This window comes from Hemitrygon akajei, chromosome 4, assembly GCF_048418815.1.
Source record: "Hemitrygon akajei chromosome 4, sHemAka1.3, whole genome shotgun sequence".
NCBI lineage: Eukaryota > Metazoa > Chordata > Chondrichthyes > Myliobatiformes > Dasyatidae > Hemitrygon > Hemitrygon akajei.
In genome coordinates this window covers 60,421,076-60,493,164 of record NC_133127.1, presented here as the reverse complement: position 1 = coordinate 60,493,164, position 72,089 = coordinate 60,421,076, and positions in this window count along the sequence as shown.

Below are 72,089 nucleotides of genomic sequence, written 5' to 3'. Positions count from 1 at the left end.
GATGTTAAAGGACCTCAGTCTCCTCAGGAAATAGAGATGGATCTGACTCTTCTGGTAGACAGCCTCAGTGTTCTTTGACCTGTCCAGTTTATTGTCCATTCATATCCCCAGGTATTTGTAATCCTCCACTATGTCCACACTGACCCCTTGGATGGAAACAGGGCTCACTGGTGCCTTAACCCTTCTCAGGTCCACCACCAGCTCCTTAGTCTTTTTCACGTTAAGCTGCAGATGATTCTGCTCGCACCATGTGACAAAGTTTCCCACCGTAGCTCTGTACTCGGCCTCATCTCTCCTGCTGATGCATCCAACTATGGCAGAGTCATCAGAAAACTTCTGAAGATGGCAAGACTCTGTGTTGTAGTTATAGTGTATAGTAGCAATATCTCTACCCTGATTATTCTGAACACTGGTGTCCCGCAAGGCTGAATTATCAGCTTCCTACTCTACCTCCTGTACACTCACAACTGCATGGCCAGATACTGTTCTAACTACATCTGTAAGTTTGCAGATGATGTCATCATAGTGGGCCATACTGTATGTCAAATAATGATGAGTAAGAGTGCAGGAAGGAGATAGTCTGTCTAGTGATACAGTGTCTTTCACTCAATGTCAACAAAACTAAAGAGCAGATCATTGACTTCAGCCTTGTGGGAAGTGAGGGGTGGTTCACATGCTCCTGTTTACATTGACCTGCTGAGCTTGAGAGAGTTGAATGCTTCAAGTTCCTAGGAGTGAACATCACCTCTTTGAGTCTAACTACATTGACAACACAGCCAAGAAAGCACACCTGTACCACTTCTTCCTCAGGATGCTGAAGAAGTTTGACAAGTCCTCTTTGACACTCACAATTTTTTATCAGTGCACCACAGAAAGCATCCTATCCAGTTTCATTATGTCTTGGTACAATGAGATGATAATAAACCAATTTTTCAAGTTACCAATTCAATATCTTGGTTGATGTCCTTTTTATTCATTTTCAGATGAAAATTATTTTAGTAATTCACAAAATGATGGTGTTCTACCTGTAGTCACTGGGAGGCCAATTCAATAAATACATGCTATGGAAAATAAACAAGAAATTAAGCTCAACAGAAGGGTGGAGACTGGGTCTCTTTTTGTAAACCTGATCCTCTTCTCAGGAGAGCTAAGAAGACCTCTTTGGCAATTATAAGGAGGAACAGAATAAAATTGGAAGAACTCAATGTGTCAGACAGCATCTAAAGGGGCAATTGGCCAGTTAATGTTACGTTTGAGACAAAATAGAGGAGAAGTAACCATTATAGGAAGATGGAGGGAAGGAGTATAGAACAAACTGGCAAATGAAAGATGGATTCAGGTGTGGAGGGAGATGGGGTGTGGGAAAGAGTGGAAATACTGCAAAAAGCAGGGAGGTGGAGATGATAGAATCTGACAGGAGAAGAAGGTGGAGCATGGAATCAAGGGAGGGTGGTGGGAAGGACAGATGGAAAAAGCTGGTTAGAGGAACCAGTGGGAGGAGTGCATAGGTGCTGGAAAGATTGAGATGCTGTAGGAAGGGAAATATACCATGTAATCGGTTCTGAGGTGAGTCAGTAGATCAAGGGAAGACAGAAAAGAAACAAAGCAGGAAGGATTTACAGGAAGTAACAGAATACAATGTTGATGTCATAATATTGTATAACTAAGTAAAAAGATATAACTATGAGGAAAATGTCACTTTTGAGAGGATAACTGTAGCAAGGAAGATTGTTGCCAGCCAGGCAGAGCTTATGGCCTGTGGCTGGAAACACAAGCGGTTGAACTAATGAAGAGTTAGCTAATTACTGTGATGATATATATATATATATATATATATATATAAGGGATCTGTCCAAGGAATAAGCTTTCATGAAAACAATTTGAAATTAAAGCTTCACTTGCACCATTCTTTAGTAAGATTTTTATCACTTTTTTGATTAAACATGAGGCACAGCTAATGTTCTGATGATGTTGTAATCATATGATATACTCTTTCCACTGGCAATGCATTTTATTTCAAAATATCAACTTTTTCTTTTAACATCTTTTAATAAAGTAATAAAGATCCACCATATGAAGTATAATTCTAGTTCAACACCATTATTTTAAAACTCCAGGAATTACACTTGTATGTATACACTACATACATCACTTTAAATTGCATGTGGTTTCTACAGCAACTGCACTGAAGCACTGGGATTTAAGAGTATATCCAATGATTCCATGAACACTGTGTGTGTAAGAAATTCATTGCTCCATGGCATTGTAGAGAATTGACTAGAGTCCTATCAGCAGTGTCATTTTAACATAGTTTATGACATGCAATATAATTTTAGCCTGCAGTCCTAGACGTAGTCTTTCATTTTTGGCTGTTAACATTAACACACAATAAACTAGTGGCTGCATGCTATACTATCCTCCTGAATTTTGATACCATTGAAGTAATCTTCAAGTCAACTTTCCAAATACAACCTACTTCCTCCATCTCAGCTCCTCCTTGTATAATAGTATGCATTCATGATGCCTTGTGTCTATGATAATGCATTTGTAATTTAACTGCATCAGTTTAAAATAATTAGCAAAATAGCATTATTTCAACATTTTAAGCATTTTATTTCATTAATATATGCTAACATTGACAGTAGTTCAACAAAATTCAGATGTTAATTGTGCTCCTTCATACTGGCAGATGTAGTACCTATTATTTTCAGTGTACAGCAACTAACTTTCAAGCATAGACCAATGCAGGAGGAAGCAAAATAATGGTTGACCTTTGTTTTGGAGTTAGGAAATACTCTTTATTTGGCATTTGTATTTTCTCTTTTTTTCCCTCTTATGCTTTCAACTTCAGCTATTTAAATGCTAACATTTCATGCTTAACAATGGAAGAGGCTCAGACATTTCAATGAATGATTAAAGTTAATGAGAATCCTGCTGAGCTGCATATTCGTCACAGCAACAACACAATTCAGTAATTCGAATTTTGGTTCAAATCCTATATTGCATTTATTTGTTTATTTTAAAAGCAAATGCATGCAAAGCCTCAGGAAAAAATCAATATTAAAACAAGAATAAATAAGATTAGAGTGAGTGGAGTTGAAAGGAGAAAACTGGCAAGGGAGAATATCAAAGCCTTCTACAGTTTCTAAGATTGATCTAGAATTATATTGAATATAACCTTTTTTAAACAGATTATTGCCGCCATTTGATTTTGTTTAGAGGCACACTGGATTGGCATTTTTTTTGACAGAATTTCACAGTTTACTGTAATTTATGACTCAAAATAACTCTGGCAGATTTATAGCATTATAAATGATCTTTTATCTTCAGTTTTATTGTTTTACTGTAATTCATTTTAAAATATCCTGTGTATTCCTGGAGCTGATCACAATGGAGAACTTTTTACTGCTTGACTGCTTGATAGTCTACCCACTTGTTGGAAAGTGTGAAGAAAATGTTCCAGGTATCCCTGTTGATACCAAGCCAAAGATTGGTGCTTTAAGAACTGTCAGCTGAGATAACTATATCTTCTGAAGGACTTTATATAGACAACAACAAATGCAATGTCCTTGGTTGAAAGCCATAAGTGCAGTTATAACTATTGGTTCAGCCACAGCAGGAATATTGTGTCCAATTCTGAATGCCATACCTTGGAAAAGATGTGAAGAGTGCAGAAGAGATTAGTTAATTTCAAGTATGAGGACGACTGTAGAAGATGCATTGTCTTCCTTAGGATATAGATGGAGATCTGATAGTGGTATTTAAAATCCAGAACGATAGGCAAATTGAATGAAAGAAAACAGTTCATACTGACTGGGAGGTCAAGAATAAATACAAATATAGTGAAGGTGATTGACAAAAGAATAAAATGTGACAGAAAATTGTAGAGAGATCTGATAGAGGTAGTTGAAATCATATAAAGAAAAACATATATATTACAGACTGATTGGTTTCTGTGTGATTCTGATTCTTGATTTAGATCCTACTTTGAGCAATGAAGTGGCTTTTGGAATTTGAAAATATAGTCACAATTCAAACTATTTGAAAATGGTTTCATTTTAAATGAATTGCCAAGGTTTAATTTGTAGCCTTTTCAAGTTGAATAGGCTCTTTATTTGCAGGAAGGGAATGCCTTGCCATTCCTGCCAACAGTAGCCCAAAGAAGGACTCATTCAAGCTAAGATATTTGAGATTCATATTGAAGTATAAGTGGCACTACCATTGATGATTATTCTCTCAAAATCTATAATATAGTATAAAAGAAGAAAAGAATAAGTCTGCCGTGATATTCTGAATCTATAAAGTACATAGAACATAGACTATAGAAATCTACAACACATTACAAGCCCTTCGGCTCACAATGTTTTGACAACCACGTAACCTAATCTAGAGACTGCCTAGAAGTTCCCTAGCATATAGTCCTCTATTTTTCTAAGCTCCATGTACCTATCTTGGAGGCTCTTAAAAGACTCTATCGATTCCGCTTGCACCACTGCCACCAGCAGTGCATTCCACACACCAATCACTCTCTATGTGAAAAACTTACCCCTGACATCAGTACCTATTTCCAATCAGCTTAAAACTATACCCCATCATGTTAGCCATTTCAGCCCTGGGAAAAAGCCTCAGGCTATCCACATGATCAATGCTCATCATCTTATACACCTCTATCAGGTCACATCTCATCCTTCATTGCTCCAAGGAGAAAAGGCCAAGTATGCTCAACCTACTCTCATAATGTACGCCCTCCAATCCAGGCAACATCCTTGTAAATCTCCTGTGCAGTCTCTCACATCCTTCCTGTATATGGTGACCAGAATTGAACACAGTACTCCAAGTTGGGTCTGATCAAAGTCTTTTAAGTACTTCGAGTCATACAGCAGGTCAACAGAACATTTGGCCCATATCATCCACGCCGACCAATGCCCACTCATTCATATTAATCCCAATTTCCAGTAACTGGTTTAAATGCTTATATAAATATTTCTTACAGGATGTCAGTGACTCTACTTCCACCGCTATCCAGCAATGATGTTTTGGAACTCATTATCTCCTAGATGAAAGAGATCCTACTTAGATCCCTTCTAATTCTCTTTATATGTATCTTACCATAAATCTATGTCCTCTAATTTAATTTCCTTCTGATAAGGGCAAGTTTCCCATTATCTACCCTATCAATACCTTTCACATTTTAAATACCTCAATCCAGCCAAGTCCCCTCTTGACCTCTTTCACTCCATTCTCCCTCTGAAGTGAAGCATTCCATCTCAGGAATGTCCTAGTCACATTCTCTGGCACCATTCTGACAGTGTGGTGACCTGAATTGCACACAATTGTCTGAGCTGAGCTCTGACCAACATTTAATGAAGTTAGCTCTTGTATTTAATGCTCCGACTAGTGAAGTTCAGTCCTCCAGAAACAAGCAATAATCCATATAAAGCAAATGACCCAACAACATAAAATGTTGGCATCCAGTAAATGAATTGGTAGTTCTCAGTTTTTGTGAGATAATGTTTGGTATTAAGTGCAGAAACCTTTGGTGAGTCAGTTGAATCCATATATAACTGAAAAGTACACAGTGTGAATTGGAGATAGTAATAGATGACTCAGCTGGTAATGTGGAAGTATGCATTAAAATTTTAAAAATTGTTTAGGAGGATGGAGTGATGATTGAGCTGGGGTTAAGTTCAGGCTGCTTCATGACTTTTCCTTAAATAGTTCACGGAAATTACTGAGGCAAAATTATAACCCTGGAGATAACACGGTTTTAAAAAAAAGCAATGAAGTCCTGGACAGTATGAACTAACAATTTGGCCAAAGAGGACTCAAAAAACAATTTGAGCCTTTTTTTGTGGGGCAGGAAAGAAGACGTCTCTCAAATGATCACATTTCTCTTCTAGAAACCTGACCTGACTGGTTCATTTGTTTCTGACAGAAGCTGAACCTGGTGTCTAACTGGAATGATGAGTATTGTTAGCCATCCATGAGTTCTAGACTTGTGCCACCAGTCCAATTCCACACTCACCCCAGCTCCTGAAAGGCTTTCAAGTCATCAGACTGTTGGCTGAGGCAGTACAAAGATCGTCCCTTCTTGCTACTCGCTGAATCCAATATTGGCACCCACACTGGTCTGTAAGGAATGCATTCATTTCAGGAGGACTAGAATACAAAGCAAGAATGTAATGCTGAGACCTTATAAGGAACTGATCAGACCGCGCTTGGAGTATTGTGAGGAGTTTTAGGTCCTTTACCTAGGAAAGGATGTGCTGGCATTGGAGAGGGACCAGAGGAGATTGTTTTTGGGGTAGTGGAGGTATAATTTGTCCATCTGTGCTGATCACCGCATCCTTGACTAAACTGTTCCACCATGAACATGATCTGTTATGAGTCAACATGATGCTTTCAGATCAGTCAATACGTAACACATACCTCTGCCGCACTGCTCAGGTGTGTTTCTGGGCTAGCGACCCTTGTGCTTGTCGTATGTACTTGCTATATGTTATAAATCTAAGCCTTGAATGGACGGATCTAAACAGGAATGACCCACACCTACCCATCAACTACGTGATAAGGAACTGCGACTCATGGAGGTAAACATACGTGGACTCCGATCAAATATAGGTGAACTTGCCAACCTGTGCACTGAAGAGAAACCTTCCATCATTATTGTTGTTGAAACATTCCTCGACTCATCAGTCCCAGGCGGAGCAGACTGCATTACCATCCCTGGCTACTCAATGTATTGCCACAGAGATCGGGAGGGAACATCAGGGGGTGGCATTGCTGTTACTGCTTGGAGGGTATTGTGTTACACCATAACCCTAGGAGAGATACAAAAGACCTTGAACTCATGTGGTTTACCGTGGCTCTTCAATCACAGAAACTACTAATCGGTGCCGTCTACCGACCTCCCAGTGCCAACAATGACGTCCTTGAATACCTGGACAGTAACACCTTTCCCAAGTTGACAGAGTTCAGTGCACAGTCTGTGACTTCAACATCCATCACCAAGACTGGCTGGGCAGCCGAACAATGCTGGCCGGCGCTCACTACAACTAGCTGATAGACTTGGTCTGCAGCAGATTGTGTCAGACCCAACAAGGGGGGAGTATATCCTTGATCTTGTTATGACGGACCTACCCGCTAAGGCAACAACTATGGCTCAAGTCAGTTCTTCAGAGCATAACCCCGTGCTAGTGAAGTTGGATGTTCCAGTTTACTGTGACCAGCCATACAAGAAAAGTTTGGTGTTACGACAAAGCCAAATTTTGGGATATGTGTGATCATCTTTCATCAACTGACTGATCTAGCATTCTCAAAGACAAGGACCCTGAGAAGGCTTGCACCAAGTTATATGTGAGGCCATGGACAGTCACATTCCCAGCAAAATTGTTACTAAGAAGACTGGCGACAAAGTATGGTTTGATAATAAGTGCAGGCGAGCAGCAAAGATGATACATCGTCTCTACCGCCATCTAAAGAAGTGCAACACTTCTGCTAATAAGGAGAAGTAGTCATACAATCGAGCAGATAGACAGGCCAGAAGAAACCATAACATCAAACTCAAAAATGACTTAACCAGTGGGTACCTTAGCAGCAAGAAGTGGTGGAATGGTGTGAACTCCCTCTCTGGAAGAGCAGGCCACTCTGACATCCCTGTCATTGAGCACAATGGGTCTGTACATACAACGGCAAAGGATAAGGCCAATGTGTTCTGTTGGACTTTTGCAGATAAATGTTGGCTCACAAGTGCTAATGACCAGCCACCAGATGCCAAGCAGCTTACTACCACCTCGCTGAACAAAATCATCTTCAAACCTAAAGACATCAGGAAAATTATGCAACAGCTTCCACCTGATAAAGCATCAGGCCCTGACCAGATTCCATCTAGGATCTTAAAGGAATGCTGTACAGAACTTGCAAGTCTTCTCTGCGGCTTCTTCCAGCTATGCTTCTCGAGTGGTGTATTCCCAGAGCAATGGAAAACAGCATCAGTAACACCAGTTACAAGTGGGATTCCAGAGCTGATCCTACATTTTTCCGCCCCATATTTTTACTCAGTGTCATCAGCAAGGTAATGGAAGCAGCAGTCCACAAACAAGTTCAGAACTACCTACTCCGTAACAACTTCATTTCAAATACGCAGTATGGATTTAGACATGATCACAGTACAGCTGATCTCCTCACCACCTTATCTCAAACATGGAACACCTTCTTAGACAAAGGTGGAGAAGTGTGTGTCATAGCCCTGGATATCAAAGGAGCATTTGACAAGGTCTGGCATAATGGACTCTGTGTTACGCTGAGATCCAAAGGAATATCTGGAAAGCTGCTTAAATGGCTGCAGAGCTACTTTCATGGATGGGCCATCAAAGTTGTTATCTCTGGTCAGGCTTCTGAATCTTCAACCATCAATACATCTGTACCACAGGGTTCAATACTTGGGCCTCTTCTGTTTTCCATCTTTAATGACGACATGATTGATGCATGCAGTAATGAGCTATACCTTTATGCTGATGACTCCACACTAGTTGGGAGTCCTGCACCAATTAGAGCAGGAGAGAGTAATACAGTGACAGCTGGCCTGAATAGCAATCTTGACGGGATGAAAGCCTGCACAGACGACTGGAATGTCACCTTTGAGCCTACTAAGTGCAAGGCGATGGTGATGTCTGAGAAGAGGAATACATCTATCCCCAACCTGTAGTTTGGGAACTGCAAGCTGGATTTAAAGAAGGAGCTAGTAATCCTTGGTGTTAATATTGACAGCTTTGGTGTGGGTTAAACACCCTTCCACTATTTCAAACAAGGCTGGACAAAGGCTTGGAGCTCTGCGGAAAGTAGCATCCAAACTAGACAAAGAGGGCAGAGCCACGGTTTACAAAGCCCAGGTATGAAGTATCATGGAGTATGCCTGCTTATCATGGATGAATGCCTCACAGAGTGTCCTCAGCCAGCTTGATTCCATTCAGAGAAAGGCTCTCAGGATTACAGGTGTAGATGAAGCCACAGCTCGTGAGAAGCTAGCCATCGGTAGCTTACACCACAGATGACAGGTTGCTGCAGCTACTGTGCTATACAAAATGCACACCAGCCACAGCCCTGTAGACCTCCGTGCCATGCTGCCTTCATCTTATGAGAGACAGCGCACCACACGATCAAGTTTATCTATGCCTGCTCATGCTGTTTCTATGCCTGATGCGAGAACCCACACACTGGATAGAAGCTTCCTTCACTGTGCTATCAGAATTTGGAACAGCCTTCCAGATGCTGTGGTTGGAAACATCTGCGATGATGGGGGTCAAGCCTTCAAGAGTCGAGTGCACAAACACCTATCATCTCTGGGAGGGAAGTCACATGCTTCTCCATTAGCTATCATGAAGGGGACCAGGATGCAAATGCTTGGTTGTTGGCAGGTAGGGTTAATACCTGACTTTCAAGAGCACTTGTGAGTTATGTTCTGGCTGGACTTAGTCCTTAAACTGCTGGAGAACAGTGCGGAAAGATCAGGTGCTGTTTTCTCCCGGTCAGGATTAGTTTTTAGTTCCAAGTGCTCCTGTCACTTTTTTTCACCCTGTAACCTTATCCTTCCATCTCTCTGAATTATGGAGGACAGCATGTGTATGAATGTCTCTCTCCAGCAGACTTCATCATGATCATCATGACTCCAGTATTTCTACTATTTTTTAATGTTTCTTAATTGTACACATGATTTTTTAATGTTCTATTGCTGAGCAGCAGTGAACCATCTGATTGGCCTATCAGAGTTCCCTTTGGGAACTAGCTGACTTGATCAGCATTTCTGATCTGGCTATTGATCACGATTGCACGTAATAAAAAAAAAGCCATTGTAGAATGGCAGACAGACTTGATGGGCCAAGTAGCCTAATTCTGCTCCTACAGTATCTCTTATGGTCTTATGGAATGTATACTCACTTATTTTCTATATGTAGAACTGGAATTACATTGGTTTATTATTGCACATGCACCAAGATTCAATAAAAGGCTGATTGCCCTGTCATGAAGGTCAAAGTTCAAAGTGAATTTATTATCGAAGTACATATATGTGTCACCTTATACCACCCTGAAATCAATTCATTACACAGTACATCAAGGTAGGACAAGGTAAATCAATAACAGAATTCAGAATAAAGTGCAACAGCTACAGAGAAGTTGTAGTGTGGATAGACAATAAGGAGTAAGATCATAAGGGAGGCAGATAATTATGATTAAGATTAGTTAGACAGGAAGGTACAGCTATTTCACACCTACCCAAGCCATATGCTACATAGTAGTGATTGTGCTTCTTGCCATTTGCCATTGCAAATAATCAGGAAGGGATACAACTACCTTCATTCCTAAGAGGAATCTTTGATGACTGTAGTAACAACAAGTGACATTTTGAAGAGTTGGTAAGCTGGTAAGGTTGCCTTACATTCACCTTGTGATTGATATCCAAACCATGTGACATTTACACATCCTGTTTAAAACTATTGGCAGGGTACCTTCAGGAAGAGGAAGATTCATTAACCAGCTCCATTGTTTCTTTCAAGTGAAAAGACATGAGATATCCATAGTCATTCTGACCTGCCTGGCACTTGTCCCCTGAACAGACATCCTGATGGCAAATTTTAGGTGCAAAGAAGGACAGTTTGAGAGGGTAAAAAAAGTACTTATTCATGGCATTGAGTATCGTGATGCCAAAATCGTATCTGATAACAACAAACTCCAAACCAGGCCTAGAGTCTTTAAAATGGGTCTCACACCTTGCAGGTTCCATCATTATCTCTATCAGGTTTAGCTCGTGTGCAGGAATCTTGATGCCAAGTGCACCTCTGTGCCTGAAAACCTCCTCACCTTTTGAACACCTTAACCAACTTCCCTCATTCTGTCAGATAAGAAATTCAGGAATCCATTCCAGGGCCTAACTAAGGAAATGATGGTCTTCATCAAACAGAACTGAATTTCATCAGATTTTCCTTAAATTTCAAGTAACATTGAGATGAAAATGATCCTTGTTTGATCCTTCAATATATTATGTTCCAAGGAACATCCTACAGTTAAAGTCAGAGAACACTACACAGATTTTGATTAAGTTGCTGGACCATAAGGCTGAATCCCAACATGCCAGTGAGAATCTTAAATTGACACAATTAAATTAATCTGTAAGTAAACAAAAGACATCAATGGTAACCATGAAGCTACTGATTGTTGCAAGAACCCTTCAGGTTCTCTGATAAACAAGAGATTCTGCAGGTGCTGGAGATCAAGAACAACACACACATAATGCTGGAGGAACTCAGCAGGTCAGACAGCATCTATGCAAATGAATAAACAGTCAACGTTTCAGGCTGAGACCCTTCATCAAGACTGATGCAATTTAGGGAAACAAATCCAGTCCTGATGAAGGGTCTTGGCCTGACATCAACGGTTTACTCTTTTCCATAAATGCTGCCTGGCCTACCAAATTCCTCCAGCATTTTGTATGTATTACTTTGATTTCCAGCATCTGCAGATTTTCTCTTGTTTTAGGGAAACAAATACCGTGAAGTTACATACAGTGCTGCTTATACGATTTCAGTTCCACCAACATGTTTGACACTCACCTCCCTCAAGACTTTAAGGGCAATTAAAGTTCAAAGTTCAAAGTAAATTTTATGATCAAATTACATATAGGTCACTGTAGCTTTTACAAGTAAAACAAAGTGAGGCATATTATGATTAATGAAACCCATAACATATTTTATTGAACTCCAAAACCTGAACACAAAAGCATGCTAAAAATCCTTACATAACCACATCATCACATCTGTCCAGCCTCTTAAAGTGAAACCCCAACTCAGTGTCAGTGGTTGTGAATTATGTACATCTCTCCCAATAATGTTATTCTATACAGGCTCTCCCAGGATTCACTAAAACTGGCATTGTGAGCCTGTCTGGAGCTCGGACGAGATACCTGGCTTGTGTACTGTGCTCTTTGGGTGGAGGAACCACAGGTGTCTCTGGCTCATCCAGAACTGTGTTAACATGCTCATGGTCATATTGTGACACTGGGGTATGGCAGCAGAATAACATGACAATGTTATGACACCACTCAGCCAAATATTCAATCTTCGTCTATATGCTGACTCATCACCATTTTTGATTTAACTTACCACAATGGTGTCACCAGCAAACTTGAATATGCATTGGACCTGTGCTTAGCCACATGGTCATGGATGTAAAGTGAGTACAGCAGGGAACTAAGCACACAGCATTGTGTTGCACCTGTGCCAATGGAGATCGTGGAAGAGATGTTGCTGCCAATCTAAACTGACTGGAGTCTGCAAGTGAAGAAATCCAAGGTCCAAATGAACAAGGAGGTTTTGAGGCCACAGTTTTGGAGTTCATTGTTTAGTTTTGATGTGATGATGGTATTGAATGCAGAGCTGTAGTCAATAAAAAGCATCCTGATGTATGCATCTTTTCTGTCCAGCTGTTTCAGAATTGAGGGAAGAGCCAATGAGATGGCATCTGCTGTTGATCTGTTGTTGACCTGTTGCTTCAGTGTGCAAACTTCAACGGTTCCAGGTTGCTTCTCAGGCAGGGGTTGATATGTTTCATCACCAGTCTCTTGAAACACATCATCAGTGGGGATGTAAGTGCTACTGAGAAATAATCATTGAGGCAGGTTACCATGCTTTTCTTGGGCACTGGTGTAATTGAAGCTTGCTTGAAGTAGGTGGGTACCACATGCTGTCGGAGCGAGAGGTTAAAGATCTTAGTAAACACAATACTGTGTTGATCAGCACAGGTCATTAGTACTTGACTAGATATCCCAGCTTGGCTGGATACTTTTCATGTGTTTACCCTCCTGAAGGCTGCTCACACGATGGCTTTAGAGACTGAAATGTTATAATAATCAGGGGATGTGAATGTTCATGATGATTCCTCCATGTTTTGAAGGTCAAAGCAAGCACAGAAGGCATTGAGTTCTTCTGGAAGTGAAGCCCTGCTGTCTCCTATGTCACTTGAATTAACTTTATGAGGTGATAGTATTCAAGCCCTGCCACAATTATTGAACATCCTTCATTAATTCATTTTGGTCCCGAATTGCCACTTCATCTATGAGATAGCTTTTCAGAAATTTTATAACTTTCTTGGTCACCAGTCTTGAAAGCCTCTGTTCTGGCTCTCAGCAGATTTTAGATCCAGGTCTTCTGATTGGGGAAGCCTGTGAATAATTTTGTGGCAACACACTCATCTACACCTGTTTTAATAAAGTCTGCGATAACTGTGGTGTATTAATTCGGATCCACTGACATGTTCTTGAAAACAGCCCAGTCCACTGACTTGAAACAATCCCATACCCGCTCATCAACAGCAGGTCCCTCCTGGAACCATCTTTTTGCTGTCCTAATTTCTGGAGCTCTGCTCTTTAGCCTCTGCCTCTATGCAGGTAGGAGACGGATAGCCAAGAGGTCCAATTTCTCAAAATATGGTCAGGGAGTGGAATGATAGCCATTCCATATCTTATTATAGCAGTGGTCTAGTATGTTGTGACCTCTGGTGCTACAGGTTAATTGCAGATGGTAATTGGGCAGGGTTTTCTTGAAACAAACCTGGTTGAATTTTCCGAATATGATTTGAAATGCATTGGGATGGGCTGTTTCTGGTTTGGAGACGGTATCATATAGTACTGTGAGCGTTTGATTATAGTTGGCTGCTGGTGGTCTTTAAACTGTAGACAGGATCATAATGAGAACACTCTAAAATGAATGGAATTTGGCATTTTAGATTCCTAGTTGGAGAAGCAAGAGTTTGACAAACCTATCACAGCAGAGCACCACCAAGAGTTTTACATGAAACACACAACTCCACCTTTTGCCTTTTCTGAATCAGTTGTTCAGTCCATTCCGTAAATCAAAAAAGCCTGTGGGTTTGATTGCTGTATCTGACGAGCTGGGATAAAGTTATGTTTCAGTCAAGTATAGAATAGAACAGTCTCTCACTTCTCAATAATACAGCAATCTTACCCTCACGTCCTCAATATTGTTCTTTAGTGACTGTATATTTGCCAACAAGATGGTCTTCCCTTTGTGTTTCAGCCTGACTTGTAGACTCTCCACCCCCCTCCCACCTCTCTTCAGGCCATGGTGATGAAGCTTCATCCTCTAAAAGTGCCTGGTCTTGTTGAGCCCTTCATATTTTTGTGAGAACTGAAGATTATTAAGTTGATTTAAAAGTACATGGCTTAGGGGGAAGGTACATGTTGCAGATTGCAGTGAGAATAATTCAGAACAGGTTTATTTAAAAGAATATTTGGAACTATTGTCTTCAACCCACAGAATGTTGCCAATGATCATCGACGTTATCTTGATTAGAGGTGGACAATAAAGCCAGACGTTTCCAGTAACATCCACATCTACATAAGTGATAAAGAAAGAAGTCAAACAGCAAACAACAGATTGCATTAAGTGTCAGAGCTTGGAATGAAGAATCTTTCCTGAATTGTTTTGCTTTACAAATATTTCAGATAAGCAAAATATCATTTGGTGAAGCTTACATTTTGTGCATTATTGAAACAATAAATGAACCTATTCCTTTCACAAATTGTGCATTTATTTTTTTATTTATGATCTCTTCTGAGCACTATTGGCAATTTGCAAGAAAGTAATATCAATAGGATCAAGCAGCTTTCCAACAATATGTTGTGTCAGAGATTTACATTTGTTGATCGAAGCATGGAAGAGCAAAATAAAAATGACAGGCTGGGAGTTCCTCTAATGAGTAAAATTAATAAGTGATCTTCCCAGGTTGAGAATCTGATCTAAAGTAAATGCAAGAGCATTATAATTGTACTGGCAGAATGAATGCGCAAAATCGATGTCCCAGACCTGCCAAGTCACACATATTTGTACATGTGTTTGGTTTTAAAACATGACCTATCTCAATATACCTCAGTCATGAAAAATCAAGCACTGTTACATCCACTAAAATAGGTTTGCACTTGGTTTGCTCATCTGGAGGGCAGAGCTTAGTCAAGATGGCGCTAAACGACAACTCCTTTGCTTGCATCTTCAGAAACAGCTCTACTTCCATCCTTAATATCTCTATTTTTCCCTTTCAGGTTTTTTTTGAAGACTCTGACCTGGAGTTACATGCTGACTTCAGTTTTTTGTGGGAATGGGGACCTGCTCTGGGGGTTTCACGACTTGCATCCGACATGCTAAGGGCACAACCTAAGAGCTCGACTCACCTTTGGAGGCCGGGGATCTCGAGGCTCTGGAGACGGGCGGGTCGAAGGTCGGTGTCCCGACAGACCGGTGTATCGTGGGAACTGGAAGTTCTTTGGCTGTGTGCCCAGAGACCTGAGATCTTTGGGCACAGAGCTCAGAAAAGCTGATGCAATGAACTTTTAACATTGTAAAACAGCAAGTTGTTTGTTACGTCTCCCCTCTCACTGTGGAACAGGGATATCTCTTTCTCCCTTATTAGGAATGTCGAATATGTCCAGTATGCCCAGTATGTCGAATACTGGGTGAATGCGTTGTCTTTGGAATATTGCAAGTCCATGTCTTTGCTATCGCTTTTCCTGCACGCTTGAGTGCTCGGTGATGGGTGCTCATGCTTTTTTTTGCTGTTGGGGGTTGTGGGATTGTTGCTCGCTGCTGCTTACACGCAGGATGGAGGGGAGCTGGGGGGACTTTGGGGGTTCTAATATTTAACTGACATTCATGCTTTGGGGGCACTCCTCTGTTTTCATGGATGATTGCAAAGAAAAAGCATTTCAAGATGTATATTCTATACATTTCTGTGACATTAAATGTACCTTTGAAACTTTTGAAATCTCTGATACCTTTGATGGTGAACCTTATTCTTAATATTTCATAGTTGTTGGTAGGCCTACCTTTGAAGGATGTAAAATAATGGCTGGCTACCACAATTTGATTCTTTACTAGCCATTCTGTGCAAATGTTTTATTTTTGTTCTGAGTATACGGAATGAAAAAAAAATACATTATGGCACAAATTAAAGGAAGAAAATAATTATATCACGTAGACCTATCTCGTGTTTACTTTAGATAATATGTTAGAGGGAAATAAATGGGGCAATGCCAACCTTGTATGCTGTTTTCCTCCTGTATCAATGAACTTTTATTTACATTAAGGTAGCTTGATTTCCTATCAGAACATTACAAGTATAATCACATCCCTTGATTTTTAAACATGAAGGAATTTATCAAATAGGGAAGTAAAAGAGTCACAGATTAATGTGCTTGTAAACTATTGGTTCATTGTCCTTTCAGAATTTGGGACAGGAGATTGCGCTTTATTAATTGAAATAAAGCCCAATTTAGAGGAAGGTTTTTCACTCAGAGAGTGGTTGGTGCGTGGAATGCACTGCCTGAGTCAGTGGTGGAGGCAGACACAATAGTGAAGTTTAAGAGACTACAAGACAAGTATATGGAGGAATTTAAGGTGGGGGGTTATATGTGAGGCAGGGTTTGAGGGTCAGCACAACGTTGTGGGCCGAAAGGCCTGTAATGTGCTGTACTATTCCATGTTCTATGAAATTTTACTTATCATCCCCGAATGGCACTGTTAAATTATTGACAACCTTGAGTGACATTACAGAGTAGCTGCTAATCCCTAAAAGGATTGTTGTTTATCTTTTGTAGATGCAAAGGTGTGGTTTACAGAGATATATTCACTTATAGGATGGTTGCAGAATTTGAAATGTTGTGTTATGTTTCAATTATGTGGAGAATTGTATTATTGTAACCACAAGTAAACAATTTGCACTTTGACCCATCTATTTCAATTCCACTTCTATTCCCATAATAACATGCAGCCCACAATCTCCTCTAATTCTTCAATTAGGTCAAACACAGGTTGCAGGAGCAACACTTCTTGCCTGTATTAGTAGACTCCAACTTGACAGCACGAACTCCAATTTCTTTAACTTCTAGTAACCTCTCCCTCCATTTCACCAACTTCACCTTTGTTTTCCCTCATTCTAATGACCTTTTTCTTGCCCTCCCCTGCCCTTGTGACCAGTCTATCATCTCCCTCTGGTTAAACACCTCCTTCCCCTTACTCCAGTCTACTGGCCTCTCCTATCAGAATCCTTCTTCAGCCCTTTACCTCTTCCACCTATCACCTCCCAGCTTCTCACATAGTTTCTTTTCATCACCACCCCCACCCACCTACTTTTCCCCTCACTTGGACTCTCCTATCACCTGTCAGGTTCCTCCCTTTCTGTCTACCGTTTTATTCTGGCTTCCGCCCCCCCCCTTCTTTTCCGGTTCAGAAGAACCAAAACATTGATTATTCATTTAAGTCCATAGTTGCTGTCTGACCTGCTGCGTTCTTCCAGCATTTTGTGGATGTCTCTAATTAGTGCATTATGTTCTGTGCAGAAGACAGACATTGTAGCTTTCAACACCACACCTCCTGTAAACTAAATGGCAGCCAGTGATGTAATTCAGGAACAGGGCTCTGGAAAGAACAAGATGGAGGGAATATTAAATATTTGTACCTGGAAACATTTAAACAAATTTCCCAGTTATTTTCTCATTTAAACAAATGTAACAGGATCACAAAAGCTGTTTTGCAGAACATATATTCTTGTTGCAGGAAAAAAAAACTCAGACAATTAAAGAGTGGAGTGATTTCACTATCACCTTCTTCCCTCCATACTTTCATTTTCAAGCTTTTATCTCAATAGTCTACAGAACTCTTGACTCTTCATTGGATATATTCCTTCTCCTCATTATATGTGCTAGTGACAAACCAACTAACACACTTGTGCTGGCAGAGAGAGAGTTTGCCAGGTCAAAGATGGCTATATAAGTCCAATATCCAACAAGTTTTGTACTTAACTATAGCAATCAAGAAAGACAAAAGTGGTATAAAAACCATCCGCAGCTCAAAATTATCAAGTAACTTGTTAGATACATGTAACTAAGGAAGCATTAAAATAACCTTTTTCCCATTGCTTGAACCAAGGAAAAAAATAGCTGACCTTTTACAAGGACAAACCCAGCAATCAAAAATTAAATATTGCAAAGGAGATTGCTACATTTAGGAATGAACAGAATGATTACATTATGGCAGCTTTAACTTGGGTGTGTCCCAAATAGTTAGAATTCTCATCTCTATGCTTGCATTTCCTTGCCTTAAGATCAAATTATTGAGATTTATGACCTAAACTATAAAAAAAATTGATTATTTTACATTTACGAACGGACCACGAAATCAATTTCATTATCTCAAAAGGATAAATCTATTACCAGATTTTCTAAATGCCTGGATGACAGATTAAATGATTGAATGATTGATGCATTTGCGCAGCTTATTCTTGGAAATGCAAGCAATAAATATAAGATTTGTGAGCTTGGGGATTATTCACCATGAATTGTATTGCAAGATGAACAACAATTTTACTATTCCAATGATTAGTAGTTATTACATTTGCATGTAACTAGTAGTGGAGAAAAGGTAAGCAGTGGATCAAGCAGACTACTGCAGACACATTCTTACCAGCAGAAGGCACAGGTCTCATTCTATCAGTGAGCTATACTGTTAAGTGGGAAGCTTGCTGTGATTTGATGGTTTTAGTCCTTTTATCCATTTTCTGCCTCAAAAATAAGCTTAGTGTGTGTTGATGGAGAAAACAGTTTATATCCTCTGTTCTGCAAGGATTATATGGTGGACTTTAAGAAGCTATATCTATATTTTACATCTATTGTTCTGTGAATTGGATGCAAAGAGGCAGCGTAGTAGGAGAACTCACCTGCATGTTGATTCCTCTGTCTGTATCTTATTCCTCCAGTATTATTCTGGAGTACCAGCCTTAAATTATACACACAAGCTTTCATATAATCTTCAGAGTCAGAATGTGTTGCCACGCTATCAAGAGATTTCAGTTACAAAGTATTTTAATATAGTAAAACATCCAAAATATAACAATATTTGACTCTGCTATATCTGACATAAGCCAAGATCATGTACTGTACTTATTATCAACAAATCTACTGCCACAGGAACAATGTATTCATATATATTCAGAAAAACAAATTGATAAAACTTTCATACTGTAATACATTAGTTCTTTAATTTTAATGCAACAAAATAGCAAATCTGACAATTTCTTGAGACTCACTTGCACTTTAATTTGTTCACTGTGTTTCAAAGTGTTGGAATCCTGGGGCATCTGTCCTGGAAAAATCAGAGACCATTTCCAATTAGTTCACAGATCTTAATCACTATTAAAACTGTAAGTATTTAAAATAGGAGTCTTAATGTGAGAGCCACATAACGAGGTTGAGTATCAGTGTAGTTACTGTCTCCAACTGGGCTTACAAATTCAACAAATGTTCATTGTACTGTGAATGAAGATGGTGGGGATAGTGGAGACAGAATAGGCACTGCTTGGTGGTTCAAATTGACAAATTCCTATCTGGCAGCCACACTGTTTGGCAACAATTGTTTGTCTGCTAATTTTGCTCAGTTTATGAGAAGGCGATTTTGAGTGAGTAGTAGTTCTCTGTTAATCTCTTTAAGAAATAATTATCCATGCAAGTTATCATCTTGTGTTTCTCTCTCCCCTCTCCCCTCCTTTTTTTCTCCAGTCCACTGAAGGTTTTTGGCTTGAAACATCAACTGTACTCTTTTCCATAGATGCTGCCTGGCCTGTTGAATATTCCAGCATTTTGAGTGTGATCCATGCACTCCAATTCCTTTGCTGTGGTGGGGTGTGTAGAAATCCACTATATATCCAAAGTGTCAAATGTAAGTTTGATCAGGAGCTGAATATCAAGTCATGTCAAGACAAGTCAAGTCACTTTTATTGTCATTTCGACCATAACTGCTGGTACAGTACATAGTAAAAATGAGACAACCTTTTTACAGGACCATGATGTTACATGACACAGTACAAAAACTAGACTGAACTACGTAAAAAACAACACAGTAAAAAAAACTACACTAGACTACAGACCTACCCAAGACTGCATAAAGTGCACAAAACAGTGCAGGCATTACAATAAATAATAAACAGGACAATAAGGTGTCAGTCCAGGCTCTGGGTATTGAGGAGTCTGATAGCTTGGGAGAAGAAACTGTTTCATAGCCTGGTGCTTTGGTGCCTTTGCCCAGACAGCAGGAGGGAGAAGAATTTGTATGAGGGTGCGTGGGATCCTTCATAATGCTGTTTGCTCTGTGAATGCAGCATGTAGTATAAATGTCCTTAATGGCAGTAAGAGAGACCCCGATGATCTTCTCAGCTGACCTCACTATCCGCTGCAGGGTCTTGCAATCCGAGATGGTGCAATTTCCGAACCAGGCAGTGATGCAGCTGTTCAGGATGCTCTCAATACAACCCCTGTAGAATGTGATGAGGATGGGAGATGGACCTTCCTCAGCCTTCGCAGAAAGTAGAGACACTGTTGGGCTTATAATGCTGTGAAGGAACTAAAGGGTTAACTATTGCACTAATTCTAGCCATTGCGGAGCAGACTCAATGGGTTAAATGGCCTAATTCTGCTCCTACGAGGAAATCTGCAGATGCTGGGAATTCAAGCAACACACACAAAATGCTGGTGGAACGCAGCAGGCCAGGCAGCATCTATAGGGAGAAGCACTGTCAATGTTTTGGGCCAAGACCCTTCATCAGGACTAACTGAAAGGAAAGACAGTAAGAGATTCGAAAGTAGGAGGGAGAGGGGAAAATGCGAAATGATAGGAGAAGACTGGAGGGGGTGGGGTGAAGCTGAGAGCCAGACAGGTGATTGGCAAAAGGGATACAGAGCTAGAGAAGGGAAAGGATCATGGGATGGGAGGCCTACGGAGAAAGAAAGGAGGAGGGGAGTACCAGAGGGAGATGGAGAACAGGCAGAGTGATGGGCAGAGAGAGAAAAAAAAACTAAATACATCAGGGATGGGGTAAGAAGGGGAGGAGGGGCATTAACAGAAGTTAGAGAAGTTAAGGTTCATGCCATCAGTTTGGAGGCTACCCAGCCAGTATATAAGGTGTTATTCCTCCAACCTGAGTGTGGCTTCATCTTGACAGTAGAGGAGGCCATGGATAGACATATCAGAATGGGAATGGGACGTGGACTTAAAATGTGTGGCCACTGGGAGATCCTGTTTTCTCTGGCGGACAGAGCTTAAGTGTTCAGCGAAATGGTCTCCCAGTCTGCGTCGGGTCTCACCAATATATAAAAGGCCACACCGGGAGAATCGGACGCAGTATACCACACCAGCCGTCTCACAGGTGAAGTGTCGTAGGCCTCCCATCCCATGATGCTTTCCCCTCTCTAGCTCTGTATCCCTTTTGCCAATCACCCGTCTGGCTCTCAGCTTCACCCCACCCCCTCCGGTCTTCTCCGATCATTTCACTTTTTCCCCTCCCCCTCCTACTTTCAAATCTCTTACTATCTTTCCTTTCAGTTAGTCCTGGCGAAGGGTCTCGGCCCAAAACATCGACAGCACTTCTCCCTATTGATGCTGCCTGGCTTGCTGCGTTCCACCAGAATTTTGTGTGTGTAATTCTGATCCTATATATCTTATGGTCTTTGCAGTCATCTATCTCTATTTTGCCTTGAAGAACAAATTTCCTAGTGAATCTTAATACCTTTGGAGGCAGAAAAACGGAACTCTGGCAATTAATTTACCATCAGTTACACTGAATTTCACAGAACTTATATGGGGCTGCCTCCATTTCTTTTTGTGTTGATTTTGCTTGCTCAGTCATCTTTGGAGCACCTGGACAGTAAAGACACCTATGTCATATTACTGTTAATTGACAACAGCTCCATCTTTAATACTATAATTACAATCAAACTCATCTCCAAACTCCTAAACCTAGGACTCAGCACCTGCCTTTGCAAATGGATCCTTGATTTCCCGACCAAAAGATGGCAATCTGTAAATAGCAGCTCCAAAGTCCCTGTCACAATTATTATCAACACTGGTGCCCCACAATTCTCCATCTTGATTGTACTCCTTATGTACTCACAAACGTGTGGTTAGATTCTGACCTAGTTATTTTTACAACTTTGCAGGTGAGATCACCATAGTGGATCATACTTCTTTAAAAAAATGAGTCATAATAAAAAAAAAGAGAGAGAGGTGACATGGTTGTGTGGCTAAAATCTTTCCATCAATGTCAACAAAAAAAAGAGCTAATTATTGACTTCAGGAATGAAGATGGTTTGCTTCAATCACCAAAAGCCTGTACTGGTCCAACCACCATATAGAACCATGAGATTAATTTTCCTGTGGGCATCCCCAACAAATCTATAGAATAGCAACTATAACAGGATCAATGATCCGGAGGTGATAAGCGAGCTTAAGGTTAAGGAATCCTTAGGAAAGTGTGATCATAATATGATCAAGTTCACTTTGAAATTTGTGAAGGGAAAACTAAATTTCAACGTATCAGTATTTCAGTGGAATGAAGGAAATTACAATGGCATGAGAGAGGAACTGGCCAAAGTTGACTGGAAAGGGACACTAGCAAGAAGGACAGCAAAGCAGCAATGGCTCGAGTTTCTGTGCAAAATGAGGGAAGTGCAATACTGATATATTCCAAATAAGAAGAGATTTTCAAATGGAAGAGGACATGAAGTGTCTGACAAGTGAAGTAAGAGCCAAAGTAAAAGCAAAAGAGAGAGCATACAAGGAAGCCACCGCTAGTGGGAAGATAGTAAATTGGGAAGATTTTAAAAACTTGCAGAAGGAAACTAAGAAAGTCATTAGGAAGGAAAAGATGAACTACGAAAGGAAGCTGGTGACTAATAACAAGAAAAATAATTAAAAAATGTTAAGTATATAAAGGGTAAAAGAGAGTCAAGGGTAGATATAGAACCAGTAGAACATGATGCTGGAGCTATTGTAATGGGAGATGCAGAGATGGCAGAGGAACTGAATGCACATTTTGCATCAGTCTTCACAGTGAAAGACATCTGCAATATACCGGACATTTAAGAGAGTCAGGGAAGTGAAGTATGCGCAGTGAAAATTACGACTGAGAAGGTGCTCAGGAAGCTTAATGGTCTGAGGGTGGATAAATCTCCTGGACCAGAAGGAATGCACCCTCGGATTCTGAAGGAAATAGCTGGAGAAATTGTGGAAGCATTAACAATGATCCTTCAAGAATCAATAGATCTTGGAATTGTACCGGACGACTGGAAAATTGTAAATGTTACTCCGCTATTTAAGAAGGGTGGGAGGAAGCGGAAGGGAAACTTTAAACTTGTTAGCCTGGCATCAGTGGTTGGGAAGTTGTTGGATTTGATTGTTAGGGATAAGATTACGGAGTACTTGGAGACACATGATAAGATAGGCCAAAGCCAGCGTGGTTTCATGAAAGGAAAATCATGCCTGACTAACCTACTGCAATTTTTTGAGGAAATTACAAGCAGGGTAGACAAAGGATATGCAGTTGATGTGGTGTACTTGGATTTTCAGAAGGCCTCTGACAACGTGCTGCACATGAGGCTGCTTAGCAAGGTAAGAGCCCATGGAATTACAAGGAAGTTACTAGCATGGGTGGTGCATTGGCTGATCGACAGAAGACAGAGAGTAGGAATAAAGGGATCCTATTCTGGTTGGCTGCCACTTACCAGAGGAGATCCATGGGGGTTGGTGTGGGGACCGCTGCATTTTATGATGTATGTCAATGATTTGGACTATGGGATTAATGGATTTGGTAAAATTTATCGATGATACAAAGATAAGCGGAGGAGCAGGTAGTGTTGAGGAAGCAGTGAGCCTGCAGAGAGGCTGAGATAGTTTAGGGAAATGGGCAAAGAAGTGGCAAATGAAATACAATGTTGTAATGTGTATAGTCATGCACTTTGGTGGAAGAGGTAAATGGATAGACTATTATTTAGATAGGGAGAGTGTTCAAAATGCAGAAATGCAAAGGGACTTGGGAGTTCTTTTGCAAGATACCCTAAAGGTTAACCTTTAGTTTGAGTCGGTGGTGAAGAAGGGAATGCAATGTTGGCATTGATTTCTAGAGGTATAGAATATAAGAGCAAGGACGTGATGTTGAGGCTCTATAAGGCACTCGTGACACCACACTTGGAGTATTGTTTGCAGTTTTGGGCTCCTTATTTTAGAAAGGATATACTGACATTGGAGAGGATTCAGAGAAGATTCACGAGAACGATTTCAGCATTGAAATGGTTACCATATGAGGTATGTGTGGTGAACTACATATACCTGTCTGGACACGCCGTCCTGCTGACGAGCTGCGCCAGTACCTGCTGGCTAGGGGCATTGCTACTAGTAGGACCACGAGCTATAATCCCCGGGGAAATGGACAGGTGGAGAGGGGGAATGACACAGTATGGAAGGCCACACTTTTAGCCCTTAAGTCAAAGGGGTTGCCGGTCTCTCGCTGGCAGGAGGTTCTCCCCGAGGCACTCCACTCCATCCGCTCCCTGTTATGCATGTCCACCAATGCCACCCCTCATGAGCGACTCTTTTCTTTTCCCAGGAAGTCTGCCACTGGGACCACCCCACCGGCTTGGCTGACGTCCCCAGGGCCAGTGCTGCTCCGTAAACATGCGAGGATCAATAAATACTCCCCGATGGTCGAAAGGGTTCACCTTCTACATGCGAACCCCCAGTATGCTTACGTGGTCTTACCTGATGGGCGTGAGGACACGGTCTCCGTCCACGACCTGGCACCCGCAGGAGCAGCAGACCACTACCCCGAACACTCCACGGTAACTATGAACCCTGTACCCACCGAGGTGTATACCCACCTGATACCGCGCACACCAAGCCCTACACAGACTCCTTACGACACTCCCATACCGGGCACCTCGCACACGCATGAGGGATCACTGATGTTTAATGGACTGACACCTCAAGTCAGGCCGGAACCAGCACAACCACCGTCTCCAGTGCAATCACCACTGGCACCTGTTCAATCACCGCCGGTGCTACGTAGATCGCAGCAACAGATTCGACCACCCGATAGACTTAACCTGTAAATATACTTGTAAGAAACTTCGCCCCATGGGGACTCTCTTAAAACAAAGGGGGGGTGAATGTGGTGAACTACATATACCTGTCTGGACATGCCCCCCTGCTGACTGCTCCTGTGGTCCCTCCCACAGACCCCTGTATAAAGGCTATTGGAGGCACTGCTCCTCCCTCAGTCTCCAGGATGTTGTGTGATGGTCTCTTGCTGCTGACAGTGCTTTCTTCCAGCTAATAAAAACCTGTCTCTAGCCTGCCGTCTCCGAGAGTTATTGATGGTGCATCAGTATGACTGGCAGCTTTTGGGCTGTATTCCCTGGAGTTCAGTAGAATGAGGGGGGATGTCATAGAAATATTCCAAATGTTAAAAGGCCTCAACAGATTAGATATGGCAAAGTTATTTCCTATGGTAGGGGAATCTAGGACTGTAGGGCAAAACTTCAGGATTGAAGGACATCCATTTTGAATAGAAATGCGGAGAAATTACTTCAGTCAGGGGGTGGTAAATCTGAGGAATTTTTTGCCATGAGCGACTGTGGAGGCCAAGTCATTGGGTATATTTAAAGCAGAGATAAATAGTTCCTGATTAGCCAGAGCACCAACGGGTATGGGGAGAAGGCAGGGGAGTGGGGATGACTAAAATAATTGGATCAGCCCATGATTGAATAGCAGGGTAGACTTGAAGTCTATATTTTATAGGATGAATTAAAGTTAACCAGAGTGCAGAAGAAAACAAACTGTGCAAATATAAATAAATAGCAATAAATAATGAGAACGTGAGATAATGAGATAAGGAGTCCTTGAAAATGAGATCATTAGTCAAAACTAGTTACAACTAATTACTAGCAATTATTTGGAACATTTAAATGATGGGGCAAATGAGTGTAGTTTTCCCCTTCTGTTGAAGACCCTAGCAGTGAGGGGAAGTAACTGTGGTGTGAATCTTGAGCTCTTGTACATGCTACATGATGGCAGCAGGGAGAAAAGAGCATGCCCCAGGTGGTGCGGATCTCTGATGATCGATGCTGCGTTCCGATGCAGCATTTCATATAGATGCGCTCAATGGTTGGCAGAGCTTTACCCATGATGTACTGGACTGAATCCACTACATTTTGTAAGGTTTTCTGTTTAAAGGCATTGGTAATTCCATACCAGGATGTGATGCAGCCAGTCAATACACTCTACACTGCACATCTACAGAAGTTTGTCTAAGTTTTAGATGTCATGCTGAATTTCAGCAAAAGAAGTAGAGGCACAGCCATGCTTTCTTCACAATTGCATTTACGCATTGGGTCCAGGATAGATCCTCTGAGCTGGTGATACTAGGGTTTTAAAGTTGCTACCCTCTCCATTTCTGATCTTCCAACTAGGATGTTGCTATGGAACTCTGGTTTCCCTCTCCTGAGATCTATAATCAGTTCTTGGTCTTGCTAACATTAAGTAAGAGGTTGTTGCTATGACACCACTCAGCCAATTTTTCAATCTCCTTCCTCTATGGTGATTCATCACCACCTTTGACTCGGCCGTCAACAGTGGTGTCATCAGTAAACTTAAACATGGCCTATGCTTAGACGCACAGTCATAAAGGTAAAGCAGGTAGAGCAGTGAGGATAAGCACACAACCTTGTGATACCCCTATGTTGATGGAGATCATGGAAGAGCCTTTGCTGCCAATCTGAACTGTCTGATGTCTGGAAGTGATCCAATTGCACTTGGAGGTATTGAGGCCAAGGTCTTGGAGCTTATTAATTAGTTTTTAGGGGATGATGGAATTGAATGCTGAGCTGTAGTCAATAAAGAGCATCTTTGCAGCTCAGATGTTCCTGGATTGATTGAAGAGCCAATGAGATGGCTCCAGTGGGGAAATTAGAACAGATCCAGGACACCTCTCAGGCAGGTGCGGACATGTTTCATCAGCAGCCTCTCAAAACACCTCATCACTGTGGATGTAAATGCAAATGGATGGTAGTCATTGAGGTAGGTCACTACGCACTTCTTGAGCACTGGTATAATTAAAGTCTGCTTGAAACAGGTGGGTACCACACACTGCTGAAGTGAGAGGTTGAAAATCTCAGTGAACACACCAGCCAGTTGGTTAGCACAGGTCTCCAGTATGTGGCCATGGATTCATCCTCCTGAAGACAGCCCACACGTCAGCTACAGGGACTGAGACAATAGGATCATTAGGGGATGTGGGGGGGTTGCCATGGTTTCTCCATATTCTAGCAGACAAAGCAAGCATGGGAAGCATTGAGTTCATCTGGATGAGAGCCCTACCATCTCCCAAGTCTCTTGATTTAACTTTATAGGATGTGATAGCATTCTAGCTCTGTACACAGCTGTCGAGATCACTCGTTGATTACACTTTAGTCCGGAATTCCCACTTCGTCCATGAGATGACTTTCCAAAGATTGTACCTGCATCTCTTGTCATAGAATATAGAAAAGAGAAAATCTACAGCACATTACAGGCCTTTCAGCCCACAATGTTGTGGCCAACCATGTAACCTATGCTAGAGCTGTCTAGAATTTCCCTACTGCATAGCCTTCTATTTTTCTGGGCTCCATGTACCTATCTATGAGTCTCTTAAAAGTTGTACAGTTCTGGTCACTGAATTATAGGAAAGATGTCAACAAAATAGAGAGAGTACAGAGAAGATTTACTAGAATGTTATCTGGGTTTCAGCACCTAAGTTACACGGAAAGATTGAACAAGTTAGGTCTTTATTCTTTGGAGCATAGAAGGTTGAGGGGGGACTTGATAGAAGTATTTAAGATAATGAGGGGGATAGATAGAGTTGATGTGGATAGGCTTTTTCCATTGAGAGTAGGGGAGATTCAAACAAGAGGACATGACTTGAAAGTTGGGGGCAAAAGTTTAAGGATAACACGAGGGGGAATTTCTTTACTCAGAGAGTGGTAGCTGTGTGGAAAGAGCTTCCAGTAGAAGTGGTAGAGGCAGGTTTGGTATTGTCATTTAAAGTAAAATTGGATAGGTATATGGACAGGAAAGGAATGGAGGGTTATGGGCTGAGTGTGGGTCAGTGGGACTAGGTGAGAGTAAGCATTCGGCACAGACTAGAGAGGCTGAGATGGTCTGTTTCCGTGCTTTAATTGTTATATAGTTATATGGTTATATAAAAGACACTATTGTATCTGCCTCCACCACCTTTGCAGGCAGTGCATTCCATGTATCCACCACTCTCTGTGTGAAGAACTTACCTCCAACATCCCCCTTGTACCTACTTCCAAACACCTTAAAACTATTCCCCCTGTGTTAACCACTTCAGATTTGAATGCCTCTGATCTGGCCCTCAAAATTATTTAGTGGGACACTCTCATCTACGGCTGTTTTAATGAAGTCCATTATGACCATGGTGTATTCATTCAGATCTCAGATGAGTGCTTGAACACGGCCCAGTTCACTGACTGAAAATGATCCCATAATCACAGCTCTGCCTCCCATGACCATCTCTTAGTAGTCCTAATCTCTGGAATCTTGCTATATATGCTCTGCCTGTTTGCAGGTAGGAGAAGACCAGCCATGTGATCCGATTTACCAAAGTGTGGTTTGGGCAAGGAACAGTTTGCATTCATTATCTTAGTATGACAATGGTCTATTATGTTGGGACCGCTGGTGCTACAGGTTATATGCTGGTAGTAAATGAGAAGGGTTTTCTTCAAACAAGCCTGGTTGAAGTCTTTGACTATGAATTGAAATGAATTTGAAATGGTCTGTTTCTTGTTTAGAGATGACATCATGATGTGCTTGAATATAGTCGGCCATTGGTGGTATATACACTGCATTCAGGATCACACATGAGAACTTCTGAGGTAAATAGAATGGATAGCATTTAACCATTAGGATTTCTAAGTCAGGGGAGCATGAGTTTGACAGAACCGCCATGTTGGAGCATTGAAAATTAACCATAAAATGCACTCCTGCTCCTTTTGCCTTATCTGAGTCCACAGTTCAGTCAATTCTGCAAATCATGAATCCTTCTGGTCTAGCTGCTGTATCACGCTTGTCCACAAATAACCAATTTTCCATAAAGCATACAATTGCGATGAATCTCAACAGCCTCTGGTACAACAGTCCAGTCCTCAGTTTTTTAGTTTTATTCTCCAGTGAATGGACATCTGCCAACAAGATGCTGAGTAGAGGAGGCCTCATTCCTCTGCGATGCAGTTTGGCGGGGATTCCCCCTCTCCTGCCATGCTTTTGGCCATGGCAATGGGCCTTAAAGGCACCACACCCAACTGGCCCAGGTTCATCAGTCGATTGTGAGATCTGAAGATCATTTTGATGATTTAAAAGTCAATTGCTTGGGGAAAAGTTATATATTACAGAAGCTCAATGACAGCTTCTATCCCACTGTTATAAAACTCTTGAATGGTTCCCCAATATGATTAGACTTTTAATCTTGCATCTTACTGTCCACCTGTGCTGCACTTTCTCTATCCTGTAGCACTTCCTTTTACACGCTGTTATTGTTTTAACTTATACTACCTTAATACAGTGGTGCAATGAATTAATCTGTATGGACAGCATGCAAAGTAAGTTTTTCACTGTACCTTGGTACATATGACAATAGCAAACTACTTTACCAATTTATCTTCATCCTTCTCTTACCTGTCAAGACCATGCAAAGGTACACATAGAAAGAATGCCAGTCCTGCTTACAAGTTGTTTTATCCAAGACAGCCAAGACAGCCATGATTTAAAAAAAAAACCTGTTTGACAAATGTGTTTGCTTCTGCTTAATTATTCCTCAGATTTTTAGTAGGCTATGGACTCACAAGCTTCCAAGGACAGACTTTAACATCAAAAAAATTTCTGGCCAGGTAGATGATAAGGGGAGTTGAAAATTCACTCACACCTATAGAAATTAGGCAGGATCAAATTTTGTGAGGACAAAAAATCAGAAATATGGACTTGGCCCTTTAAATTTAAACCTGAATGAATGTTTAGTAGCGAACAACACCATAGAGAAGATGGTTTTATGATGATCTCCACTTTACTCCTGTCAGCCAGCCAACTATCAAATGGGCTGGGGTTCAACTGAGATCAGTAGATTTTATTTTAAGTTGAAAAGACTTTGAATAAATAGGGTTAAAATTGTGGTGCTAATTTTCATAGTTTTCATTTGATTCCACCAAGAGCAACACCCTTCTATTTCCCATCCACTTATATATCATGTGTGCAGGCAGTCCAAGCATAGAATGTTCATTTTGTCACTTGGATTCAATCTTGGCTCACAAATGTGACATTCACTACATTCACTGTGTTAGCTCACAGGATCAACTAATTTCACTGCGCAATCACCTTGACCTGCTGTTAAAAAAATATGCTTGTTTCAGATATTACAGGGAATAACAGCCCTTCTCCCTGCTTTGTGTGATTTCTGGGATCTTTTTTAGATAGGTGAGGGTTCACATTGGGATCATACTCCACCCTCAAAAAATAGGGATGACGTGCAAGTTTGTAATTGCAATTCCTCACTTTGGAATCTGGAAGAACCCAAACCCGATATTCCACTACACCACCCCTACCACTACCTCTCCCCTTCCCAGTACCCAACCCTCCAACCTACCTAATCAGATATCCCAATCCTATGGACTACAGACAGCATTGTCTCCTGCTTCTCCAGAGCAGGCTGCAGCTGGATGCCTGCTGGCCTTCATCTGGAGATCCTCACCCAAATGCCTCATTAAGTATCTCCATCAACTGCTCTAATCTGAGTCATCCTAGCCCATTAAGGACAGGCAATAAGATCATCATCGGAAAGCCACTCTTTGGGACATGTTCATTCAAGTTCCATTCACCAACGATTGATTGGAGATTCTAATCTATGTCTTATAGGCAATATTGAAAAACATTCCTGTGTCTTAGTGTAGGTCATGATGGGTTGGCTAGTCATGTACAGGAGGGAAGAATTTTCTGAGGAAATCAGTTGTAAGAATGTGGGATTGATTGAGACCATCAAATCAGAAGAAAGAAGAGCAGAATTGGATTATTCAGCTTCTTGAGTCTGCTCCACAATTCAATCATGAGCACCAACACACACAAACTGCTAAAGGAATTCAACAGTTGAGACAGAGTCTACAGGTAGAAATGAAAAATCAGTATTTTAGACCGAAACTTCATCAGGACTAGAAAGGAAGAGGGCAGAAGCCAGAATATAAAGGTGGGGAAAAGGGGGGGGGGGGGGGTTGGAACCACAAGCTGGCAGGTGATAGGTGAGTACAAGCGAGGGAGAAAATAGACGGGTGCGGGAGGGGGAATGGAAGGGAATGATGGGAGAAGCTCATAGGTGATAGCTGGAAGAGGTAAATGGCTGGACAGAAGAGCAGATTTCAGAATAAAAGGAAGGAGGTGAGAAACTAGAGGGAAGTGATGTGCGCTCCGTGAGGTCAGGAGAAGGGAAGAGAAGTGGCGAGATAGTCACCAGAATGAGAATAAACAAAGGGAGAGGGGATATAGAAACAGAAGGACAGTGGGAATTGATTACTAGAGAAATCAATGCTCATGCCATTAGGTTGGAGCCTACAAGATGGAGTATGAAGTGTTGCTCCTCCAACCTGCATTTAGTCTCATTGTGGCAGTAGAGGAGGCAATGGATAGACATGTTGGTGGAAGAATGGATAATCCCTAACTGCAGCATCTGTATGATATATAATTTAAAATGTCATTTTAAAAATAGCAGGTAGCAGAATATTACCTGTAATATCAGAAAACAATATTGCCTTGCAGTTATCTGTCTGGCATAGCCCAGAAATAACCCACACTCATTTGAGCTCTTCAGCATTTGGGTTGGTTTAAAAATTCTGGTTGGAGTCACAGAGACAAACTGCCAGCTAATGGCTACACTGAGCCAACAAGGTAAAAGATTGGCCCCAATGTAATCCAGAGATTTCATAGTGTTATATGTCAAGGAACAAACTCCCATTCTCCATTAATACAGCTTTTCATTCTATTTCTACTAATTCATCTTGGTGCTGGCAAAAAGAAAAGTTGTTCCAATGCAACTGCTCACAAGCTTCAGTTAACATTAAATATTTTGAGTAGTGACTGTGCTCGTCACTGCTCTGGTGAAATTGAATAAATTCCAGACATCAACTAATGTAATGGACATTACAGAACAAAGGAAATGAAATCAGACCCACCGTGTCTCTTGAATATCATGATTAACAGACAAATAAGGATTCATGGATAAAAAAAGCTTGGTGCACACTACCTGCAGATATACAATTTAGGTTTATATACTAAAGTTAACACCACAAAAGCTGCTTTCCCAAGGGCAGTATCAGACAAAATTTGATAATGAGTTATATAAGCAAGAACAAAGATGTCTAACAGCAGAAGGGGCAGATGCTTAAAGGAGAAAATGCCAACGATTAGAGAAGAAATTACAATTGATTACCGGTTTAAATTTTACTGCAACATGTCTAAACACTCCAAGTTTTCCATATTCCACTGGTATATTCAGCTGTTAGTTAGTTGGCCAAGCTACTGCTGAACCAGTTAGCTTATCATCACTCAAATTTGGTCTCTGTTTAGTCAATACAGCACATACAGTAGTCGATCAAATTACGATAAACATGACTTTCTTTCATCAACTTTTCCACTGTCAGTTCTTTAGTATTTTTCGCATAGTTGGATTATATGTGATTACCACTTTGAATCTGAAGAGAATTACTTTTATTCTCAAAGCATGTAGGTTGTTTCATTTTGGCAATTATTCAGCTAGAGGTACAGTGAAAATGATTCATAGAATGCATAAGGCCAAAAGACTATTTCTTATATAAATTATTCAATAGAGTGGAACTAATCTGCATAATTGCTTGCAATTGTTTTTGTGTCTATATTAAATGAATAAGGTTAAAGCTTGATAATTTAAACAGCCTAAGCCATTTCCTAATTTAATAACCCTAAACCTGAATGCTTCAATCTGAGCAATGGATGGCAGAATTTATTCTATTTTTGTAAGTGAAATATAAGACTGTAAGACCATAAGATATAGGAACAGAATTAAACCATTTGAGCCATGAGTTTGCTCCACTATTTCATCATGGCTGATCCAGTTCTCCACTCAGCCCCAGTCTCCTGCTTTCACTCTGTATCCTTTCGTGTCTTGATCAATCATGAATCTATCAACCTTTGCCTTAAGTATACATAAAGAATTAGATCCAGAGCTGCCTGTGCAAAGAATTCCATGGATTCACCATTCTCTGGCTAAAGAAATTCCTTCTCATCTCCGTTTTAAAAGAATGCACCTATATTCTGAGCTGTGTCCTCTGGTCATAGACTCTTCCACCACAGGAAACATCCTCTCCACATCCACTCTATTAAGGCTTTTCACCATTCAATAAGTTTCAATTAGGTTAGCTCTCTAGTGAATACAGGCTTAAAGCCATCAAACACTCTGCTTATGACAAGCCATCTAATCCTGTAATAATGTTCTTGAACCTCCTTTAAACCATTTCAGCACATCCATTCGAAGATAAGGGGCCAAAAACTGCTCACAATACTCCAGGTGAGGCCTCACCAGTGCTTTATAAAGTCTCAACATCACATCCTTGCATTTATATTGTAGTTCTCTTGAAATGAATGCTAACATCACATTTGCCTTCCTCACCATAGATTCATCCTGCAAATTAACCTTTAGGGAGTTCTGCACAAGGATTCCCAAGTTCTTTTGCACCTCAGTTTTTGTATTTTTACTCCATTTAGAGAACAGTTAACCCTTGTATTTTTTTTCTACAAAAAAGCATGACCAAAAATTTCTCGACGCTGTACTCCATCTGCTATTTCTTTGTCAGTTCTCCTATTCTAAGTCTTTCTGTAGCTTCTGTACTTTCTCAAAACTACCTGCCCTCCACCTATCTTCATATCATTTGCAAACTTTGCACAAAGTCATCAATGCCATCACCTAAGCCATCAACATATAACGTAAAAAGAATCAGTCCCAACACAGACCTGGGTGGAACACCACTAGTCACCGGCAGCCAACCAGAAAAGGCTCCATTTATTCCCACTCTTTACCTCCTGCCAATCAGCCACTGATTTATCCATGCTAGAATCTTTCCTGTATTATCACAGACTCATAACCTGCTAAGTAGCGTCATATGTGGCACTTTGTCAAAGGCCTTCTGAAAATCCAAGTACACAACATCAACCAATTCTACTTTATCTATCCTGCTTATTACTTATTCAAAGAATCCCAATGGATTTGTCAGGCAAGATTTTTCTTTGAGGAAACCATGCTGACTACAGCCTATTTTATCATGTGCCACCAAGTACCTTGAGACCTCATCCTTAGTACTGTCTCTAACCATTGAGGTCAGACTAACTGGCCTATATGTAATGTATTTTCTTCTGCCTCGCTCCCTTCTTGAAGAGAGGAGTGACTTCTGCAATTTTCCAATCTTCCTGAAGAAGATCCAGGATCTAATGGTCAGTTCTTCGGCAGTTTGAACGGGGCACGACTGCGCAAGCACGTGGAAGTCGGCCCATGAGGCAGTGGGAGAATTTAAAAAGTGAGCAGATTAAGAAGGGGCTGTCATTTCTTCAGCAGTTTGAATGGGGCACGACTGCGCAAGTGCGTGAATGTCGGCCTCTGAGATCAGTGGGAGAGTTTAAAAACCGAGCAGATTAACGGAGCAGGTGACATTGTAATGGGCGACGGAGTAGAGGGAAACAGAATAGGAAAGCTTTGGCTTGAGAGGCTTTGGCAAGCAGAGGCTGAGGACGAGCTTCACTCCAAGTGAGGTAAGGCCGGGTAAGCTCCTTTAATTAATTTAATTATCTTAGGAGTAGGTAATGGAGGCAGCAGTTTGCGCAGTTGAGTGCTCCGTTTGCAGTATGTGGGAAGTCAGGGCGAGCATAGCTGTCCCTGATGACTACACCTGTAAAAGGTGCATCCAGCTGCAGCTCCTGACAAACCGAGTTAGGGAACTGGAGCTGGAACTGAATTAACTTTGGATCATTCCGGAGGCAGAGGCAGAAATAAACAGGAGTTACAGGGAAATAGTCACCCCCTAAGAGTCAGGAGACAGGTAGCTGGGTGACTGTCAGGAGAGGGAAGGGGATTAGACAGAATGCGCAGAGCACCCCTGTGGCCGTTCCCATCAATAATAAGTATACCGTTTTGGATACTGTTGGTGGGGACGACCCACCAGGGACAAGTTGCAGTGGTTGCATCTCTGGCACCGAGACAGGACCCTCAGCTCAGAACGGAAGGAGGGAAAAGAGGAGAGCAGTAGTGATAGGGGATTTGATAGTTAGGGGGACAGATAAGAGGTTCTGTGGAAGAGATCAAGAATCCCAAATGGTCTGTGGCCTCGTTGGTGCCAGGGTCCGCGATATCTCGGATCGAGTTCTCAGTATCCTTAAGAGGGAGGGTGAGCAGCTGGATGTTGTGGTCCATGTAGGGACCAATGACGTGGGTAGGAAGAGTGAGGAGGTCTAAAAAGGTGAGTTTAGGGAGTCAGGCACCAAGTTAAAGGACAGTACCTCCAGGATAGCAATCTCAGGATTGCTACCAGTGCCACGTACAGGCGGGTTTAGAAATAGTAAGATAGTGCAGATCAGCACGTGGCTGAAGACATGGTGAAGGAGGGAGGGCTTCAGATTTATAGATAATTAGGCAGTTTTCCAGGGAAGGTGGGACCTGTTCCAGCGGGATGGTTTACATCTGAACTGGAGGAGGACAAATATTCTTGCAGGTAGGTTTGCTAGAGATCCTCCAGTGGATTTAAACTAGATACAAGGGGGGAGGGGAACCAGAGTTTAGGAACAGATGTATGGGAGAAGGAAGAAAAAGAAGTTAGTAAATTTGTTTGCACTGCTAGTGATAAACAGAGAGTAAAAGGTGGAGAATTTCTTAAATGCATTTATCTTAATGCTAGGAGCATTGTAAGAAAGGTGGATGAGCTTACAGCTGGAAATATGATGTTGTAGCTATTAGTGAAACATGGTTGCAGGAGAGGTGTGATTGACAACTAAATATTCCTGGATTTTGTTGCTTCAGGTGTGATAGAATCGGAGGGACAAGAGGGGGAGGTGTCAGAGAAAATATTACAGCAGTGCTCTGGCAGATTAGATTAGAGGGCTCGTCTAGGGAGACTATTTGGATGGAATTGTGGAATGGGAAAGGTGTAGTAACACTTATAGGGGTGTATTATAGACCACCTAATGGGGAGCGAGAATTGGAGGAGCAAATTTGTAAGGAGATAGCAGATATTTGTGGTAAGCACAGGGTTGTGTTTGTGGGAGATTTTAATTTTCCACACATAGACTGGGAAGCCCATACTGTAAAAGGGCTGGATGGTTTAGTGTTTGTAAAATGTGTGCAGGATAATTTTTTGCAGCAATACATAGAAGTACCAACTAGAGAAGGGGCAGTGTTGGATCTCCTGTTAGGGAATGAGATAGGTCAGGTAACAGAGGTATGTGTTGGGGAGCACTTCAGGTCCAGTGATCACAATGACATTAGTTTCAATATAATTATGGAGAAGGATAGGACTGGACCCAGGGTTGAGATTTTTGATTGGAGAAAGGCTAACTTTGAGGAGATGCGAAAGGATTTAGAAGGAGTGGATTGGGACAATTTGTTTTATGGGAAGGATGTAATAGAGAAATAGAGGTCATTTAAAGGTGAAATTTTGAGGGTACAGAATCTTTATGTTCCTGTTAGGTTGAAAGGAAAGGTTAAACGTTTGACAGAGCCATGGTTTTCAAGGGATATTGGAAACTTGATTAGGAAAAAGAGAGATATCTACAATAAATATAGGCATCATGGAGTAAATGAGGTGCTCGAGGAATATAAAGAATGTAAGAAGAATCTTAAGAAAGAAATTAGAAAAGCTAAAAGAAGATACAAGGTTTCTTTGGCATGTAAGGTGAAAATAAATGCAAAGGATTTCTACAGTTATATTAATCGCAAAAGGATAGTGAGGGATAAAATTGGTCCCTTAGAGAATCAGAGTGGACAGCAATGTGTGGGGCCAAAAGAGATGGGGGAGATTTTGAACAATTTCTTTTCTTCGGTATTCACTAAGGAGAAGGATATTGAATTGTGTAAGGTAAGGGAAACAAGTAGGGAAGTTATGGAAACTATGATGATTAAAGAGGAGGAAGTACTGGCACTTTTATGGAATAGAAAAGTGGATAAATCTGTAGGTCCTGACAGGATTTTCTCTAGGATCTTGAGGGAAGTTAGTGTAGAAATAGCAGGGGCTCTGACAGAAATATTTCAAATGTCGTTAGAAACGGGTATGGTGCCGTATGATTGGCGTATTGCTCATGTTGTTCCATTGTTTAAAAAGAGTTTTAAGAGTAAACCTAGCAATTATACGCCTGTATGATTGACGTCAGTGGTGGGTAATTTAATGGAAAGTATTCTTAGAGATGGTATATATAATTATCTGGATAGACAAAGTCTGATTAGGAACAGTCAACATGGATTTGTGCATGGAAGGTCATGTTTGACAAATCTTACTGAATTTTTTGAAGAGATTACTAGGAAAGTTGATGGGGGTAAAGCGCTGGATGTTGTCTATATGGACTTCAGTAAGGCCTTTTACAAGGTTCCACACGGAAGGTTAGTTAGGAAGGTTCAATCATTTGGTATTAATATTGAAGTAGTAAACTGGATTCAATAGTGGCTGGATGGGAGATGCCAGAGAGTAGTGGTGGATAACTATTTGTCAGGTTGAAGGATGGTGACTAGTGGTGTGCCTCAGGGATCTGTACTGGGTCCAATGTTGTTTGTCATATACATTAATGATCTGGATGATGGGGTGGTAAATTAGATTAGTAAGTATGCAGATGATACTAAGATAGGTTTTCAAAGCTTGCAGAGAGATTTAGGCCAGTTAGAAGAGTGGGCTGAAAGATGGCAGATGGAGTTTATCGCTGATAGGTGTGAGGTGCTACATTTTGTTAGGACTAATCCAAATAGGACATACATGGTAAATGGTAGGGCATTGAGGAATACAGTAGAACAGAGTGGTCTAGGAATAATGGTGCATAGTTCCCTGACGGTGGAATCTCATGCAGATAGGGTGGTGAAGAAAGCTTTTGGTATGCTGGCCTTTATAAATCAGAGCATTGAGTATAGGAGTTGGGATATCATGTTAAAATTGTACAAGGCATTGGTAAGGCAAAATTTGGAGTATTATGTGCAGTTCTGTTCACCAAATTATAGGAAAGATGTATATGGACAGGAAAGGAATGGAGGGTTATGGGCTGAGTGCAGGTCGGTGGGACTGGGTGAGAGTCAGCGTTCTGCACGGACTAGAAGGGCCAAGATGGCCTGTTTTTGTGCTATAATTGTTATATGGTTAAAAGATCATTACTAATGCCTCCACAATCTCTTCAGCCACCAATATCAGAACTCTGGGGAGTACACTCTCTGCACCAGGTTACTTATCTAACTTCAGACCTTTTAGTTTCCCAAGAACCTTGTCTCTTGTATTGGTAACTTAACACGTTTTATGACCCTGACACATGGAACTTCCACCATACTGCTTTTGTCTTTTTCAGTGAAGACTGATGTAAAATACTTATTCAGTTCATTTGCCAACTCCTTGACCTCATTACTATTTCTCCAGCATCATTTCCAGCAGTCTGTTGTCCATTCTCAACTCTCTTTTCACTTTATGTATCTGAAGAAATGGTGGTATCCTCTTCAATATTATTGGATAGCTTACTTTCATATTCCAACATGTTTGAAGATTTCTGGTCCTGACACATTTATGATGCAGAAATCAAACAGATGTAGTTCAAGGGAAGTCCTACACTTCTACTGGGATAGCATCCGTGCAAGAAACATAGTTATAATAAAGGGCACACAGTTGCCCTTATTTTTCTCTTAAAATTCTTACCTTATCTTTCAAGCATGGCTGTGAATAATATTCCAAAAAATATATCTTTACAGTCAAATTGATCATTTAAAACTCTTGTTGAATTCCCTCAGTGCACTTTTCTCTTACTCCTTCTAAAAAACTTAATCTTTAATTTAGCATAAAGAGATGAGCTATAAAAATATAGTCTATAAGTGCTACCCTTTAGTTCCACCCTATAGCAGATAAAAAGTGGCCTTTTAATAATTGACTTTTAATTTCCCAATAATTAAAAAAAAATCTATTTTGCTACTGCCACTTAATGCATCTCCCTAACAGATACATTGATTCATCTGGAACAATTTCATAGGGGATTTAATAGAAGCTTTCATTTTGGCTAATTATGGCTTTAGGAGCTGAAATATTATTAGAATATTTAGTCTTAGCAATTATTAATAGATCAAAATTCTTAATACAATATAAACGCTTTCAACAATATTAAACTGTGCTATTACATGTAGAATGGTTTAGCCTGTCATTTTGAAAGCTCAATTCAAACTGTAAGTCTTTCTAATACTGACCAAATCTGTGTAAGAGAAAATGAATCAGAATTAATTGGCAATTTTTTTTTTTGAAATCCCAATGGTTCTAATTTTAATTCTTGGTCAATTTTAAATTAATGAACAATTAACCTACTATTCCAGAACTGAGGCTAGATTTAATTTAATTTCCAGCTCAGCATCATTCCCTGGATCACTTTTTCCACAATTGGCCCCTCCCACATCCTCACCCAACTGTCCCACCAATCTCCATCAATCACCACCATCTAAAGTCCTGGCATTAATTTGAGGACTGTTGCCCTGTCACTGGAAACCTAAAGTCAGAAACAACAAACTGTGCAAGCTGTCTCTGTAGGCACCATGCTCTTCATTCTATCACTGTTTTTTCTGCAAGCTCAATTATCTCCAGGAATCTTTCTGTCACTACAGATTCTACTCCTCTCATGATATCGTCTAGGCCAGCAGAAATGGACAGGAAATTGGACCTATTCTTTCAGTCCTATATTTAAGAAACCACAGATGTGCTCTTCAACCATTGTTCAGGAAACAAATGACTGCTGAAAACTTTATTCCAAGGGGGAGTTAATCATCTAGTGATGAATGCAAACAAATAATTCTTCACAATTCAGGCACTTTTTCTCATTCCACAAATATGAGAAAATCTCAGATGCTAGAAATTCAAAGCAATCCAAAGCAACACACACTCACAATTTTGTGTGTATTAATATCTCTTGTTTGAACACCGTGGCTTTGGCTGCTAAACGCTGAGCGTCATATCAATAACAACTCTCACTTTTGCCTTGCAAATGTTGAAGAGCTACTTGATGGTGGGAACAGCCTCAAAATAGCAGCATCAGGACTGTTCCTTCACCATTTCCTCTGGTGAAGACATAGCTGGATAATAGGACTTGACAGGTAGAGAAATGGGTTTGTTAGCTGTTTCTCAGGAAAGTCCCATGTTTGCCTAAATAAATCAATTGTTTCATAGGAATCTTTAAAAAGCGAGGAAGGCAAAAGAAAGGAAATTTTAGTCCAGTTGGCCTAACCTCGGTGATTGAAAAGTGTTGGAGTCTATTATTAAGGACAGGTTTTGAGGTACTTGGAGACTAATAATAAAATGAATCAAAGTTGGCATAGTTTTTGTAAAGGCAAATTTTGCCTGACAAATCTGTTACAGTTTTTTGAGGAAGCAGGATGGACAAAGGAGAGACAATGGATGTTATTCACTTGGATTTTTAGAAGGCTTTTGATTAGGTACTACAAGTGAGACTTCTTAAAAAGATAAAATTCTATGGCGTTAAAGGAAAGATATTGGCAGGGTTAATAGAATGGCTGACAGGCAGGAGGCAGTGAGTGGGAATAAAAAGGGCCTTTCTGGTTGGTTGCCAGTGACTAGAGACTTTTTGGCAAAGTTGGCGGATGATACGAAGATAGGTGAGGGGGTGACGAAGACAAGTTGGAAAAATGGACAAAAAGTGGCAGATGCAACAGAGTGTTGGGAAATATATGATAATGCATTTTGCTAAAAAGGAATAATAGTGTGAATTATTACTTAAATGGGAAATCAGTTCAAATGTCAGAGGTGCAGAGGGTCTTAGAAGTCCTCGTGCAAAATCCCCATTAGGTTAATTTACAGGTTGAGTCTGTGGTAAAGAAAGCAAATGCATTGTTGGCATTTATTTCAAGGGGAATAGAATATAAAAGCAATAAGATAATGTTTAGCCTTTACAAGACATTAGTCTGGCTGCACTTAGAGTATTGTCAACAGTTTTGGATTCCCTATCTCAGAGAGGATGTGTAGTCATTGGAGAGTCCAGAGGAATTTCATGAGGCTGATTCCAGGAATGAACAGGTTAACATATAGGGAGTGTTTGGCAGCTTTGGGTCTGTACTCACTGGAATATAGAAGCATGTGAGGGGAATCTCATTGAAACCTACCGAATGTTGAAAGGACTAGGTAGGATGGATGTGCAAAGGATGTTTCCTGTGGTGGTGGTATCCAGAACTCAAGGACAAAGCCTCAAAAGTGAGGAGCAACCATTTAGAATGGAGTTAAGGAGGGATTTTTTAGCTAGAAAGTAGTGAATCTGTGGAATGCTCTGCCGCACATTCAGTTGGAAGACAAGTCTGTGAGTACACTTAAGGTGCATGTTGATTGTTTTTTGATCGGTCAGGGCATCAAAAGATGTGGCAAGAAGACAGGTGTATGGCGTTGAGTGGGATCTGGGATCAACCATGATGGAATGGTGGAGCAGGCTCGATAGGCAGAATGGCCTAATTATCCTCCTAGGTCTTATGGACTCTATAAATGATGGATTGTTGGAAGGAACTCCAGTCATTCCTAGAGATAAATGCAAGGCTAACAGAATGAAGGAGTGAAGAACAATTGTCTTTCCACAAAACCTGAAAATAGAGACACAGGCTGAGACTGTGCTTACTTCTATGCTGAGAAGCACAATGGGAGTGCTAACTTTTCAGGGCATATTACACATTATGCACCATCAACAAGAACAGGTATTAGACAAACAAAAAGTAGAGGCATGCACGCAATAGTCTCAGAGAACTAAAATCTGCTTTAAGCTAAGAATGATTTTCAAAAATGCAACATGTAGTGTGTGTTAAAATATGTCATGGTAGTATTGATTTCTAATGATCCTTTTTTGGCTTAATAATTTACAACATTCAGTAATGATGTTCTTTGCAAAGATGTATTTGAAAATGCAATTCACTTATTTTGTCGACATTTTGATCAGAAAAGATCATTTACTCTGAATGAAAGATTACATATAAAGAAATAATATTCAACTATCGATTGGATTCAATTGGAACGAAAACAGATTATTTGTTTAAAACTATGATACATGACCTTTTTCTCATTATAGATGTAAATCTAATGACATGCAGACAGGATTATGTGATTTGCAAACATACTATTATGTTACTGGAAGGGGAAATGCATAGTTAATGACAATGCAGCATCAGTAATATCAATGTACACCTCCAAAATCTTCAAAGTGACTTTGCGGCAGTAGTGAAGGAGTTCAGCAATGATGGTGAGGAGAAAAGCCACTATTATAAAATGTCCGAATAGCAAGTGTGCAAAGTGTGCAAACAATGGCAAAGGATCTGTGATGTCACCATTAGGTGTTGAAGTTTAGAGAAACCTAAGTGTCCTGTATAGGAAACAGAGCAGAGCAAATCATTAATAAGAGACCCATGAGGATGCTTGCTGTGTTCCTGGTGAGCTAATGGGATACCAAAGTAAGGAAGTCTTGCTATAAATATACAGGCCTTTGGTGAGGACATGCTGCGAACACTGCACACAGTTTTAGTTTCCTGATTGAAGGAACAGTAGACTTGGTTTATGTCAGTGAGGGTTAACTACATTGATACCTGGGATTATGGAAGCTATCTAATGAGGAAATATTGAGCAGAATGAGCTCAAACTCTCGAGTTCACTGGAATGGAATGTGATCTCTTTGAAGGTAAGATGACTCTAAGGGGCTTGTCAAGTTAGATGCTGTAAAAATATTTCACTGGTGAAAAAATCACAGGATTAGGGGTCAGACTAATTAGGAAAGAAATGAGGAGAATCTTCTTATCTCCGAGGGTTATAAATGTTTGGAATTTGTTCTCCCAGAGAGCTATGGATACCTTGTTTAATTATAAATCAAGATTAAGAGTGATTTTTGAAGAACAGGAAAATAATTCAAGGGATATGTGCACTCTGCAAGGATTGAGGAACAAGATCTAATAAGTTATGATCTTATGGAATGTTGCAACCAGGTTCAAGGTGCTAAAGGCCTGTTCCTGGTCCTAGTTCTTAAGTTCTTATGTAATGCAGAATATGGATGTTGTGGGGAATGACAGGAAGCAGTGCAGAAAGCATGTCGTAAAGAAAAATTGTAGACATTATTTTTCATTATACACTACTTTCCTTTGGGTATATTAGGTTACAAGATGATTTATTATGTCCAAAATTCTGAAGATCCAGCAGGTAGCTCAAAGGCAGCTACACCAACAATGGAAAGAAACAAAGGAATATTCTCACATGATGGCTTTCATCATACCTGCAACATAATAAAACACCTTGGATCGGGTAGACTTGGGTGAAGTGGACAACAGCAATATCTGCATCAGCTTCTTTTTATAGCTTGTTACTCAACATTATCATCAACATCCCAACATTATCATCAACTACATCAAAAGCTGTAATCCCGTACCTCCCTCTGTGACTAGATCTTTGACTTTCTCATCTGGAAGCCTCAGTCAGTGTGGATCAGAAAACAAAAAATCTCCTTTTTGCTCACAATCAACAAAAGCCCACCTTGAAGATGCACGCATAGCTCAAGGCTCTACTTTCTTTACACTTATGACTTTGGATAAGCACAGCTCAAATGCAATCTATGCAGCTTTTTCTATAAACCAATGATACAACTGTAGTTGGTTGTGTCTCGGATGATGACAAGGCAGTGTACTTGAGGGAGATAGGTCAGAGTGCTGTCACAACAACAACCTTGCACTTAACATCAGTAAGACAAAGGAATTAATTGTGTACTTCAAGAAAGGGAAGTGGAGTGAAAATGCAGTACTCCTCATTGAGTGATCAACAGTGGAAAAGATGAGCAGCTTCAAGTTCCTGGGTTTCAACATTTCTGAAGATCTACCATGGAGACAACATTTTGATACAATTACAAAGAAAGTACACCGGCATCTCTATTTCATTAAGAGTTTAAGAAGGTTTGGTACATCAGCAAAGACCTGCAAATTTCATCAATGGAGATCATTTTGACTGGTTGCATCACCAACTGATATGAAGGCTCAGCATTAGAAGAATTGTAAACTTAGTCAGCTCCATCAGCACTCAAAAACTTCTATAGATATACCGTGGAGAGCATTCTGACAAGCTGCATCACTGTCTAGTATGGGGGAGGGCACTGCACAATACTGAAAGAAGCTACAGAAGGTTGTAAATTTAGTCAGTTCATCTTGGGTAATAACCTATAAAGGACCCAGAACATCTTCAAGTAACAGTGTCCCAGAAAGGCAGTGTCCATTACTAAGGACCCCCAGCACCCAGGGTATGACTTTTTCTCATTGTTACCATCAGGGAGGAGGTACAGAAGCCTGAAAGCATACAGCCAGCAATTCAGGAACATTTGATTATTCATTTTTCTGCCACCAATTATTTCCCTCACTGAGGGGTTTGTAGGAATTCATAGGGTTGTTGGTTGTACAGTACAGACAGTCAGTGGTCCACAGATCCAGAAAATAAGGAAAATTTGGAATTCAGGACATGCTGTGAGAGAGTGTAAGAGTCTGCAAATGTACAAGTTATGAGAGCACAGTGAGGGAAGTGATGGCAGAAACATAAGGTATATGTATGCTGAGATTTAACCACATCTTTGATCTCCTATGGCTTTGACTTTCCCCAAGTTTACATCTACAATATACATAGTAATAAACAAAGGTTCCAGATGTCTAGTTTCCATATCTGAACCGTTGCAAGTATGAAGAGTCAGAAGATGTTGAGCTATAAACCATCAGAAAGAGTACTTCAGCTCTGCATCTGGAATATATATTTGTTTACACATAGTATTTTATGTCAATACACACTTAATGGTTTCAACAACAGGGACAAGGGTGAGGTGAAATTTGTATTTTCTCCCTAAAATATAATCACACTGTGAATAGATAATTTTATTGAAACTGTCTTTGAATCTGAAAAGTGAAATCTGATAATAAATGTAACTCCAGAGTAACTACTGAAAATGTGACCTTGTAACATATTGCAGTTTTAATCAGCAGCTGAAGTGATATCCAGGCAGACTCGATGTCTCGTTTACTCTGGAAACAAGGGAAGGGAAGACAGAATGTGAAACTTCATGTTAGATCAAAGGGCTAGTAGATTTTGTCTGAAAGTAAGACCTCTCACCAACATGAGAATACAATTAGGGAATGACAATCCTTTTAGTCACCAGAAAGATAACTGGTTTGACCATTAGTCTACATGAGGCCTTGATTATAGCATAGAGGAGTAAAGAGAAAGAGAAAGGTATCAAAGTGACAGATTTTTACATTTGGGTCTTTGTAATTGCTCAACATCAAGTAAAGGTAGTTCACTATAAAAGTGAAAATAATTACCAGTTCCAACAAAGGTGTGTCTAACTACTTAACCTTAATGCTTAATGACATTATCAACTCCATGTTTGCTGTCATCACAATCCGGGGGCCATCACTAACCAGAAACTTAACTGGATCAGCAACATAAGTACCACGGCTGGAAGACCAGGATAAAAGATGGAGCCACAGAGTAATACAGAACGGAAGCACGACCTGTGAACCATGCCAACCATTGTGCCCACCAAGCAAGTCTCATTTGCTTATGTTTAGCTCATGTCCCTCTAAATGCCTCCATCCACATATTTATCCAAATGTCTTTCAGATGCTGTTATTGTCATCAACTTTATTAGATGAAGCTGCATACAAAATGAGTGCCAGCTATCCTGAGTGAGGCTTCAGAGGGAACCGGCGACTAGATAGTTCGATTAGTCTTTCAGCTATATACCTAGGTCAGATACCAGACTTGCATGCTGGTATCACTGAGGTCTCCACCAGAGTTGTAACTGGCTTGACAATGCTCAACTTTCAGGTCCTAAAGTATAGATACCTTGCGGCAGGTGACTCACCTTTGAAAATCAAAGACTTTCGAACTTCACGGCTGAAGTTAGCAGTTTGATGGAATGCCCTGAACTTGTTTGGATGCTTGATACCATCCAGCATTGATTTGCCTTGATTGGCATCCTATCAACCACCTCAAACATCTGTTCCCTGAACCACTGAAACACAACGACAGTAGGCTGTACTGTCTACAAAATACATTACATTCATTTACCATATATAGGCTACTTACCCAGAACCGCCTAAATTTGTGACTCCATCACTAAGGAGAGTAGATGCTTGGGAACACCACTATCAGCCTTTACCCTCAAAGGTTCACATTATCCTGATTTAGAACTATGCCCCTAGTTTGAAATCTTGGAATTCCCTACCAAACACTACAGAAGAAATACCTTTACTATAAGGAACACATAAACTTAATAAGGCAACTCAACACCAATTTCTCAGTTAAGGATGTCAATAAATGAAAGCTTTGCTAGTGATTCCCTCAACAAAAACTTGAATAAGTAAAAGCATAAAACAACAGATACTATTTTTTTGTTATTTATTTATTTATTCATTAAAACATGGGAGTAATTAATAATAATTCGATCATTGGTCCATTGTAAATGCACAAAAGCAAGAACGTTATCAGCCTGGTAGATTTGTTGATCTAGCTCAGACAAATTGGGAAAATAAGGAGACGTGGAAGACAGGTGTTTTTGGAAGAACTGGAGGGAAGGCATATTGCTAATAAATTACCACTGAAAGAATGGTAAGTTCTCTTGGAAAAGTGTGAAGTACAGTCAAGGATATAAAAATCTTTTTATAAATCTTCACAGGGCAAAGAACTGTAGCTATGGTACAACAGAAGCAGAGGCAATGAGATGAAAAGGAACAGGAAGAGCTATTGGAGCAGGTAATTCAGCTAGAAAAAAGTATGCATGTACAGGAGGTAGTGATAGATGGATTCAGGAAAGATTTGGCTAAAAGACTGTGATTATCAGAAAAGGTTTGAGGAACTATTCTGAAATGACAGGGAAAAGTGAGTCAGCCTGAGGCAGTTTCTTGAAAGTTAGTGTGCAATCAATCAAAATGATTGAGATATGTGTAAACAGGAGGAAATTTAACTGAGGATCACAGCAAAGGTAGCAGAACAAATGGTGGATGATTTAAAATGTGCCTGTTGGGCACAGCTGCAGCATAACTGTGAGGGAAAGAACAGTCAGTCAGATCATCTCCTGACTGCACATGCACACGTCAAGTTGCAGGATAAATTGAAAATAATGAAAATGGGGGGGGGGGGGGAGAGAGGTGTGTGTGTGTGTGTGTGTGTGTGTGTGTGTGTGTGTGTGTGTGTGTGTGTGTGTGTGTGTGTGTGTGTGTGTGTGTGTGTGTGTGTGTGTGTGTGTTTGTGTGTGTGTGTGTGTGTGTGTGTGTGTGTGTAAGAAAGAGAACATAAGCCAATTCTCATAGAGAGTTCAGAGATGGAGCGCGTGGGCAATTTCAAGTTCCTGGATGTCAAGATCTCTGAGCATCTAACTTGGTCCCAACTTATCAATACTTATCAATGCAGCTATAAAGAAGGCAAGACAGTAGCTAAATTTCATTGGTAATTTAAGGAAATTTGACTTAACACCTAAAAGACTTGAAAACCTCTACAGATGTACCATGGAGTGCATTCTGAAATTTTGGTATTGGAGGGGGGTGGGCGGTAGGAGAGTGCTACTTTGCAGGATTGTAAGAAACTACAGAAAGTTGTAAAATTAGTCAGCTCCATCATGGATATTAACATCTGTAGTATCCAAGATATCTTCAAGAAGTAGTGCCTCAGAAAGACAGCATCCATTATTAAAGACCTCTATCACCCAAGGCTTGCCCTCTTCACATTGTTACCATCAGGAAGGAGGTACAGAAGCCTAAGGGCACACACTTAGCCATTCAGGAAAAGTTTCTATCCTTCTGCCATCTGATTCCTAAATGGGCATTGAACCCATGGGCACTACCTCACTTCATATATTATTTCTGTTTTTGCACTATGTTTAATTTAACTAATATATATATATGTATATATATATATATATATACACACACACATGGGTGATAATAAAATTGATTCTGATTCTGATGTCTGCTCCCAGTGCTGGGCTTGTATTACTCAAGACTTTCCTTGGTGCACAGAATGAATGTGGAACATTTACTGTGTACATACATCTAATGATGCCACTGGGCACATCTTCAGTGATGTTCCTGGAATCATCAGGTGTTTCGGGTCTTTCAACATCATACACCCTCCTCCAGGTGACCCCGCCGGGGCTGATCAGACCCCAGCTTGTGTCTAGCTACTTATGACTCCATGGCTCCCCTCTTTTGAGCCACAGCCATCTTGAGGCCCTCTCTGCCACATCGGTGGTACTGCGGATGGCTCTCCTCTTCCTCTCTCCCTTGATGCCCAAATTGCTGAAGGCTCTGGCTAAGGAAAGCAAATCCCCTACAACCAACCTCCACTGGAAGACACATCGCTCTTCAGTCTGCCTTCTGACAGTTGCTGACTTGGAGAGCTTCCTTTCAAAGGCCTCTTCCAAGCGATCTTCCCATGGGACTGTCAGCTCCAGCATCACCACTTGCTTCATAGACTCAGACACAAGGACAATGTCTGGTCTTCAGCTGCCGTTCGAGGTCCACCAACAGCTGCCAGTTCCTTGCAGAGGTTAGGATGCCTGCAGCTGTTCTTTTGGTGGGTATTGGCTGTAGGAAAATACGTAAGGCCTTTTCAGATACAGATGATGTTAAGGCATTGCTGCAGTTAAGTAGCAATGAACATGAGTACCAGTATGCTCCAAAGTAGCCCTATTTCTTGCTTCTATTTTTGCTAAATTCTTTGTCTCATAGCCACTATGGTGAGCAACACCATTCATTAAACGGTATGGTAAGCAATACAATTCATTAACCAGCATGATGAACAATACAGTCATTAACCAGTATGGTGAACAATGCAACTTATTAACCAATAAGGTGAACAATACAATTCATTAATTGATATGGTGAACAATACAAACCAGAAAGGTGAGTAACACAATTCTACCCTCAAGTATTTGCATGCTTCCTATTATGTTTAAGCCAAATAGAGACCGTGAACCCCTCTTTTAAATAGATATTTTGCAGATCATTTATAAGTTCTACACTTTCTTTTAATTTTGTTATTTTATTAATGACCCATTTAAAAACTAGAAAATCTTCAGCAAATCTCTAAGCACAGATGTACAGTTTGAGCTCACTTTCTGGGTGCAGCATCACTCCTTATATTTATCTTCTTTCCACTGAAACCATCAAACGTGCAGGAGGATGGTGCTACGAATCGCCTTCATGATTGAATATTGACAAGCCAAATATTAGTCTTTTTTAAAGTTTTTTTTTCCATTGGTGCCTGGAAACAGTATACTACTTGATGCCAGGTGCTGATTATTTGCAGATGACATCACAGACAGCAAGTCCAAGGCCTGTAATGATAATAGAGTCAATTCATCCCAGTTAATTCAAGTTGCTATTCTATGTCTAGTGAAGGCTTCAATCTCATTCAAGTCTTGCTGGTTAGTTCTATTATTATAACAAAAAAAAGGAACTACTTCGCAGATCATTTTGCAACAGATAAGTACAACATAATAAACCTGAGCCTCTTTAGCCAGCAATTTAATACAGGCCTGGGTTAGTTGCACAATTAATTCCTTGTTTTTATTTTGACTCAAAGGCAACTCTCACTCATTGTCAGAAGTTTCCCCTTTTACCTTGTGATAGACCAGCCATGCCACTTTTGAATTCCTATGAACCCATTCAATAGAAGGTGGCAACTTGTAAAAAAAGATTCCCTTAACCCTTTTGTAAATCCCATCCACAATACACTTAGATAACGTAGCTTTGAAAAGCTATCCCTTTGAAACTGTTACCTTAAAAGAAAGACAATATTAAAACTCTGTAACAAAATGTAATGCATTTTGAAGACCTTGCTACCCTGATCATACTGAATTATGTGGCACAGGAGCTGCTGTCGGCTTATTAAATGAATATTTTTACAACAGCTTAGCTTAGTGTAAACATTTCATCCGCTACCCAGATTTATGTATCTATTGAAGATGTACACTTCCCAGTTTAGCTTAAACATGCGCTGTTCCATTACCACAAAAGGATATGCAAATTCTACATCTTCATTCCAATGTGTTACCCTTGCAGTTACTAAATAAATCAGTCATTTGTTTAGATAATGGGGGAAGTAGGTCTATGATTGAGTTATAGTCCCCCAAAGGAAACTACTGAAAACAGATTCTGCTGTGCTGAAGGCAGGATCTAGTCAAATACAATCAATCCTTTTCCCACAGGGGAGGAACATTGAGGTTGTACTACTAAATATCTTATATCAACAAAAATAGTGTCTAACTTGATTTTAAAAATTACAAAATAAAATGCACTTTTAATTAAGCTACTGCCTTGTGTTTTGGAATTTTTATTTGTATCACCACTCAGCCTTGCAGACATGTTTCCAGACTGAGCCAATAAGCAGCATGTGTTTATCTTCCTAGGGTCTTTTTAAACATTGATTGCCTTAATTAATACTGGAATTAGGACTCTTATTTTCATGTATCTAAAGGAAACAATTTGAAACAATGCTGCTAATTTACTTAATTTCTTTCATAATTGCACAACATTAAAATATTCATCTTTGCAAATATGCTAAAATGTAATAAAATTACCACATGTTATTGGCTACTTTAGGTCCAAATTAATCAATTCCCAAACTGCTTCTTTCAAATTCCTTCCAATAAAACCATGTTCACTGAATGAAGTAAACTAATATGAAAATACAAGGGCTTAGATTTTATTAGGCTTTGCCATCAACTCAGTTGCAATCTGCAAGCATCTACCTGTGAGACATCATTAGCCTCAAGTGCTTAGTGCACAATTATCCCAAAAGGCAAGATCCAAACCTGTTGTCATTTCCTGCAGGTGAATTTAGCACAACACTATACTTCTAGAGTCCACATGAACACTGTGCCGTGCTAGAATTGCAGTAGATTCTGCAAGTTCATCCATTTGAATGGTTTATTTATGGCCATAAGGAAGAAGTGAAAGAATAATTGACATTCTTCATTACTCATATCTTCTATGGTATTTTTATACATTGAAATTAGTTTTTAAAGTGTTTAGGTGACTTCTTTTACTTTTTTAATTTCCAAAACTATGATAGTGTAATTTATTTTACTAGCATTTGAATGCTTCTTAAAATCAGGAATATTCAAAAAAATTAAAACATCAAATATATTAACAGACAGTAAGGTTTTGCAAACTGGCAAAGGGTTTATTTTTTATCAGTGGTTTAATGGGCAAGACTTGTTCTGGCTCATGCAGTTGCATTTCTCAGTGGTGAGTGTGATTGGTCAGCTTCACAGGAATGTCCATAATAGTGAAACCTATCCAGCATAAAATTCCCTGATATCAATCTTTTCAGATTCCATTATTTAATTTCTGGTGTCTTTATCTTTCTGGTTAAACCAAGTGAAAGGCTCTTGACTAATATTTTTGTGCGGTATGAGAGAATGTTGAAACATTGCTATTTGTCCTTATTGTAAATCATTTGATTATTGTCACAAAACACTTTGCTTTGCATGCCGTCAATACAAAATCATTTCATCAGATTGCTGCATTGAGGTAGCACACGGGAAAGGTAAAAACAGAATACAGAGTAGAATATCACAGTTACTGCAAAAGTGCAGTGCAGGCAGACAATAAAGTACAAGGCCACGAAGAATACATTGTCAGGTCAAGATTCTATCTTATCATACCAGTGGATCTCTCAGCAGTCTTATAACAGTGGGATAGAAGCTGTCTTGGTGCCTGGTGGTATGTGCTTCCAGGCTTTTATCTCTTCTGCCCAATGAGAAGGGAGAGAATAAAGAATGTCAGGGGTTGGTAGGTCTTTGATTCCAAACAACAGATAATCTGCAGATGCTGGAAATCTGAGCAACACACTCTGCTAAAGGGTTTTGACCCAAAACGCAGACTGTTCTTTTTCTCCATAGATGCTGCGTGGCCTGCTGAGTTCCTCCAGCAATTTTGTGTGTGTTGTAGGGTTTTTGGTTAGATTGGCTTCTTTATCATGGCTGCAAGAGTATAGACAGGCTTCAACAAGGGGAGGCTGGGTTTATAATGCACTGTGCATTCACAACTCCAGCCAGTATCCTGAGGACTTGACCAGAGCATTTACCATACCAAGCCACGGTGCAGCCACTTAAAATAATTTATCAACAAGAGAATATCTGATGATGCTGGAAATCCAAGCAACACACACAAAATGCTGGATCGGCAGGCCTGGGTCTTGGCCCGAAATGTCGACAGTACTCTTTTTCATAGAAATGGCCTCCTGAGTTCCTCCAGCATTTTGTCTGTGTTGCAATAATCTATTTCTGGTTTCATGATAAAACATGAAATTCCATAATTAATGGACAAGCTTTAAGATTGTCAGTAGTTCTATTAAACTGGAGGTTACTTAGTTTTTTTTGTAGAACACTTTGCAGTTATTTTGATCAGTTACCGGTCAGGAAGAAACATAACAAGCATCCTCTTTTTGAGAAGGTTGTCATCCTACTCAATTGCAAAATGCACAGGGCTGAACTACAGTAAACTGGCAGAGTATAAAAGTGATTGGTATTACAGGTATGCAACATTCTACTGTGTTCAAGAACAAAAGAATGCAAGACATAAGGATAGCATGATCCCCATCATCAATCCCACTTCACCATGCCCGGACTCCATTTGAGACAATGAAATAACTGATCTGATTTCTAAACTGAATGTATCCAACACCTTAACTGAAATGCTGCCACTTTGATCTTAATAACAAGTTTGGATTATTATTTTATGATTATTTTATCAAAGAAACCAAATTTCAAGCATCCCTCAATATTTTCTTAACATTTCTGAATGTTATTGGAAAAAGGTTGCTGAAAACCTTCCAAAGCTTGAAATTAGTCCTGAGTTAAAATGAATTCCAACAACTCTTTGATTCAAAGTCATAGCAGTTTTAGAACAAAAACAGGCCTTTAGCCCATTTAGTCCATGCCAAGCCATTATTCTCCCTAATCCAATTAATCAGCACCCAAACCATTGCCCCCTTCCATGTACTTATTCAAATGTCTCTTAAATGTTGGTCAAACTCACATCCACCACTTCTATTGCCAGCTCATTCCACACTCATACAATTCTCTGAGTGAAGAAGTTTCCACATTTCAACTTTAACCCTAAACTCATATCCTCTAGTTCTAGCCTCACACAACCTCAGTAGAAAAAAAAGCATGATTGAATTTACCCTATCTATAACTCTCATAATTTTATATACCTCTTTCAAATCTCCCCTCATTCTCCTACACTCCTAACCTGTTCAGCCATTCCTTATAACTCAGATCCTGAAGTCCTCTCTACATCCTTGTAAATTTTCTCTACAGTCGTTCAATCTTATCGATATATTTCCTATAGGTAGATGACCAGAATTGCACACAATATCAAAAATTGGGCCTCACCAATGTCTTATACAACTTTTCCCTCATCAACTTTCTTTAAAAACTCTTAAGATTGGTTAAATATGACCTATCGCACACAACGCCATATTGATTATCCCTAATTAGTCTCTGTATATCCGAATACTTATATATTCCATTCCATATAATACCTACAAATAATTACCCGCTTCTGTTGTTAGGCTCACTAGCCTAAAATTTCCCACATTATTCTTAGAGTCTTTCTTAAACAAAAGAAAAACATTAGCTGTCTTTCACTCCTCAGGTACCTCACCAAGGGCTAAGGATGGTTTAAATACCTCCACTAGGGTGTCCACAATTTCTGCACTAGCTCGCACAGGGTCTGAGGGAACACTTTGCAGGTCCTGGGATTTATCCACCCTAAATTGTCTCAAGGCAGTGTGCATCTTCTCCTGTGTAATTTGCATCGAATCCATGATTCACTGCTATTTTGTCTTACTTCTATGGACTCTGCAAACATCTCCTGAGTAAATACAGATGCAAATATCCATTTAAAATCTCCCCCATCTCTTTCAGAAGTAGATTCATAAACAGATTCACACTGCAGAAAGGCCTAAATGACTATACATACGTATTTGCAAATGCACAGTGATATGTTGTTGGTTTCAGAGAAGAAGAAAAAAACTGATAATTGTCCTGCATCTACATTAGTGTAAGCAAGAATCTCCCGAGCAAAGCTTTTGACAGAAATTATCTTCAGGTGTTCCCTTATTTAACTATGTAGGTAATTAGAAGATGAAATGCAAAAACACATTTATTCTTAATTTTACATCCACTAACTTTTAAAAAAGAGTAAAAAACAGAAGCAAAATGTGAGGGATGATATATAGGACTGAACAAGAAGTAGAATTTAGTTGTGGAGATGAATTGTCAACTGGTATATCAAATTCATGTTTGTTGGCTGGTTTGAAAATTATTCACAGCTGTCTGTTCCATTGTCATAGAATCGACTGAGTAATATTTATTTTACTCACTACCATGTAAGTAATACAATATTGTAAGTTATATTAAAAGGTGTGATCGCATCATAATATTGCTCCTACAAGATCACTTTTGACTGCAGAAACCCTCATGACTTGAAGACGAACTTTTGCCTCCTTGACCTATTTATATCATTGCACCTTTTTGGATTTCCAGTCACTGTATCAGAGTGGAATCTTGCTGTCTTCTCCTCAGACTTTCTTTTGGGCTTGTGGATAGAGCACCATCTGCAATTCCAGAGAGAATGCCCAATTGTTTTCTGTGTCATTATGCTATGATTTTCAAATTAGGCCATCTGGCTTGTAATCCGTTTTATGTATTATGGGCACAAGGTGGCTCATTTCTTGCATGTTATCATGTTCAACCTTTGGAGGTATTATTAACCTGTTACATGATGTATCACAATCTGGCATGGCCAACCTTAGAATACACAACAACTATGTTAACTCATTCTTTTCATTTTCATTCTTTCTTTTAGAACTTGATAAACTTTTTCAGGAAACTGCAGTTAGATTGTCTAAGTGCAGTTTTTCTTCAGAATAGCAATATACCAACAAAATAGACAAAATACAATCAAAAATACAATATTATCTCATGACCAAATGTCAATACTTATGGAAAAATAAACCATATAATCAATCCAATCATACTCAGGATATAATACAAGACCTGTTAAATATATTTTGGTGCTTGTAGACAGTATTTCATGCTTGTTTACAACTGAAGAGAATTACGCTTCCTTTCATTTCAAATTTATTAGAATAGTTTTCCTTATATTTTAAGTATTTTAGAAAAAGAATAGATGATTTTAATATTTTCACTATATTATCAAATCACTTTGTTGGGGTTAACCTCCCTCATTATCTCCTGTTTTATGTTGATTGATAAATACATATATATCCAGTAACCAGATGAGCCAAACCTGAATTTTTAATCACCGTATAAATTTCCAATTTGAATTGTTACATTAGTTATATTATTTCTATTTATTTAACTAGCATCACTCTACCACATCCTTCCTATAGCATTTTGATCAGAGCTACATCAGTACTGCAGCTGAAGTTTAACCATGATTTTACAAAGCTATAGTATTACTTCTCTATTTCTATATTTGCTGTCCTGCCTTCCTAACCATACAATCTACTTTAGTTGCCAGCTACAAGGATTGATTAACTTGTACTCCTTCTATCCCTCAATAAATCTGATGATTCATCTATAGTGTATGTCTTAGCTTCATTCATGGATTAAAGTCCATCTGCTATTTTGTTCATCTGATTTCTCCAAAACAGGAATATCTTTCTGTAGCCTATGTCTATCTTTGACACCATCTACTACTCCACAAATCTTGATGTCATCCATAATATTAATGTTTGTACCTCCCATATCCACATCCAAATTGATCACATATATTACAAGCAGCAAGGGCCCGAGCATTAATCCTCGTGGGACAGCACTAGCTGCAGACATCCCCTTAAAAAGTCATCTTTCTGTTACCATATGTTGGATCCAGTTTGCCAACTTGCCTGAATCCCACAAGTCTTAACCTTTTGAACTAGTCTCCCACATGTTAAAGTCCAGGTCAATTACATATACTACCCAATCCTCAGTGATGCAATATTGTTACCTCTTCAAAAAGTTCTGCCAAGTTGTTCAGACAGGATATGTCCATAGCAAAGCCACATTAGCTATCCCTGATTAATTTCTGCATTTCCTAAAGAAACACACTCCCTTAGAATTGTTACCAGTTGCTTCCTTGTTATCGATGTTAGGCTCACAGTTCCATATTTACCATGCTTTTCCCTAGAGTTTTTCTTGAAAACAGTGATGGGACATGTTTGCTCTTATCCAGTGATCCAGTACCTCAGTTTGAGATTACGTTTACTGCATCGATATACGGTAGTGGCTGTAACTGGTACTTCTAGGAGCTATGAAAAGGATAGATTTTCTGGTGCATCAGGATGTCCTTATCTTCCCAATCTCGCAAATCATCACACAATCAGCAATTCTAGTTATTAAGGAAAGAAACATTCTTGAACCTTCAATTGGAAAGTGTAACTACTGAATCTCTGAGACCTCCTCCAAGCTTCACAATGTCTTATCTTTTTCAGTGGTTTTGTTAAATAAAATATTTTCCTTTTCCCTCTCACAGTATTCACATTAATGAAATAAATGATCAGAAATGACTGATTACCTCATTCTAAATTATTTAGATACAGTATATTCATTATGAACTTCATAACAAAGCCTGCTGATTTCCTACTTCCTGCATTGTCTTGTAAGCTCAGCAACAATTTAGTTGTAGAAATTATTCAAATTCCTAAATGAGGTTAATGAAGAAGATATGTATTCTTTTAATAGATACTTAAATTTGCATCTCTGAATAGATATCAGTAGATCAATAATTTTCACAGAAAAATGAGAACTATTTCAATTTAAATCACAAGTTGGATGTTGATAAAGCAAACATCTTTTTAATTCCTTATATGCTATTACAGACAACCACCATTCAATATTAAAAATACTCTTAACTGAAGCAATTGGCTGAAGATTGATTTTTGTGATTGTTTTTCTAATGGCCTGGATCCATGGATTGGTGTTTCCAGTTTCTTTTGATTGACCTTGCAGGGATTATTTATCACAATGCATGATAACTGATTTAAGGAGGATAGAAAATGCCATATGCCTCCTCTTGGACTCTCTTGCCACTATCATCACAGATACCTCCTGGTACAATGTTTTTATGTCCATTACTTTTATGTAATTTGAACAAGTTGTATGTCTGTAGTTTTGAGACTATATTGACAAAAGAATAAAAGTGCTGGAAAGCTTCTATCTCACATTGGCTTATCGTTCCTTTTTTAAAAAAAGTGGTTGATAACATCAGAAACTGTAACTGAAAGTATTGATTTGTAGAAGGGGAAAAATATTCCTGAGCTAAAAGAAACACTGAGCAAGGATTTTCTCTTCTCCCTCAGCAAAATATCATCAACTTCTTTTGTAATATACACTCCGCTCAATAATGTGGTCCCAATTAACCCTACATTCATAAGGAACAAAAGGAAAAATTTAAAAAAACTTACTCATTTGGTTTCCTTCTGTCCCCTCCAATTCTACACTGTACTGAACGATTGCAAACTTAGTTTCTGTCCAGACTGCTGAACCAAAACTGAAATTGAGTTATAATGACATATTTATGAAAGGCAAGCCCTAATAATTTCATTTGGACATCTTTATCATCTACTGAAGAGAGGTTGAGAAATACATGAGGTCACTTTCCATTTTTCTGAGTGATTTTAACTGAGCTGCTACTCAGCTACCATGACATTTAAACTGCAAGGTTGTAGGTTTTATTTACAATGCACCAGTCAGGATATAATTGGAGTAGGACTCTGTGTGACACAATAACAGATTTTGATTCAGATTTATTTATTACATGTACATGGAAGAAGACAGTGAAATGTGTCATTTGTGTTAACAACCAATACACCCAAGGAGGCACTGAGGGCCTGCAAGAGACATCATACATTTTGTTGCCCACATTACATAGCATGGCAAAGCAATACAGAGCACAACAAAACAGAACATACCAGGACAGGCTGTCTTCAGCCTCCATTTTCCAACAGACTGAGTGCCAACTTCCCCAGTGGACTCACAGAGATTCTCAGACTTTGGGCTCTGGCTATTGGACCTCAATTTCTGCTCTTACAATCAGCTTTCTGGCTTTGATCTGGACCTTCGCTTGACATTCAGGCTTCAATCTGGACCTCCGATCAACCTTTGAGCTTCAATCTACACTTCCAATTGTCTTTCATCCAAATGGCCTCACTGATGATGGGGCCACAGACTCCCTCGCCTGGTTACTGGCCCAACATCTGATCACACTTTTCAATAGGTACATTTAATGTCAGAGAAATGTATACAATATACATCCTGAAATTCTTTTTCTTTGCAAACATCCCCAAAAACAGATGAGTGTCCCAAAGAATGAATGTTAGAACCCCAAAACCACCACCAGCTCGCCCTCCCATGCATAAACAGCAGCAAAGAAATGACCCCCCGCATCAGCAAAAAAGCATCAGCACCCCTATTGAGCACTCAGGCATGCAGCAAAGCATCAATAAAGACACAGACTTGCAGTATCCTTAAGACTACTTGTTCACCTGGCCTTTGAATGTGGAATAGAGATCTTGACTGTCCTCTAAATCTTTCACATCCCTGTCTCTAAACCCTAATCTGACCCCTAATGCTCCTCTCTGCCATCCCTACAAAACTTTCAAGAGACTAAAATAAAACTAAATCCAAGCCAGGACCTCAATGGAGACTGCAGCTCTCCACCATCTTGAGGGTAAAATGTGAAAACTGAACAATGCACCATTGTGAGGAGATTTATCTTTGGATATTTAAGATTTTGAGTAATTAATTAAGTTGTAAGTGTTCTACAAAATATCAGGTCCATGGAACATACATGGTTCATCCAAAAAAGGAATAATAAAAAAAATTATTCAGATTTAACTACATAAAATCAAAGAAAACAGATTGGTCTTCCCAGGTAAGACTAACAATATCCATTCAACCAAGGTAACTGTTGTGGAATAAAAAGGTTTCACTCTTGGAAACTACAGCAGTTGGTTTCATGATGAAAAAAAAGTTTTTAGAATTGATTGCCTTTATTTATACTAATTTCCTGCAGGAACAAAGAGTGAATTTCTACAGATAATGTTTTCCAGGATTTGTTTTGCAAAAATTGCTAATTAACACAGAAATCAATTGGGGGTTCAAAGATCTATAAAAAAGAATACTAATGCATTAGCAATAATCTATCAGCACTGAGGATTGAGAATAAATTGAACACAAATTAATGAACTGAGGCATTCTCCTTGATTTGTTACATTGCTGCTATTAACAAGGGTTGGGCAGTCTTTCTATGGTACTTAATAGGAGTATTCATCCACAGCAAATCTAAATGGTAATCACACCAAGAGAACTTGGCAGTAATCGAAGTCATTGTCAAATTTATTGCACAAGTAGATGTATGCACAGCTGCAATGAAAATCGTACTTTCAGTAACATTAGAGGCATATAGTATCATTTAAGCAGCATTCACAAAAAAAAACACATTACACCCAGATTTAACAAGAAAGCACAATTAGAACAAAATAAAACTCAATTATAATGCAAAATGGTCAAAGTGGTCACAGTGCTGCTAAACTGTAGTGATTGGGTTGTGCCGGTTGGTTCTAGAACCAGATGGTTGAAGGGACGTAAATGAGTTTGAATATAGTGGTATAGGACTTCAGGTTTCTGTACCTCCAGCCTGATGCTGGCTGTGAGATGATGGTGGAAATATTTGATGGCAGGTATTAACTTCTGAAGACAGTGTTACCTTTAGATACCACCAGTGGAAGGGAGAGCAGTACTGATGATGTGTTAAGTCTTATTCAATTTTGGTGAGCATTATAGGCAAGGATTGCTGGCAACGGCATTAATTGCCCATCTCAGATTCCCTTTAAAAAAGGTACTATTAGGCTTTATATCTCAAACTGACGCAGTTTTGCAGTGGCACACCCAAAACATTCCAAGGTTGGGTGTTCTAGTATGTTGACCCAGCAGCAATGACGGAATGCGTAACTTAAGTTCAGATGAGATGGTGTATCACTAGAAGCTGGGCTTTGAAGTGTTGGGATTCCCAAACACTTCTGTTTTAAGTTGGGCTCAATAGACATTGCTAAAGAAGATAATATTAAAATAGACACAGAGGCCATGATATGAAGCCTATCAAGCAGACAGTTTTCAAAGGATAGTACTGGGTGTTGGATATTGTATTGGGCCAGATCACCCAAGCCTGTAGTCCCTGCTGCATTTCTAAGGGATGGACATAGAAGGCCTGTCTTATTGCTCTTTCTAACCCTAGAGTCCATTCTCAGTTTTGCAAACTGTTCCTGACAGCCTGGAAAACTTGATTCCTGTCAAAGTTGCTACTAATTTTAAGAGCTTTAAATGTCCTTGAAATTCAGTGACATTTCAAAATCATCAAAATCTGTGACAAATAATATTAATAATGAAAAATCAAGACATGAAAGACACAAATATGCATAGATATACCACATTACTTTTTTTTAATCAAGTAATTTAAAGGAAGTAACTTTCCTTCTTAACCTACTTTCATTGCTCAGGATATGATTGGCAGGTACCCAGGCTACTAGTGGAGAATCCAAGCCAGATTGTGCTGTGCTATACACTTAGCAGAGCAAATTTTTCCCATTCTGCCCTCCAAATCTGACAACATCCCAGACAGTAGTGTTTTATGATAAATGAATGGAAATCAGGGACTTATTTCAGTTTTAATAGCTCATTGCCTGAGGTTTTATTGGGAATATCCAAATATACACAGTTGCCACACTATTAGGTATCTCCTGTACTTAATGAAGTGGCCACTCAGTGTACGTTTGTGGTCTTCTGTAGCTGCAGCACATCCACTTCAAGGTTTGATGTGTTCTACATTCAAAGATAGTCTTCTGCACACACCTGTTGTAACAAGTGATTATTTGAGTTACTGCCGCGTTCCTGTCGGCTTGAACCTGTCTGGCTATTCTCCTCTGATCTCCGTAATTGTAACCCCAAATCCTAGAGGCTGTTGTGTGTGAAAATCCCAAGAGATCAGCCGTTTCTGTGATAATCTAACGACTGCATCTGGCACCAACAATCATTCCACAGTCAAAGTCACTCCCCATTCAGATTTCTGATCTGAAAAACAACTAAATCTTTTGACCATGTCTGCATTGAGTTTTTGCCACATGATTGGCTGGTTAGATATTTGCATTAATGAAGAGATGTATGCAAGTGTACCTAATAAAGTCACCGCTTGGTCTAATTCAGTCCACTATGAAGAGATACAAATACAGAGGCAGGTAAAGAAAAAAACATTAACTTTAATAAAAGTAAGGATTTGTTTTTGTTCTCTATATAATATGGGATGACAGAATAGTGACATATGAGAATTATTCTCCAAGGGCCATACAAAGGAAACTCACAGTGAGCTGCATGCAATCTACATGACTAACATTTACTTGAACTTGTATAAATGTTGTGATTTCCCCCAAGCAATTCCTATATCACTCTCCTTATCTCTGTAAACTCATACAGCTCTAATACCTTCATAAGCACTTAGTGAGTGCCCAGTTTAATTCCCTTCACCACTGGTGTTCATGCCTGAAGGAATTTAAGACCTCAGCTCAAAAATTCTATCCTCAGCCCTATCCATATCTCTCTTATTTTAAGAACTTGATTAAAATATATCTGTTTGATTAAGGATATAATCATTTATTCAAAAGTCATAATCTATTCTTTGTCTCTGTGTTAATTTTATCTCATTACTCTGCTGTGAAGCACCCTGGGTCATTTTACTATTTCACACCATTTGTATAATGCAAGCTTTCATTATCTCTTAATATAGTACAGGTTATCCAATTTGATCTGTACTGACACTATACAAGACAAATATATCACTTGAGGCACATGAAGCTGCAGTTGTTTGAATCTGGAGCAACACTCACAATGTTCGATGAACTTAGCAGTATCTATGGAGGAAACTGGACAGTTCACATCGCAGGTCATTACTCTTCCTCTGGACTGAAAGATAGTAGAGGATTGCCAGGTGGAGGGATGGAATAGTGTTAGAACTTGCAGGGGCTAGGTGGATCTAGGCGAGAACAGATGATATAAGGATGGGGGCAGAGAAATTGGCAATAGCATCAGAAGCTGGGATGTGATAGGTGAAAGTGAGAAAGGACTGAAGATGATGAAATAAGAGCACAAGACCATAAGATATAGGTGCAGAATTGGGCTACTTAGCTCATCGAGTCGCTCCGCCATTTCACCATAGCTGATACAATTTTCCACACATACGCAATCTCCTCCCTTCAACTCATATCCTTTCATGTTCTGACCAATCAAGAATCTATCAACATCTGCCTTAATTATATATAAAGACATGGCTTCCACAGATGGCTGTGTCAAGATTTCACCACTCTCTGGCTAAAGAACTTACGCCTCATCTCTGTTCTAAATGGACACACCTCTATTCTGAGGCTGCATCCTCTGGTCTTAGACTCTCCCACCATAGGAAACATCCTCTCCACATCCACTCTATCAAGTCCTTTCATCATTTGACAGGTTTCAATGAGGTTACCCCTTATTCTTCTATATTCTAATGAATACAGGCACCAAGCCATCAAACACTCTTCATACAACAAGCCATTCAAACCAGAAATCTTTTTTGTGAACCTCCTTTGAACCCGGTCCAGTTTCAGCACACCCTTTCTAAGATAAGGGGCCAAAAACTGCTAACAATACTCCAAGTGAGGCTTTATAAAGTCTCAGCATTACATCCTTGCTTTTATATTTTAGTCTTCTAGAAATGAATACTAACATTACATTTGCCTTCTTCACAACAGACTCAATCTGAAATTAACCTTTAGGGAATACTGAACAAGGACTTCAAGTACCTTTGCATCTCAGTTTTTTGGATTTACTCTCCACTTAGAAAACAGTCAACCCTTTAATTTCTTCTACCAAACTGCATGATCACATGCTTCCTGGCACTGTATTCCAACAGCAATTTCTTTGCCCATTCTCCTAATCTTTTTAAGTCCATCTGTAGCATCTCTACTTCCTCAAAGCTACCTGTGCCTCAAACTATCATTACATCATCTGCAAACTTTACAACAAAGCCATCAATTTCATTATCCAAAAAAAAGATTCAGTCCCAGAACTGACCCCTGTAGAATACCAGTAGTCACGAGCAGCCAGCTAAAAAAGGCTCCCTTTATGCGGATTCTGGGAGGTTTCTCTGGTGACAGACACTAAGGTTGGGCTTGGGGCTTTAGAGAGGGGAGAAGAGAAAAGACGCTGGAGAGAAGATGTCGGAGGAGTTGACCCAGAGTGGGGCCAGGATTCGATGAAATCCGGGGAAATCGAAGGAGGATTTGTGAAGGGAAATTTGTGAGATCCAATTTGTGCACATTAGACTGTTTAATTTTAAATGGGCTCTTTTTTTTTCCTTTACTAACTCTTTAGTCAAATTAAGAATTATAAAGCTAAAACTTTTAATTGTATGGGGTGTTCTGTCTGTTATTTCATGGTACTTATTTGTAACAGGGTAACATATCACACAGCATCCACACAAACAGGGGGATTTAGGGGGCTTGCACTTCGATCTACCAAGTTTGGTGGGGCCAGAGATTATCTTCCCAAAAGTTACACAACTGATGGAACCAGAGTGTTACAGTTCTGGGGGTACTGTCTGGGGTCAATTTTGTTGGATGCTGTGCGATTGCCCTGAGCATTGATCCAGTGAGTTGTGTGTTTCAGCCTGTGCTGAACTTAAGTTGTGCTGCAGCAACAACCTGGCACTCAACGCCAGTAAGACGAAAGAGTTGATTGTGGACTCCAGGAAGGGTAAGATGAAGGAACACATACCAGTCCTCATAGAAGAGGAGATAGTGAGCAGTTTCAAGTTCCTGAGTGTCAAGATCCCTGAGGGTCTAACCTGGCCCCAACATATCAATGCCATTATAAAGAATGTAAGACAGTGGCTATACTTCATTAGGAGTTTGAAGAGATCTGGCATGTCAACAAATACACTCAAAAACTCCTATAGTTGTACTGTGGAGAGCATTCTGACCGGCTGCATCACTGTCTGTATGGGGGTGGGGGGAGGTGGGGTGGTTATGGCACAGGACCGAGCAAAGCTGCAGAAGGTTGTAAATCAAGTCAGCTCCATCTTGGGTACTAGCCTACAAAGTACCCAGGACTGTATACTGTAATAGATTTACTTTTTTATTTATTATTATTTTTTTTATTAATTATTATATTTTTGTCTTCTGGATTATGTATTGCATTGAACTGCTGCTGTTAAGTTAACAAATTTCTTGTCAGTTGCCGGTGATAATAAACCTGATTCTGGTTCCTCTGAACTATTGTCTGGTAAATTGATTATGATTGTGGGGCAGAGGTTTGATTAAGTGGCGGGCAAAGACTAGTGCTGACATAATGGCAGTGGAACTGCCTGGTACTATTGGGTCCCTGGGCTGTCCAAACTTTCTGGGAGGAGCAGAGTGTAGGGGTGTAGGCCGAATCTCCCGCAGCTGAGGGCGGATACTTCCATTTCTACGGAGCGAGGGGAAGGAGGGTTCTGATTTGGAATGTTTAATGTCTCCCCCAGCAAAGAATGAGAATTCTGAGTTGGTATCAGTCCTTATCTCCCTGTTGAATAAGTAAGCCCAGTGCCCAAGCAGAGGGTCCAAGCTATCGAAAACTGAGAAAGTTTTCTGGAATGAAGCCCACCCCGAAGGCAAGAAGAGAACGAGACTTGGGTGGAGCAAACCTCTCAGTTGTTAGAGAGTAGCAGTGTTCTAATGACGTAAAGAAACTGAGATTGGTTAAGAGTTTGAGAGGGGCGGGTGTTGACGTTGTGAGAGCCATAAATCACAATACCCCCTTACCACTTCTGCAGCTTACACGCAAGCACTGGAACAGGTGTTTGGCTCAACGGGGAACCCAATGGAGCTCACGGCGGGGTTTCAGAATATGCATCAGGAGTAGGGAGAGAAGCTTTCTGCCTATATCTTTCAGCTAGAAAGACAGCTAAATTGCTTGCGGTGTAGAGGGGCCATTCCAACAGTTGAGGTGGAACACATTCCTAGCAATATATCAAGGAACACCTTAAAGCAAAAATCCCTATTCCTGAAGGCTTAGTGGGGCCAAGCTCCAGTGTATTGCTGCAGACAGAAAGGATTTATGCTAGGGCCATACTCAACACCGGGTCACAGGTCACATTGCTGTACGGTTTGTTTTACAAACTTTATCTGATGCATTTACCATTTATGCCACTCAGTGCACTAGAGATCTGGGGTCTTATTGCAGGTGATTATCCATAGGACAGTTTTTGTCAGTGAAGCTGGAGTTTTCAGAGGCCAATGTGGGAGTGGCTGAGGCCCTTGATATATTAGTGCTGGTTTTTCCGGACCCCGATGAGAAGGGCGGGGTTTCAATTCTGGTGGGGACCAATACACCTATTGTGAGGATGCTCATGGGAGCCTGCAAGGAGAAAGCTGGAGAGAGCTTTTTGAGAATAGTTTCCATTCACCCGGTGTTTCAAGCTGCTTTTGAGGAAGTGCATGGCTGCCTTGGGCCAGATAATGAATTTACATGGGGGACTATGCGGTTCACCCAGTCAAAGCCCATTGTGTTACAGCCCAGGGAGGTAGCGAGAGTGGGCAACCCCAAGTTTCCCAGCATGCCTGAGGCTGAGGCCTTCTGGGTGGATACTCCAGAAGACCACAAAGAGAAGTCCTGCTTATCTGCTGGTGCACTGGTGAGGCCCAAAATGCAGAAACCCTCGGTTACAAAGGCAAGCAGGATGGCAGTGATTGTCAGGAACACTACGAAGAGGGAGGGCACCTTCAAGCTGGGGATGCCCCTTCCCATCTTTTCCCCATGACGGTAATGTCTAGTGACCCTGTGAGACAAGCTGGGCAGCAACTCTCTTTGAACAAGGGAACATTGACTGCTAGTCATTCAACTTCAGGGACTCCACAGTACTTTCAGGTTGGAAGAGGAGGTTGATTATAAAAGATTTTGAAACTGCAAAGTGTCCTTTTTACTGATGAGTTTGATGTGGGTTGTTCCAAGAGCACTTGCCACACCATCCGGGTGATCGAGGACATCCATTCAGAGAAAGGTTGCAGTGACAGCCGCAAATGAAGACAAAGGTTGAAGAGTACTGCTGGTTTTACATTCGCTGCATACGGAGGAAGACTTTGCCAGTGAGGGCCACTAACTTGCCCCAATTGCAGAGTGTGGGGCCTCTTTACCTGGTGCGTTAGGATTCCCTGTCATTAGAACCAACTGCCAGCAACATGCGAATGTCTTGGTTATTATAGATCACTACACCTAATATGCGCAAGCTTTCCCTACCATTGATCAGAAGGTGTTCATGGTGGCTAAAGTGTTAGGGGAGAAGAATTTATTTTATTATGCCTTCCCAGGCAGATACATAGTGCTCAGGAATGGGATTTTGAGAGTAGGCTGATACATGAGCTAGTGAGCATGCCTGGAGTTGGGAAGTTGAGGACTACGCCCTATCACCCACAGGGTGATCCCCAGCCTGAGGGATTTAATCGGACCTTGCAAGACATTCCAAGAACCTTGGAAATCAACAAGAAGAACAAGCGGTGTCGACATATTGGACATCTGGTCCACTGCTACAACTATACATGAAACAAAGCTACTGGGTGCTCGCCATATTACCTAATGTTTGGATGTGAGGTGAGGCGGTATGATCAAAAGGTTAGGCTCTCCCAACTCATGCTGGGAGATCAAGTCCTCATAAGGAATCTGGGGCTACCTGGGCAGCATAATTTTGCTGACCGTAGGGCAGCCAACTATGTAGTGGAGAGTCAAATGCCAAACATACCAGTTTTCTGGTTCACGTGGTTTTGATTTTTTCTCTGTTATGCTTTCTGTTCTCTGTGTGCGCTGCTTCTTTGGGGTACTGTTGAAGATAAGAGATACGAGAAATGTGTGCCATCCAATTCGGATGAACAAGTTCAGGAGATGTTTCTCTGTTTGGACTTGGGCTTTTGCAAGGGGAGATGACACCAGAGTAAAGAGGACAGAGGAGTCGACCCGGAGTGGGGTTATGATTCAATGAAGCCTGGGGAGATCGAAGGAGGATTGGCAAAGGAGAAACCGTGAGTTCTAACATTAGATTGTTTCATTTAAAATGGGCCTTTTACTATTTTTGCTTTTTCTTTATTAACCCTTTAGTCAAATTAAGAATTATAAAGCTAAATCTTTTAATTGTATGTGGTGTACTATCTGTTCTTTGTGGTACTTATTTGTAACAGGGTAACATATCACACATCATCCACACAAACAGGATTTATGGGGCTTGTACTTCAATCTCCCATGTTTGGCGGGGTTGGAGGGTATCTTTCCTGGACTTACATAGCCGATGTATTCACCCTTGTCAATTTTGTCCGCTTTTTACATTGCAACTTATCACGTTGACTGCAATTTTGCCCCTTCAACAGTCTCTCCACACTACACATTTCCTCTGTTTTTTAAACTAGCTACCTCATCTTCAGCATTATCATCCGCCTTTCCTGCCATACTTCCTTCATTGAAATAGCGGCAGCTCAAGACACTAGTCACACCAGCCATACTTTTGATTCCATACTTGGTCTGAGGTCTTACCAACATCTGCCTCTATCACCTCTCCACTAATTGTTCTGGCACTCTGGTTTCCAATCCCCTGCAACTCGTGTTTAAACCTCACTGTACAGCATTAAAAAACCTTTCCATTAAGATATTAAACTCCTCCAGTTTAGGTGCAAACTGTCTGTACTGTACAGATCCCACCTTCCCTGGAAGAGAGCCCAATGGTCCAAAAATGTTATGCCCTCCCTTCTGTAATAGGAGTGTGAGGTGGAGCATGAAATCAAGGAAGGGCAGAAACATTGACTATGCAGTTCCCTCATTAGATTCTGCCTGACCTATGAGTTCCTCCAGCTTCAAGGGTATTGCTATACATTTTATAATTATTAGTTGTTTTCTCACCTTCTATTTTACTTGCTAAAAATTACATTGAAGTAATTTGTAAATAATTCTATAACCCTTTGAAGAACATACCAACAAGCTGAAAACAGAATGGCTGATAGACAGCAATGGAAGTAAATGATGAAAAACCCTGACTGCTCTTAAATTCATTTGAATCACAACTTGATGTGATGTGAAATGCCTGGTAGTTTGCTTTGTGTAACTGTTCAAGAACAATCTCACATCTTTTATAAATACACAACATTTTCATCATTGTTTGTAATTTTGGATGATAATCATGGTAAGTTTACTCAGTATGATTTTCAGAGTATTCCTATTTGCCCAATCATTTGAGTTACATACAGTAGATTTCAAGCACTCTGTAGGGATATCAGAGGGCAGGTTCTCCCAATCACTTGCAGATAAGCAGTAACAAAATCAAAATGCATACTTGAATTCACTTATTTGCTGTAATTGCAAAACTAACACTCCTAAGGGAAAACAGATGTCAAGATATTATCAAGTTGGGCCAAGAAGGAAGCAACCAAGGCATCTGCCTGAACAAATCGTTGAGGGACTTTGAATTGAATATTGTATATATGAAGGGTAAAATAATTCATTTGCACTCTCAACTGGAGAAGAAACTTACATCAAGTTTAAGATGATTCAGATTTTGCTTTGGCAAGGAAGTTAAATTCACCATTACTTTTTATTCAGTGAGTTCAATATACTTTTTATAAGCCAACTTCTAATTTAGCTATTCATGTATCTTATTAGGGCTCTGTGTTTAATTTGTAAGTTGATTAAATGTGAGTCAGGTAGAATTTATAACACTGCCATAATCAATAAGAATCCAGTTTTTTGACTTGAGAACATTTTCAAAGACATTATATGCATGTTTGCATTTATACTTATGTAATTGAAATCAGTTATGCATTTGTACTATCTACTGATTTTTCCTTTCAGGCCGACAAATCTGGAAACATTGAAGAACCTTTGTTACTGTTAGTTTCTAATACTATTACATCCCATCCTTCCCTTCATGTGACATGTTTCCTAAGTTTGCTTTAATCATTTATCGCATAATTGTTTATTTTTTAAATACTATGTCCACAGTAATGGGAAAGATAAAAGAGTAGCAACATGCAATGTTTGATAAACTGCTCACTTACAACTTCCACTGCATGTTTGAAGAGTCTATGCTAAATGTTGCACTATACAGCTCAGATCAGATGACAGGCAGAAATTGCTCATTTCTAATGGTCTTATGGTTTGTTTTTGATGCAGAATACTGCATCATGAAGAGGACTAGGTCACCTGCCAGAGATCAGAGTTGAAATACAGGGAAAATCTATGGTATCTGGAACATTCCTACTTTTTAGGCATTAAAATAAGCTTTAACATATAATTTACTTGCGGTGAGAACCTATAAGTACCTAGGGGTGCACCTGGATTTCAGACTTGAATGGAGCACCAACACAGAGACTGTATATAAGAAGAGCCAGAGTTGCCTTTATTTCCTGAGGAGGTTGAGGTCCTTTGAGTATGCAGGCCTCTCCCTCATGTTCTTTTATGTGGTGGTGTGCTGGGGCAATGGCATCAACATGGGTGATGTCAACAGGCCCAAAAAAATGATGAGAAAGGCTTACTCTGTTATAGAAGTCAAACTGGACACACTGGAGTCTGTTATTGAACAGAAGACCCTATGAAAAAGCCTGGCAATTCTGGATAATATTTCTTATCCTCTGCATGCCAGCTTGGCTACACAGAGGGGCAATTTTAGTAATAGAGTAAGACAACTGTGCTGCTCCAAAGAGTACAAAATGAGGTCACTCTTACCCTTGGCCATGAGGCTCTATAATGAGCCAACCTATAGCTGGGGAAGTGATGACACCCCCCCCCCCCCCCCGCCCCCGTCAAACTGTTTGTGGTAACTTATTTTTTATTCTTTCTGCTTCTCTTCTAATATTTATATATGTGTACTAGTAATACTACTGTGTCAACGTAATTTCCTTTGAGATCAATAAAGTATCTATCTGTCTAACAGAGGAAGAATTTACCCATGCTGCCATTGATCAGAGAGCTGTTTATTGCTCGCTTTCTAAGGAAGAGCCAAAACAATGTACACTGAGACCCTCAATTGATCTGTAATTAAAATGGCATGCATGCCCAACTTACTTCATTAAACTGTGACTTTGATTTCTAAAGTAAACTCACCTTTATCAAGTTGGGTTAAGATACGATCAATCCTATTAATTGTTGTACAAGTAATGCAGATAATGAGAGAGAACAGAGACTGCAAATAGGATTTATCGTTATCAGTGTAATATCTGGGCAGGTTCAAGAAGGTATAAATTGTAGAATTGAGTGAGGTCATGCTCCTTGCTGCAATGTAGAGTTCTGGTTCATTGAGATTTTTTGGGGAAACTTTTAGTTGACAATGTTTAGCAAAATTTCAAATACCAAAGCTCAAAATAAAATTATTATCGAAGTATGTATATGTCACCATATACTACCCTGAGATTAACTGTTTGTAGGCATTCACAGTAGAACAAATAAATACAATTTGTGAGAAATCACAGAGACAGTTGGAGACAATTATTAAAAGCAAGCGAGGTCTGGCGGGACCTGTCTGCTGTGAGGTAGATTGCTCGGGTTATTAGCAATTTAGCAAGGGCCAATAAAAAGAAGCGAGATGTAAGTGGAGCGGCCATTGTTGACGTGGGCCAGTGTTAGAGCAGGAATCTATGGCTCAGCAGGCTTCAGCGAGAAAAAGATGAAGGCTCTAATTTCTAGTAAGAAGTAAGAGCTTCTAGGAAGTTTTTTAAAATCTTTCTTTGTATACTAGTGCATTGCTAGTCATTGAGAATAAATCCAGGGTTCGTAGTATGTTCTTTGTGTGAAATGTAGGTACTCTGGGAGACCTCCCTAACAACCAATTCTGCATGAAGTGCATCGAGCTGCAGCTCCTTGGAGACTGTGTTAAGGAACGTGAGTTTCAGCTCAATGGCATTTGGCTCAGACAGAAGAATGAGGAGGTGATAGATACAGATACAGGGATGTAGTCAGCTTTAAGTTGCTGGAAGCAAGTAGAAGGGTAACTGTCAGAAGAGAGAAGAGGAATACGCAGCCAGTGCAGGGTAGCCTGTGGCCATTACCCACAGTAATGAGATACTTTGGATACTGTTGGGGGAATGACATAGTGGGGAAGCCACGGTGACCAGGTCTCTTGTACTGAGTCTGGCTCTGTGGCTAAGAAGGGAAAAGGAGAGAAGAGGGGTGCAGTAGTGATATGGAATTCCATGAGTAGAGGAGTAAATAGGAGACTCTGTGGATGTGAAATAGAAACCCAGATGGTATGTTGCCTCACAGGTGCCAGGGTCAGGTCCCAGCATTCCAAAGGGAGAGGGTAAGCAACCAGAAATCGTGGTACATATTGGTACCAGTGACTTTGGTAAGAGACATAGGGAGGATGTCCTAAAGGGAGAATATAGGAAATTTGGTAGGAAGCTGAAAAGCTGGACCTCAAGGGTAGTAATCTCTGGATTGCTGCCCATGTCACACATCAGTGAGGGTAAAAAGCAGGATTTCAAGGGCAGTAATCTCTGGATTGCTGCCTATTCCACACATCAGTGAGGGTAAGAATGAGATGATTTAGCAGATGAAAGTGTGCCAGAGGAATTCAGATTTGTGGATCATTGGGATCTCTTCAGGGGAAAGTATGACCTGTACGAAAAGAGTGGAACTTAAGTGCCACCAACATCCTTGCAGGCAAGTTTGTGAGAGCCAATGGAGAGTGTTTAAACTAATTTGTCAGGGGGATGGGAACTGAAGTGATAGGACTGAGGATAGGGCAGTTGGTATAGAAGTCGA